Here is a 72,089-nt window from a genome sequence, read left to right as displayed (position 1 = left end):
AGCCGCCAGACAGCTTCCTGCATGTGCCAATCCACCCATGAGGCTCCCTCTGGGGAGCCTGTGCTGTCTCCCCCCCTCCTCTACCCACCCCCAAACAAGGATCCGAATGCCGGTGTTAATGAGGCAAAAGGGGTGAGTTTTGGGATTGCACGCATTATTCGCTTTTACATTGATTCCTATGGAAAACATTGTTTCATCTTACAAACTTTTCTTCTTATGAACCTGGTCATGGAATAAGATGAGGTACCACTATACTTGCAATTCCATATGTCATATCCTACTATGCTGAGCAATAATCCAAAAGCAGAAGGATCAAATATATCAGTTACATTCCAAATTACATTCTGGAATAGTTAATTCAAGTCTTAAATAGGGAAAGAAGTAGTAAAAATAGGATAGAAATTAAAATGATCTCCTATTGGCTCCTGATGAAACATTCTCATAATAGAGATGCAAAGGGAGATCTATCCTGTCAAAGGTCTTTTTCACACCCAAAGTAACTATGATAGCTAATTTCAATGCCTTTAAATGATATTTAAAACATATTTAAGATTTGATTTTTCATAAAAGGAAATCCAATTGTGCATTGTGGTATAGTCAAAATGTTCTGTAGATCTATTTTTTTAAATTTCATGTATTAATTTTATTTTCCAAGTATGTATTTGTAATATATATAGATATAACATTGTTTATATAGATGGGTACTGGTAAGAGAGAACAATTGGACAGGGATGGTAGGCACACTGGTGTGCTTATGCATGCCCCTTACTGACCTCTTAGGAAGGGTAAAATTTTGGGAGGGTTGTGATGAAACCACTGAGTCAGGTAGTGAGTTCCAGGCATTAACCACTCTGTTGCTGAAGTCATATTTTCTACAGTTGCATTTGGGGCGGATCACTTTGAGTTTGTATCAAAGTGATGCTCGTGTACTGTTGTACTTGAATCTGAAGTAGTCGTTGACAGGTAGGATGTTGTAGCAGATAATTATATGAGCTATGCTTAAGTCATGCCAAAGGCAATGTAATTCTAAGCTTTATAAACCCAGAATTTCATGTCTGGTTGCGTGGAGTATTCTGTTGTGAGTAAAGGAGTGGAAGGTTCTTCTAGTAAAGTATGTTTAGACACTTTCTAATGTATTTATGTCCGATATGTGGTATGGGTTCCAGACAGATGAACTGTATTTTAGGATTCATCTGGCAAATGTTTTGTATGCTCTGGTTAGTAGTATGATATTATTGAAGAAGAAGCTATGTAGGATTAGGTTAACAACTCTTGAAGCCTTTTTGGCAATGTTGTTGCAATGAGCTTTGGCACTTAGGTCATTTGATATGAGTATTCCAAGATCTTTGACAAAGCGAGGATCATCTGCAAGGTCTTGTTTATTCAGTTTATATTTGGTTTCTGATTCTTTTTGCCAGTGTGTAGGACAGATCATTTGTTGGTTGAGTTTTAGAGTTGCCAGGTGTTTGAACATTTTGACATAGAATAAAGGTCTTTTTGGAGGTAGCAGTGTTGTCGGTGGTGTTGAAGAGTTTACATCATCAGCGAAGAGAACGCAGTCGCTTGTAATCTGATCACAAAGGCATTTATATAGAGTATAAAGAGTGTTGGTCCTAATACACTGCCTTGGGGTACACCGCTGTTAACAGGCACAGGGTTAGATATGGATCTCCCTATTTTGACAACTTGTTGTCTGTTTATTAGGAACACAGGTATCCAGCCATGGAGGAATTCTGAGATGCAGTAGGATCTGCTGCTAACAGAAATGGGATTAGATAAGGCACTCTCTATTTTGACCACTTGTTATCTGTTTGACCAGGAACGCAATTATCCAGTCATATAGGAGTCCAAGATTTCAGTTTCAGAAGTAGTTTATTGGGAACCACTGAGTCAAAGGCTTTAAAAGAAGTTTGTATAAATTGTGTCTATTGTTTTGCCCCGGCCAATATGTGTTTGCAGTGTAGTAGTTGTAGATTGCAAGATAATTTTTTCCTGAAGCCAAATTGCTTGTCTGAAAGTAGGTTGTTAGGTTCTAGGTAGAGGGTAATGGATTGGTTTATGATTGATTCCATGACTTTGCATGTGATGCAGCACAAAGAGATTGGTCTGTAGCTTTCTGCTAGACTGGGATCACCCCTTTTTGAAGATGGGGATGTCCATGGCTAGTGACCATAGGTTTGGTAGGGAACTGATCCTGTAGGATTTTTCAAAGATTATGCTTAATGTTTCAGCTATGGCTGTGGAGAGCTTTTTGGGGAAGTATGCATATAATCCATTGGGTCCAATTGACAGGTAAGGTTTTAGGCTGCATAGTGCCTTTTCAATATTGTCTTAATTAGTGTTAAATTGTTGTGAATATTTGTGGCATGTCTAGGGAATCTTGGGCATGAGCCATTGCTGTTTACAAAGACTGAGCCAAAAATATGTTGAAGAGTTAGCTTTGATTGTTTTATCATATCATTCTTTGTTGTTGGGTTCTTTTAGTGGTGGGAGAAGTCTCAAGTCCTTAAATTTGTTATTCACGAAGTTGTAGAAGGTGCGGTTGGATTTTGTGCAAAGGTTTTCCTCTTATTTGCTTTGATAGATGGAGCATTCTGTCTTTATTTGGTGGCATATATTCTTGTAGTGGTTTTTGAAGTTAGTTACATAGTCTGCTTTGTTTTTTCATCAGAGGAACTTTTTTTGGGATTGTAGTTTCCTTATTGAGATGAGTAGGTTGTTTTTCTTGTTTATCAGTGGTACATGTAGTCTAACAATTCTTTTGACTTCTAATAAGAAGATGTTACAGAGGTCATCAACAGTGTTACAGCCAGAGACTAGAGTTTGCCGGTCAGGAGTTGGGAGATTGGTGTATATGAGTTCACAGTTGGCTTTTTTAAAGTTGTACTTGGTGTCCCATCATGGGTGATTCTTGCAATGGTGTAGATTGAGGCTAAGGTCTATCATGCTGTGGTTAGTCTTGGAAAAGGGTTCTTTTATTTGTAGTCCATAAATTGCACTTGTTGCTGTTGTAGAATATGAGGTCAAGGCAGTTGTTGAGTCTAGTATTGTTCATTACTAGTTGGTCAAGTCCTAGATTGGTAACAGCATTGTATAGGGTTGTATGGATGGGTTCAGTCATGCATTTGTTTAGGGTCCAGTTAATGAGAGGTAGATTGAGGTCTCCAAGAAAGATAAGGGAGCATGGGTAGGAGGCTACCCACATTATGTTCATGGATGATCTCTGGCGGGCTCGGGATAGGGGTTTATCCTCTATTCTGGTGATTCTTGACCTCTCAGAGGCTTTCAATACCATCGACCATGGTATCCTTCTGCGTTGGCTGGAGGGGTTGGGAGTGGGGGGCACTGTTCTATAGTGGTTCTCCTCCTACCTCTCCAGCCAGTTTCAGTCGGTGTAAGTGGGGGGTAAGGGGTCAACCTCTAGGTTTCTCTCTTGTGGGGTTCCTCAGGGGTCGGTTCTCTCCCCCCTGCTATTCAATATCTACATGAAACCATTGGGTGAGATCATCCAAGGGCATGGGGTGAAATATCATCAGTATGCTGATGATACTTAGTTGTACATCTCCACTCCATGTCCAGTCAGCGAAGCAGTGGAAGTGATGTGCCGGTGCCTGGAGGCTCTTAGGGTCCAGATGGGTGTCAACCCTGACAAGACAGAATGGCTATGGGTTTTGCCTCCCAAAGACAATTCCATCTGCCCGTCCATTACCCGGGGGGGATTATTGATCCCCTCGGAGAGGGTCCGCAACTTGGGCATCCTCCTCGATCCACAGCTAACTTTAGAACACCATCTTTTGGCTGTGGCAAGGAGGACGTTTGCCCAGATTCACCTGGTGCACCAGTTGTGGTCCTATTTGGACAGGGAGTCTCTGCTCACAGTCACTCATGCCCTCATCACCTCGAGGTTCGATTACTGCAATGCTTTCTACATGGGGCTACCTCTGAAGAGTGTTTGTAAACTTCAGATCATGCACAATGTTTCCGCGGGAGCAATCATGGGCCTTCTCAGATACACCCAAGTCTCATCATCACTCCACGACCTGCACTGGCTGCCGATTAGTTTCCAGACACAATTCAAAGTGTTGGTAATGACCTATAAAGCCCTACATAGCATCGGACCAGAATACCTATGGGACCGCCTTTTGCCGCATGAATCCCAGTGGCTGGTTAGGTCCCACAGAGTTGGCCTTCTCCGGGTCCCATCAAATAAACAATGTCATCTGGCGGGACCCAGGGGAAGAGCTTTCTCTGTGGTGGCCCCGGCCCTTTGGAATCAACTCCCTCCGGAGATTTGAACTGCCCCCACCCTACTCACCTACTGCAAGACTTTGAAGATCTACCTATGTCACCAGGCATGGGGTAATTGATGTATTCCCTGTTGACTAGTAAGATTTGTGTGGTATGATTGAGTAGTATTGACAGTTTTTAAATAATAGTGGGTTTTAGCGTCAGTTTTTTAATTATTGGATTTGTAGTAAATTGTTTATTGTTGTTGTGAGCCACCCCGAATCTTCGGCATACAAATCTAATAAATTATTATTATTATTATTATTATTATTATTATTATTATTATTATTATTAGCAGTGATGTTCATTATTCACATGTGTGATGTCTTAGTCTGGGGCTCTGTAACAAGGTAGGAAGTGAAATATGGTATTTAAGACAAAGAATAAGGGAAGTTTTAAAAAGATTCAAAGACAAGGGACTGAAGCTGAGAACAGATAAATGCTCGTGGGGTGTTCCCAGTGTGGAATTCTTAGGGTTCAAGATAGAGAGCAAAGGAATTCACCCCACTGAAGAAAAAATTAAAGCCATACAAAATGCCCCAGACCCCAGAAACAAAACAGAATTACCAGCATTTCTGGGACTATTAAATTTAACTCTGTTTTTTTTAAACCGAAAACCACAGCAGCGGAGCCACTTCATAGATTGCTACAAAAAGGAGCCAACTGGACCTGGGGACCAAAAGAACAGGATTGGCTAAGATGCAGCCGGCAAAATTCAAGTGGCTGTCAAGCCACGCCTACACAGGAAAAAACTTTTTAAAAGGACTGCAAGCCATGCATGGGCACTTCTTATTCTTGTAAAGGTATACTTGCTTATACAGTGAACCCTCGATCATCGCGAGGGTTCCGTTCCAGGACCCCAAGCGATGATCGATTTTTCGCGAAGTAGCGGTGCGGAAGTAAAAACACCATCTGCGCATGCGCAGATGGTGTTTTTACTTCCACCGCCGCCCGCCCTTCGCCCACCCACCCCGTTGCTCGCGCCTGGGGTTTCCTGGGGAGCGGAGCCGGGGTATCCCCAAGCGCGCGCACGTTGCTGGGGCCGCTTCCCAGCTGGGGAGCAGCCCCAGCAACGCGCGCGCGCTTGGAGAAACCCCGGCTCCGCTCCCCAGCTGGGGAGCGGCCCCAGCAACGCGCGCGCGCTTGGAGAAACCCCGGCTCCGCTCCCCAGCTGGGGAGCGGCCCCAGCAACGCACGCGCGCTTGGGGAAACCCCAGCTCCGCTCCCCAGCTGGGCAGTGGAGCTGGGGTGTCCCCGTGCGTGCCGCCCGCCCACGCCGTTGCTCGCGCTGCGGCTGGGGTCTTACGGGGCAAGAGGGGGAAGACCCAGGGAAGCCGCCCAGCTTCCCAGCTGGGGAACTCCACCATCTACGCATGCGTGGCCATAGAAAAAAAGGCACACATGCGCAGATGGTGGAGTTTACTTCCGGGTTGAAAACTCGCGAAATAGCCCTTTCGCGATGCTTGAGGACGCGAAACTCGAGGGTTCACTGTATACTATTTTGAGGTACGTTCCAGCTTAACCACAATAAGAAGAGTTAAAGGTACAACATGGGTCTCCATTATTTTCCAATCAAACACAAAAGAATCTCTCAAAATTCTCCTTTTATATTGAACTATTAAAACAAAACCTCGCTTATTTTGAGCTTGGCAACTTTGTAGATGTTTGGACTAAAAACATCTAAAGAAACCTTCCAGTAAATGAGATTAATAAAAGGTGTAACAAAAACCCTTTAAAACTGGCAGTGGTACATGCTAATTACAACAAAAAGCTTTTTAAATACGTATTTTCCTCAATCTTAAGTGCCTTTTCTTTTTTCAGAGCAAACCACAATTGACTATTAATATGCTATAGTCATTATATTCACCTCCCCCCCCCACACACACACATCATCTCCTAGAAGGCCGAACAAGATGAATGGGTATATCATACAGCTAAAAGGCTTTTGTGGTTTTAGCCATAAATGCTTCCAACTCTCAATTGTTAACATCCTGAAATCTATTGCTTACAATTGTTGCCTAAGTTGCACTTATCCTTTCTCATTCCAATACCTGGTCATCATCTATTTTAAATTGCCAATGCATGCTTGTTTTTCCTTCTTATGATTTTTTTAAATTCGTTTTTATTATGTAATGGAATTTGAGAGTTCAAAAATATGAAGATAGACCAGCATGACAAAAGCAAATGCATTTAAATACAAAAAAGCTGAAAATTAAAGCTTCTCCTCATGGAATTTACTTCATATGAAGCCATAAACTCAGTTTGCTACGACTGAATATAGTAACCTTTATACTTACTTGTGGAGACCTATTTAAAGGTTGTGTAAAGACTTAAAAGTTGCGTGTTATATAAATTCTACTTTGTATTTATTGTTACAATTATGCTAATACAGTATTAGAAATATATTCTTGTTGCTCTATTAAAGGCTTATGACAAAATTAACATAATTGGCTACCTGCCCAAGTCTTTTCCCATTAGGCAGACTCACTTTTTGATATATATTGCTAACTCAGAAATTAAGCTATTTGATTCTCTAGAAAGGTTTTAAACTACAATTCATAATCTCTTGACATTGCCCTGGGCTAACTGTCCCTTCTTACACACATGAGATGTGTGTAACACACAATAAAGAGAGGTGAGGCTTTGATCTCCTAGATATGTTAATCATTTCAAAGCCAATTATTGTTATAGATACCCTAGTTGGTTTTAAACCATTCAGCAGTTTGTTCTTGGTTCATCTGAATCCTTTCTTTTTTAATATGTGGAAACTGCAGGCAGTGATGCCAATGAGGTTTTCATTTGCCATAGGTAATTCTTAACAGGCTTTTACAAATGTCTCTAGAACAGATCCTGGAACCTATAATATATTTATAGAAACATCCTAGGGTTGTTGTATTTTTCAAACACCCTTTTAAACAAGCAGCCTAATAAGCCATGTGTGTGAATGCCTCTTGAATTTTTTTATCTTGTACTGTTTTGGAGAGGATACCCAAGAACAATGTAATTGTTTTTACGCTACAATTGTGTTTCAGTGCACTAATCAGCATCACTTGTCAGAGTTCAAATAATGCTGAGACACAATATTTTATACTTTTTAGCTTTAAAAATTATTCGAATTCTACTCTTATCTTGATCAATGACCATAATAAATATTTGATTGATTGATTGTGGAGAGAGAAGAAACCTTTTCTGCATGCTTTTTCAGAAAAAAGAAGAAGTTTCTATTTGGTACATGTGTCTAGTTTCTTATTTGGAGAATGTTAAAATCAACAGTTCTTCAATGTAAATCCAAGATTCATAGGTCTTTGTCACTTTATATCTTTGTAAGTCTTTCTGTCATATTTTATCATATTTACGTTCTTTATCCCTTTCAAATTGATTGCAGAAAAACAAATCTAAATGTGGCATGATTGTTAATCTGTTTTTCTTTTGCAAATATGTCCTCTAGATAACCTAAAGTTCCCAGTCTTTTGATGCTCTGATATCCTTACTAAAATGACAAAGGCATTAAGATTTTGAGTCATTCTGTACTGTAAGATATAATAAAAATGTAGCATAGATAATGTAAAAGCCTAGATCATTGTATTTTTGGTAAGAACAGCTGTAAACAAGCTGCTTTAATCTGTAACTTTTCCATATTTTCTAGTTAGCCAGGGGACATTTATATTCATTCGCTTAATGAGACTAATTATTTTATATTTTGCTTGCTTTGCTTCATATAATATGAAAAATGGACTTTGTTGTTCATTAAAATTATCTGAGAATTTTGGCCACAAGATTAATAGTTTACTTATGTTAACAATTCTAGAAATCTGCAGGTCAATAGCTATCTATTCAGACATAATCCTCATTGATTTTAATTGAGATGTATCTCAGTTTACTATGTGATCCACTAGATGGACCAGACAAGAAAAATAAACTACAGGAAGGCTAAAACTTGTATTGAGATTGGCTTTAATAACAGAATCCTGAAAGTATTGTTCTGTTCTTCTTCCTTCTTACACTTCAATGAATGAGGAATGTTACTCTCTGAGCTATTCTCAATTATTTCATTCTTCTGACTTTCTCTTTCTTTCTTTCTTTCTTTCGTTCTTTCTTTCCTTTTCTTTCTTTCTTTCCCGCCCCTCTCTGAGGACTCACAACATATAAAAAAAAGAAACAATACAAGTATCCTAAATCTAATTAATTTAAACTAACTAATCTAATCTAAAATCCCCAGTTACATTAAAAGTCAATCATTCTCACTCACTCAAACAACAAACATACATAATATTTGTTGGCAAGACGGCTAGAGTCTAATAGCCCCAAGCCTGGCAGCATAGATGAGTCTTCAGACTCTTGTGGAAGGCGAGGATGGTGAGGGAAGTATGAATCTCTGGGGGGAGCTGATTCCAGAGGGCCAGAGCCCCCACAGAGAAGGCCCTTCCCTTAGGACCCAAGTGACATTGTCTAGTTCAGTGATTTTCAACCTTTTTTGAGCTGCAGCACATTTTTACATTTACAAATCCTGGGCACACCACTAACCAAAATGACCCAAAATGACATTCTAACACAGTACATATTATACATATAGTTAATAATATAGTTTCTAAATGTATTTATACTCACTTAGTGTGAAACCTGGGTCTGTTTCGATGAACACAAAAGGGCAGGAATGGTAGAAAGACACACACGAAGCTCTTCCTCAACAGTTCTCAGTCTCTCTGTTTTTAGTTTTTATCGCAGTCAAGCTTGAGAAGCTCAGCTCACATAGATATGTGGTTGAAAATGGGAGCAATCTTTGTTGGCCGGAATGGGGAACTCCTTGGCGACAGATAACCAAAAACTGTTCAACGGAAGATCAGCAAACTTTAGCTTTAAACCACGATTCAAAATCGGAACTACGGGGAGGAGTAGCAGTTTCAACTACTTGCCATGGCCACACAATGACCAGTGCACGGCAGCCCGAGCAGGGACCTTCCTGGGTGTGGATGAGAGGCAGCCTGCTATTGGTTCATCGCTAGTGGTCGGGATGAATCCTAGAAGGTAATTGGTCAGTGAGTGTTCCCTGTGCCTCCACTCTTCCTGTCGCTGATAGCTGGAGGGATTGTGAGGGGAATGTTTATGTTCAGATGGAGGCAGCTGCTGGCGGACTGGATAAATGGCCTCTGCAGGTCATAGTTTGGGGACCCATGTTTAATTTCCCCACGGCACACCTGTCAATGTCTCACGGCACACTAGTATGCCGCAGGACACTGGTTGAATAACACTGGTCTAGTTGACAGGACCTGGAGAAGGCCGACTCTGTGGGACTTAACTGGTCGCTGGGACTCATGAGGCAGGAGGTGGTCCCACATGTTATCTGGCCCAATGCCATGTAGGCCATGGCATTGTATGATAGGCTTGAATTGTGTCTGGAAACCAATCAGCAACCAATGCAGTCCACTTTCAAAATTCCTTCAGCTCCTTTTGCTTACGCAGTTCCTGCATATCTCAGCCAAGGTAATCTTGTCTGCAAATTTAGATAAATTTTGAAAAATACAAAGTACTGAATTTTTGGAGTCTAAGGTCCTTTAGAGCAGTGTTTTTCAACCAGTGTGCCGCGGCACACTGGTGTGCCATGAGACATGGTCAGGTGTGCCGCGAAGCTCAGAGAAAGAAAGAAAGCAAGAGAGAGAGAGAAAGAAAGCAAGAGAGAGAAAGAGCGAGCGAGAGAGAAAGAGAAAGAAAGCAAGAGAGAGAGAAAGAGAACAAGGGAAAGAGAGAGAGCAAGAGAGAGAAAGCAAGCAAGAGAGAGAGAGAAAGAGAGGGAGGGAAGGAGAGAGAGAGAAAGACATAGAGGGAGGTAGGGAGGAAGAGAGAAAGAGAGCAAAAAAGAGAGGAAGGAAGGAAGAGAAAGAGGGATGGAGAGAGAGAAAGAAAGAGGAAGGAAGGGAGAAAAGGGGGGAGAGAGAAATAGAGTGAAAGGGAGGAAGAGAGAATTTTTTTGTCCAAATTTTTTTTAGCCCCCCGCCCCGCTCCTCTCAATGTGCCCCAGGGTTTCGTAAATGTAAAAAATGTGCCGCAGCTCAAAAAAGGTTGAAAATCACTGCTTTAGAATATAAGACACACTTTTTTGGGGGAGGAAAAAATCTGCCTCTGCTTCCCAGCAGCTATCTTGTATTCATCTTGCCAGTTTGCCATGGCCCATTCAGCACTGCTGATGCCCATTTACCATCATTGCCCATTTGCTGTGGCTGTGGCCTGTTCGCTGCCACCCATTCGCAACCACTATGGCCAGTTTGCCACGGCCCGTTTGCTGCAATCCATTTGTTGCAACCCATTTGCTGCGGGCCATTTGCCGCCACCACTGCCCATTTGCCTCCTGTTTGATGTATCCCACTTGTCACTGCTGCAGCCTGTTTAACACAGCCTGTTTGCTGCCACTGCGGCCCTTTTGGTATGGCCTATTCACCACTGCCCATTTGCTGTGGCCCATTTGCCACTGCCGTTTCCCACCACCTGGAAACAGCTGAAAATGTGACGCATGGAGACAAAAAATGGGATGTGTGAAGGCCGAAAATGTGACCTGCAGAAGTAAAAAATGGCCAAAGAGTGGGGGCCGGCAGCTGGGCACGTTTTTGGCAGCGTTCAGTATATAAGATACCTCACAATTTTCACTCACTTTTTTTGGAGGGGGGAGTACATTTTATACTCCAAAAAGTATAATATTTAGAAGATTTGGATAAAACAATAATACAGCCTACTTTCCAGATTTTTCCAGATTAATTATTGCTTAATCTAAACTGCACCAGTTGCCCTCAATTATCCTTTATCACTTGTGGATTTCAACTTCCAGAATTCCTGAGCCAGCATAGCCATAAAAGGGCCATAGTAGCTCACTCCTATTCTATATGGATGAGTTTTGATTGGACAAAGTGGTCCTGAAGATATTGAATGAGTAATCGTATACAGGTAGTCCTCATTCAGCAATGGTCTGAAGTTACAGTGATGATGACAAAGTAACTTTAGAACCAATTGTCACATTAATAGCTTTTGCAGGTCTATAAAGCAAATGAAAGCTGAAATAGAATCAAAAGTGCAGTTGGACTTTCACTTAGTGATCATTTCACATAACAATTGATTTGCCAGTCCCAGTTCCTATAGAAACATAGAAGATTGACGGCAGAAAAAAACCTCATGGTCCATCTAGTCTTCCCTTATACTATTTCTTGTATTTTATCTTAGGATGGATATATGTTTATCCCAGGCATGTTTAAACATATATCCATCCTGACTGATAAAGCACATTATCAAAATTGTATAGAGGCTTTTGAAAACAGAAATTTCTATAGTAATTGACTATCAGCACAATAATCTTCAGTATTATCTTCATTTTACTCAAGTTAGGAAATGAATCTTTTGATTCTATAACTAAAACCTTTAGCACAAAAGAAAAAAAGTTTAGCACCAAGGAAAATTAAATACCCAGAGGGCAGATAATGTGGGTTCCCCAAAGCTTCCTTCTCTCCTTTATTGTATATATATTTAATGCAATGCTGTGTCAAAACAGGGCTTGTAGTTTTTCCAAAGTAATCTTTCTATGCAAAAAATTCTATTTATAATTTTCGGGATATCTAAGAATTTCAAATTTTTCTTCAGACTGTTTCATGTTTGAGATAATACAGAGAGCTATTCCTACTTATTGTTTCCTTTTATACATCTTTCCATCACTGCTTTCTGCTGACATGCTTCTTGTCTAAAGAAATACATGGAAAGAGTTCCAAAAGGAATTGATTGAAATGTGAGATTCCAGGAAGCTGAAGGAATTATTGCTAAAAATAGGTACAGTGGTCCCTCGACTTGCGCGTTCTCGATTAGCGCGAAACGCTGCAACGCGGTTTTTCAAAAAATATTATTTAAAAAAATAAAATATTAAAAAATAAATTTTTTTTTATTCTGTTCCCTGAATGGAGACCGCCGGCCGCTCAATCGGGCCGGCAGGGAACAGAATGGAGCCTTCCGCGGCGGGGCTGGTAAGGGGGGGAGCCGAGGGGGGAGCCGAGCCCAGCCCTGTGGCATTCGCTTTCCTCCCGCCGGCAGCCGACTGATCGTGGGCTCCTTCGCAACCTCGGAGAGCTTCCTGGTTTTCGTGAGCTTTCATGCCCCGGAAGCTCTCCCGGTTGCGAAGGAGCCCACGATCAGTCTCGGCTGCGGGTGGGAGGAAGGCGAATCCCCCGTGGGCTCCGTTACATCTTCCGCTGCCAGCCAGGCCATGCTGGCGGCAGCGGAACAATCGCTGGCTGTCAACTTTTCTTTTTAAAACTGGGCAGGAGCTGACTTGCCTCCCCAGTGCTAAAAAGAAAAGTTGACAGCCAGCGCTACGACTGACGGAATGCTGAGCCTCCCGGTGGAAGGCTGCCGCTTGGCCGGGGAGGCTCGGCCAAAAGGGGCTGGAGCGGCAGAGCCGAGCACGCCTTCCGCCCGGGAAGTCCTGCCCCTTCATCCCCACCCCTCGCCCCTGTGGTCGGCGGGGATGAAAGGGCAGGACTCCCTGGGTGGAAGGCGTGCTCGGCTCTGCCACTCCAGCCCCTTTCGGCCGAGCCTCCCCGGCCAAGCAGCCAGGGAAGTCGAGCCAGGCGTGGCGGCGGCAGCGCTGCTTCTCCGGTCGGCCGGTCCTCTCCTGCCTCCTGCGCCGATGTTCCCCGCTGCGACGGAAGGCAGTCGCTTGGCTAGGGAGGCTCGGCCGAAAGGGGCTGGAGCGGCAGAGCCGAGCACGCCTTCCACCCAGGGAGTCCTGCCCTTTCATCCCCGCCGACCACAGGGGCGAGGGGTGGGGATGAAGGGGCAGGACTTCCCGGGCGGAAGGCGTGCTCGGCTCTGCCGCTCCAGCCCCTTTCGGCCGAGCCTCCCTAGCCAAGCGACTGCCTTCCGTCGCAGCGGGGAACATCGGCGCAGGAGGCAGGAGAGGACCGGGCGACCGGAGAAGCAGCGCTGCCGCCGCCACGCCTGGCTCGACTTCCCTGGCTGCTTGGCCGGGGAGGCTCGGCCGAAAGGGGCTGGAGCGGCAGAGCCGAGCATGCCTTCCGCCCGGGAAGTCCTGCCCCTTCATCCCCACCCCTCGCCCCTGTGGCCGGCTCATCCAGGGGGGCGTGTGTGGACTGGCAAGCGGCAAGCGGGAAGACCAAGGGAAGGTTCCTTCAGCCGCCCAACACCTGATCCGCTCCGCAGCGCGGCAGCAGCGAGGAGCCGAAGATGGGGTTTCCCCTTTGCCTTTACCCCATCTTCGGCTCCTCGCTGCTTCCGCGCTGCGGAGCAGATCAGCTGTTGGGCGGCTGAAGGAATCTTCCCTTGGTCTTCCCCGCCGCCCACACGCAAACTCCACCATCTGCGCATGTGCGGCCATGAAAAAAATGGCGCACATGCGCAGATGGTGGTTTTACTTCCGCATCCAATATAACGCGGAAATCGGTTAGCGCGGGAGGTCTTGGAACGTAACCCCCGCGCTAACCGAGAGATCACTGTATTCATATACAGCACATGACTACATTGTAACAGCATGAGAGCATCACACTTGAACTTGGGAAATTAACTGAAATTCTCTTGTCCTTTAAAAGAAATCAAGAAACCAAATTCTTTTTAAGCAAAACAAATGTAATTGATAGTGAAACATGTACATTTTTTAATAAAAGCCCTGTCACCAATTTTAAAAGCAGCATGCTTAGAATATCTTGAACCTTGATTCAGACTGCATAAAAATGCACTTAAAACAGTGGATGCAGACATAACACTTCAAAGATATTCAAGAACATCAAGCAATTAAGTGCTGTAACTAGTGAACTAAGCTTACAATTAAAAATTAAAGTTTTATAAGTACTCAACAAATAGAAATTGCAACCAAAATTTGGATTGCTAAGCAATACAATCATTAAACATAATGCAACCAGACCTGACTTTATGACCATTTTTACCATGATTGTTAAGCGAATCACCATGGTAGTTAAGGAAATTTGACCTCTCCAGTTGACAACAGCCCTCTCTAAGCAGTTTAGAGAGTAAGCATATTGTCCCCAACAATCTGGGTCTTTATTTTACCGACCTTGGAAGGCTGAGTCAGCCTTGAGCCTACTGAGATTTGATCTGTCAAACTGCTGCTGATAACTTCAAAAATAGTTCATAATTTTTTTCCTGAAGCAGTCATAACTTCGAATCATCAATAAACAAGCAGCCATAAGGACTACTTGTAATTTAATTATGGCAAAAGAAGTTCATGCTAATTGCAGAGAAGAGAATAAAAGAAACTAAAACCTTAAAATCACATTTCGTCGCTCCTTGGTCAACTACAAAAAAGTAGTAGATATTCCAGGGTCATATACAGTACTTACAATAGTTGCATGCAAAATTGACTAAGTGTAATTTAAAAATACCTTTTATTTTCAAATGTTTTAAAGGAACCTTTAGCATAAATTCATTCACTGATGAATCAGTCCTCCAAGAATATGGGTAGCCCACAAACAATTGGGCTTTCATATGGATGTTCCCTCAGATATTTGGACCAGAAGGTTAAACTAACCCTTTTGATAGTTTTTCCACCCTATCCCCCGAGCCCCCAAAGTTTTTGGTCTGAGTTGATTTTTAGATTCAGAATATATGTTATACTAGCATTGCCATTATTTCTGATTAGTTCTCAGAATGTTTATGTTGGATATGAAATTCCTGGGAGGGGTTTTCCTCTGTTTAAACTTCTGTATACCACATAGTCACAACTGTAGCATGGGCAGCTTTGTAAATAAATAGATCTAGACTATTTTTCTGTTCTGATAACAATCCCATACAGTTTATTCTGAAGAACAAACAAATACTCATCAATGTTTGAAACATTTTATTAAAATATTAATCTTTCATAACTGATTAAAAGATGTAATACAAGCTATTCATATTAAATGCATTGAAATAAAACGTTTATATAAATACAAAGAGGAAAAAACGTTGAAGGGCAAATTGCATGAACAAACAATGATATCCAAGTTTGTGTGTGTGTGCGCACGCGCACACATACAGACATACATACATACACACACACGTGAGGCAACAACTAAGATAAGAAAACGGCTACCTATTGTTCAGATATTAAGACTGAAATTTTCTAATATTAGGTGAAATGCAACAAACAATGAACTGAAAATAGCAGAAATACAAAGAGGAGTATGAGAAGGAACGTTCAAATATATAACACAAATGGATTTGTAATCACAAAATGCCACTTGATCATAACCCTCCTAAAATATCTCCTACAGAAGAGCAGTGTAGCACACACAGTTTGAGAAGATTAGCACCAGATAGTCTAGTGCAGATGAATAGCTCAGCATCCTGGGATAATCTTCATTACTAGACCATTTTCAGCCCATTGAAAGAAGTCACACTGTTTATCCTTCCCAAGAGGACATACAAAGAAATGCTTTCCATTATTAGGGCCAATCTTCAGCACTGTCCTCATAATGCAGCGATTCCCATGATTGCAGAAAGGAAAATGCAGGTCTGCCCACTGCAGAGAGAAATCATTTTCTGTTAACACCAGATGCTGAAGCCAAATTCCTGTTTTAGATGGGAAGCAACAAACTCCCCATTAATCCTGCAAGGTAGGTGGTGACTAAAGTAATCAAGCTAAGCAACTTTCTCTAAAATTCAGTTTGCTCCACTACCTGAACTCTACTTGTTTGACTTTGTGGGAGGATAGCTGTAATAAGCCTTATCTGACTTTTGGAGAAAAGACATATTTAATTTATCCAAGTAAAACTCTTGATAGCTTATGGTTTCAAAGCAATATATCTCACTTCCCCAAGCTCTAATGTCTCTCTCCCTTGGAAAATCTGAAGGTCAAAATGACACTGCATTGCATTAGTTACCATATGGTGGAACAAAATCTATTATCAAAGCTGAGCTGAAGAGAACAAATACAAGAAAAACATCAGCACTCATTTTATGTTGTCAAGGTCATTAGAGAAAATATGAACTCAGATGCAGTTGTGCTGTTTTATTACATTAATTTTGCCCTAGAATCTTTGCACACTTGATTAAGCATTCTTACACTAGAATTGTGTCTCCTTTGAAGGTTCTTGCTTTATGTTGCCTAACAGTGTTATTCCTTCTAGCTTATAAAAGATTAAAGGAAGTATGAACATATGAGTTTGATTCACTCACATTGAGTTTGAATCATTTTGATTATGGTAAATGTATTCATAGTGTTTGGCTAATGCTGCAATTTTCAATGTTCTTTTTCCTCCTTGTCTTTGCTTACTATACTATTGTTAAGTTACTACCTGACAACAGTAATCTAAAAAGCATCTAAAAAGAAGGAAGAAAACATAACAATATGATTTAGATGACATGTTCAGAATTTCAATAGAACTAGCTAGGGAAGAAAGTTAAGTTTGCTTAGAGGATAGTATGCATCAATAGAATAAAATCATAAAGTCACTTGTTTTTAGAACTTCAGTTATTTTTAAAAGAATATGAAAATGAAACACAATAACTATTTTCTAAATTCCACTTTTAATCACTCAAGTACAGCTGAAGAGGTTCATCAATAAGAAATAAATCCAAGATAGAAATGAAATAAGTAATAAAACAATATTGATATAAAGAACACTAAATAACTAATTCAAAGCCTAACAGTTGCACTGTTTGATACAGAAAATGATTTTGTAGAGACTAGAGAACCTATTTATTCTTCCCCAAATGCACTGAGAACTTGTTTAGACAAAGTTCTTATCACAGCAATTCATTTCCCACTATGTTAAAAGTAATGAATGAGTGAAATCCATAAGTAATCACAGTTGTTTCAGAAACCAATTTATCTTTTTCAAGGATGTATGATACTATACAAGCTCACATACTTCAAAATAGTTACACCGGGCTTCTCTTGGCAAAGGACAAGCATAAAATTGCCTGCCCTTGTTTTCTCCGTCCTTCCTCACGATGCGAAGAACACAGAAGCGACTGTGTTTACTGCAGCGAGGACTGCCAGCATTTAATGTGCAAGAGCCATCTGTCATATTATCTGGAGGTGCTCTGTAATGACAGGTAACAAGATAAAAACCTGCATAAAGTTAAGGAGATTAGTTACAGCAAAACCAGCATCTTCAGTCTCAATCCCATGGCTCCGAAGTCCATATAAACTCTTCTGCTTCAATGTGATCAAACAGAGCACTAAGCAATTTTATCTGCTTTGCTTTCTCTTTAAAATGAAATTGAAGGACTCCATGTCAAAAATCCATTCTATTGAAATGAAATGGAAGCAGCAAATTTTTAAAAAGTTCTCTTGCTTCTTTTTAAAATAAGTAAACTGTATCATTCTGGCATTGCTAGCATAAATTTTGTACTTTCATGTAGTTTAAAAGGCATCCTGAATTGGCAACAGCAAGATGTACTAGAAAACCAATTCCTTCCAATTATATTCTTCCCCTCTGGAAAGTTATTACACGTGTCTTAGACCACACCATGGGGATATCTATCTACTTGTCTGCTTCAAGACAATTTTCCATGCTCTTTGATCAAAGCTACTTTAATGATCCCCATCATATACCAGAGAGGAAGAAGTCTGACTGGCAGAGCAGAAAAGTGTATTTTATGAAGGTGATGGGAAAGCTTTGCTCTCCTCTGATGTTACCATCACCAGAATAGCTAGAGAGTGTCTGTTTACAATGCACAAGGGCATCTACCTTGATTGTTAATGTTTAAACAAGGTTAGATTGCTTCTTGTTTCTTAGGTTTAGCAGCAGCCAGGGTTTTTGGCAAATATGTTACTAGTCAAGCTCAAAAGGCATTAGGTAATTCCACTCTAGGGTACATTAATATGTAAGCAGCATTTCTCCCCAGTATTACTGCGACCCGATGGCTTTTTATGTAGTTTCCTCTCTGGACCAAGTTTGGCAGAAGCTTCTTGAACACAGCCTATATGCCATTAGAAGGTCTATAGCTGTGATGGCGAACCTATGGCATGCGTGCCACAGGTGGCACACGGAGCCATATCTATGTCAGCTCCAGAGCGCATGCACGCTCTGGCCAGCTGATTTTCAGCCTTGAGAAAGACCGTTTTGCCCTCCGGACGCTTCAGGGAAGCATCCCTGAAACCCTGGAGATAACCCCCCCCCCCAACTGACAAACCAGAAGTTCGGGAAAAGTATTTCTGTTTTGGCATTGTGCTGTTATTTTGCACTTGGAGGGATCAGGGAAGGTTCTCTGAAGCTCTGGGGGTAAAAAAATCGGCCAACAGGTGACAGCAACTATCTCTGTTTCCTGCCCCACTTAGCAGCCTAGGAAATGAGGATAGGTTTTGCCGTGCTGTCTCTTCCACTCTCAGCTGCCAGTGAAGCTCCAAACATGCAGCAAGGCTTTCAGACATCTTTGCCCGTTTTGGAGCTTCTCCCATTCATGAGAAGTGGGGGGGGGGGATATTGGGAAAGCTTCTGTCACACATTCTCTCCCCCTCCCCTCAGGAATCTAAGAAGCTCTGAGCGTTCATTAAGGATCCCAGGCATCTTTGCCATTTCAGAGCTTCTCTCATTCATGAGAAGGGGGGGGGATATTGCGAAAGCTTCTGTCACAAGTTCTCTCCCCCTCCCGCAGGAATCGAAGAAGCTCCGAATGTGCAGCAAGATCCTCTCAATTCCCTCTCGCATGCGTGTGCGGCAAGGGGGAGAATCAGGGCAGGCAGACTGCGAGTAGGAGTTGGTGAAAAGAAAAACAAGACTCCTGCTGCTTTCCTTCGGTGCAGGCAAAAGCAAAAGCAGCAGCAGTCTTCCCCCTCCTTTCTCTGAACTCCCGCTCTCGGCCTGCCTGTCCCGATTCTCCCCCTTGCTGCTTGGTTGCTCTGGACTGCTTGTGGGAGCATTTGAAAATGCACCCCTGCCTGCAAGATCGATGCTCGCTTCCTCTTCCTCGTAGGCAGGGGTGCATTTCAAATTACTGTAGGCAGGGCCCAGAGCAGAGGAGCCAGTCCCGTGGGGTGTGCGCTTCTCTCTTTCTCTCTCTCTCCCGCTGACAGAGCTACAAGTCCCAAGGATGCACAACAGCAAATCGAAAGTGAGTTTTTCCAAACTTCCTGTTTGCCCGTTGGTGCGATATTTTTTTTACTACCAACCTTTGGAAAAGCCTGTGCACATGCGCAGGGGAGGGGGTTGCACATGCCTAGGGGAAGGAAAGGGGTGTGGGCACATCACGCATGCTAGCACTCCCCTTATTTTTGGCACGCGAACCAAAAAAGGGTCGCCATCACTGGTCTATAGTATACACACTGTTAACAAATGCAATAAAATACAGCCCACAATCATTATATTATGTCATCTAGCAACTCTCTCTTATATATAATAGCCTATAATAATTATAGTAGTATATAAAGTACAATTATTATAAAACATTATTTCTTTTATCTTTCATTATTCTTAGGAAACTGCAGCAAATACTAAACAGTTGAATTTGGCATTCTCCCATCTCTCATCTGCAGTTATACCATTAAGGAGTGAATCATCTGTCCATTCCCCAACATGATTTATGCTACCTGACAACATCATCCTTCTGCCATTTACATATGACCAGACAGGTCAGTGAGGCTTCTCAAGGAATGGGCACAAATCACAGACTAAAAATGATCATATTCAGAAATCAAATACTCCAATCCTAACCTAATGTTCTGTATAAGAACTAAAGGTCACCATACCTAACCAAATAATATTTCAGAAACAACCTCTTTGTACTCCACTACTGAATCAGAACAGGAGCAAATTTTATACTGCAAAACCTGGAAGGGAATTTGAAACCTTTAGATACAGTATCTTGTGAAAGCTACAACAGTGCAAGCAGTGCTGGCCCTCTTCACCCAGATTCTCAACTTTTCATAATAAATGACAAGAATTCTACTGATGTTGCCTGTGTAAAATGTCCCTGCTTTCCCTGACATTCAGAAATCTGATGGGAAATTGCACAGCTGGAGCCCAGCTATGAACTGATCCACCAGCTGTCTAGAGTATTCCTGTATGGAGCTTCTAGTTTCTCTTTCTCCAAGAGGGACCAAATTTCCTTAAATAAGGCTGCTGGCCAACAGAATGCAGATACAAAAATGTATTATGCCATATGAGAATGCTTACTATTGTAAGTCTGAAAATTTCACTTTCTTTAAACAGGTTATAGAAATGTATTTTAAAAATACTATTTTATTCCAAACGTTCTTCTTGTGTGACATTTTCTGTCTGGTTTTTTAAAAAATTGCATTTACAGGGGTGGACAATAAAATGGAAACACCTTGAAAAATCATCAAAATATCTTTTAATATGTGGCAAATACAGCCTCAATTCTCTGAGGTATTGATTCATACAAATTATGAATTGTTTCCAAAGGTATTTTAGCCCATTCTTCAGTTAAAGCACCTTCTAGTTCTTTTAGAGACGATGGTGGTGGAAATCGACTTCTTACTTGAATCTCTAAAATCAACCATAAATGCTCAATAATGTTGAGGTCTGGTGATTGTGGTGGCCAGATGAGATGCTGAACTTCATTAGAATGTTCCTTGTGCCATTCTTTAACAATTCTTGCTCTATGGATTGGTGCATTATCATCTTGAAAGATGGTATCCCCCTCTGGAAACAGTTCTTGAACCATAGGATGAATTTGGTCGGCCAAAAGTTCTAAATAGTGATGGCTGTTAATTCTTCCATGAAGGGAAATCATTGGCCTGACGGATTTCCAAGAAATAGCAACCCAGATCATCACTGAACCCCCGCCATATTTGACGGTTGAGAGAAGGCAGTCTGGATAAAATGATTCTTTGGGCTGTCTCCAAACGTAAACACAGCTGGAGGTTGAAAAAAGGGTGAACGATTCATCAGAGAAAACATATTTCGTCACATTTTGCCACTGCTCGAGCAACCATTTCTGGTGGTTTCTGCACCACTCTAAATGCTTTGAAATATTTGTCTTTGAGAGCAGAGGTTTTCTAATTGCAGCTCTTCCATGAAATCCAGATTTGTGAAGCTCCCTTCGAACAGTTTTTGTGGAAACTGGGTTCTGTACGTGTCTATTGAGCTCTGCAGGGATTTTAGGAGCTGTGGTCTTGTGATCCACTCTAACAATTCGCTTTAGAGTCCGACGGTCTCTCTCAGAAAACTTTGACTTTCGACCAGACCTGTGCTTGGCTGAGGATGATTTCCCTTCTCTTTCAAAAGCAGTCATTACTTTTGAGACATTACCTCTTGAAATGCCAAACATTTGGGCACTTTCTGTTACACTAGCGCCTGCCATTCGAGCACCAACAATTTGGCTTCTTTGAAAGTCTGAGAGATCTACCATTTCTAGAAGGTTATAATCAATTTCCTTAAATTTCTGTAAAAAAAAAAGGTAGTTTAAAAAAACATATCAAATAACAGAATTTATTTTTAAAAAACATTAAAATATGTCAAGTTTTGATTGATTTGAACGTGTTCAAACATTATGATGCCAAAAAGTCAAGTGTTTCATTTTTTTTGTCCACCCCCTGTATATGCCGCTCACTATGAAATGGACTCTGAGCGGCTATCAACAATTATAAATACAATACAAGTAAAAAGAGCAATAAAAACATCAATAAAATCTACAATACCATAAAAACTACTATATCATTGTGTACTAATAGTCAATCCTAATTCCAGGTCTGCCAGAAAAACCAGGTCTTGATGGCTTTCTGGAAGACCGGTAGGGAGGAGATAATGCAAATCTCTGGGGGCAGTTGATTCCACAGGGTTGGAACCACCACAAAGAAGGCTCTTTCCCAAGGTCCTGGCAACCGACATTGTTTGGCGGACGGGACCTGGAGAAGGCCGACTCTATGGGCCCTTACTGGTTGCAGCGAGGTATGAGGGAGGAGGCAGTCCCATAAATAGCCTGGCCCTGAGCCATTTAGGGCATTAAAGGGCATTAACCCACACCCACATTTAGGGCATTAACCCACACCTTGAATTGCATTCGGAGACTGACTGGCAACCAATGCAGCTTGCATAAAGAAGGAATAATACAGGGGTACCTTGGTATATCCATAATTAATAATAATAATAATAATAATTATTATTATTATTATTATTATTATTATTATTATTATTTATTAGATTTGTATGCCACCCCTCTCTGTAGACTGTCACATCGCTGCATTTTGCACCAGCTGAAGACTCTAAATGCTCTTCAAGGGTAGCCCAACAGAGCGCATTGCAATAGTCAAGATGAGAGGTAATGAGGGTGTGAGGGTGTGCAGAGCACCTCCTGGTCCAGGTAAGTCCACAACTGGCAAAAGCTTTCCTAACCACAGCTGAGAGATTATTATTATTATTGATTAGATTTGTATGCCGCCCCTCTCCCCTCTAACCTCAGCTGTGGATCTAGGAGGACACCCAAGTTGCAAATTCTATCCGAGGAGGGAATTACTTCTCCCCCCCCCCCAGGACCAAAGACGGATAGATGGAATCGTCTTTAGGAGAAAGGACCCACAGCCACTCAGTCTTGTCAGGGTTGAGTTTTAACCTGTTAACCCCCATCCAGACCCTTACGGCTTCAAGACACCGGCACATCACTTCCATCGCTTCACTGAATTGACATGGGGTAGAGATATACAGCTGAGTATCATCAGTGTATTGTTGATAACTCATCCCATGTCATCAGATGATCTCACTCAGCAGTTTCATATATATATTGAATAGGAGAGGAGAGAGTACTGACCCCTGAAGCAGCCCCACAAAGGAGGGGGCTAGGGGGTTGACCTCCTATCATTAACACCGACTGCGATCAGCCAGAGAGGTAGGAGAACCACGGTAAAACAGTGCCTCCCACTCCCAGCCATCACAGAAGGATACCATGGTCGATGGTATCGAAAGCTGCTGAGAGGTCAAGAAGCACCATCGCTATCCGGGCCTGCCAGAGATCATCCAGCAGCATGACCAAAGCAGTTTCCATGCTGTAACCAGGTCTGAAGCCAGACTGAAATGGGTCTAGGTCAGTGATAGCGAACCTATGGCACAGGTGCCACAGGTGGCACACAGAGCCATTTCTGCTGGCACATGAGTCATTGCCCTAGCTCAGCTCACAGGTTCATGAGTGTGCCGGTCAGGTGATTTTTTGGCTCACAAAGAGGCTCTGGGAGGGCATTTTTGGCTTCCTGAAAGCTTCCGGGGGGATGTGGGAGGGCATTTTTATCTTCCCCTAACTTCAGGGAAGCATTTGGAGTCTAGGGAGGATAAAGCACAAGCCTACTGGGCCCACCAGAAGTTGGGAAACAGGCCGTTTCCGGCCTCCAGAGGGCCTCCAGGGGGTGGGGGGAGGTGTTTTCGCCATCCCCAGGAATTTAATTATGGGTGTGGGCACTCATGAATGCACGATAGCGTATGTGCATGTTCTTTCAGCACCTGAGGAAAAAAAGGTTTGCCATCACTGGTCTAGGTAATCTGCTTCTTCCAAGGTCTGCAGGAATTAGAGCACCACCACTTTCTCAACAACCTTCCCAACAAATGGAAGGTTGGAGACAGAATGATAGTTATTCAATGAGGATGGATCCAGGGAAGGCTTCTTGAGGAGGAGCCTTACAACTGCTTTCTTCAAAGACTGAGGGAAGAACCCCTCATGTAAAGAAGAGTTGACAATCACCTGGAGCCAGCCTTGTATCACCACCCTACTGGCCGAAACCAGCCAGGAGGGGCACGGGTCCAACAAACAAGTGGAGGCGCTCTTCGCTCCTATGGCCTTGTCCACTTTATAAGGGGTCAGAGTCAAACTCATCCCACACAATGGGACTAAGACTTGCCTCAGTCACCTCGCTTGACATTGTCCAATTGGAATTCAGGTCTACCCGAATCTGAGTGATTTTGTCCATCAGAATCTGAACAAATTCCTCAGCTCTGCCCTGCAAAAGATCCTCCACTCTCTCCACATCAAGAAGGGAGCGGGTCACCCTAAACAGGGTGGTCGGGTGAGAATCTGTGGATGCAATAAAAATGGAAAAACACACACATTTTGCCGCCCTTATTGCCACTAGAGCCTAATATAGGCTCTTAGTAGTGTTCAGTCAGACTTGGATTTATTGGCCTTCCAGTATCGCTCTAGACGTCTGTTCTGTTGCTTCATCTCCCAAAGTTCCTTGGTGAACCAAGATGCTCTTTGGGATCTACTGCTGTGCAGAAGTCAAACAAGAGCAATCCAATCCAGAGCCCCAGATGCCACCCTGTTCCAGGCAGACACTAGGGACTCCACCAGACTGCGGACAAGGGAATCAGGTATCTCCCCAAGCTCCCTCTGGAACCTGAGTGGGTCCATTAGGTGCCTGAGGCAGAACCACCTAATGGGCTCTGCCTCCCTGCAGTGAAGGATTGGCATCTTAGTCAAGCCTTACGAAGAAATGATCTGACCATGACAAGGGAAATATGTCTATACCCCTTAAATTCAGATCATGTGTCCACTGCCCCGAGAGAAAAAACAGGTTGAGTGTGTGTCCTCCTTCATGAGTCAGGCCCTCAACTACTTGGTTTGCCAGAATTATTCTACATTTTAAGAAGGAAGTACAACTCCTATTCATCCTTCCATTATGCCTACCAACCCTGCTCTCCTTGCTGCATCTTTATTGAGTGATTGTGATTGCAGACTTCAAATATTTTTCAAATGTTTTCATTCTACAAGTACATCCCAGATATATACTGTATATGCTTTAATCTTTCTGCACTTGGCAAACAACCATTTCTAACCATTTCTTTGGATCTAGTAAGTTGCCTCGGCCAGAAGCCTACAGCACTTTAGGACACAGCTGCAGACAAAAATTGTTTCATGGACTGGTATCTGCCAAAATATAACTAACATTGCATATTTCAAAACAAAAATATAATACAAACTGTTTTTCATATGAACAATTTTACCCATCAATATGCACTTGAAATTAACAAACCTGTTTACAAATTTCTCAGTAAGGCTTCCAACAGATGAAGTTGAACAATCAATTTTCTGTTTCTTTGATGCTGGCTTTAAAGAATTACATTGATGGGGGAAAGGTATTGATGAATTTACTTCATAGTGGTTGGTACTGTTAAAATCGTTTCTTGAAGGATCATGCAGAGAGCCTCCATCTGGAGTTCGACTTTCACTTCTATTATGTTCCAATAGAATGTCTTTACCAGCAAAATCTGTCAGTACTAGAGTTGTTGTCCCAAATGCCGTCTTCCTATTTATCTTAATTTCCATTTTTGATTTTCCGAAGTTGTTACATGGATATTTGACTAAGGCGCTATTATCTGTTGTTAAACCTCCATTTTTTCCTATTTTTTGAAATAGATTAAAAAAATCATCCTGGTTAGTATTAATTAAATCAACTGTTTCTATGTGTAACTCCAGTAATAACACCCTACATAGTGCTTCAATTTATGATCCTGATAGTCCAAGTAATCTACTGTAGCAATTCAGAAATAGTTGTAGTCATAAGTCTGCATAGAAATGCTTACTCCCATTTATATAAAGATATACACTAAAGTAGTACAATGAGTCTCAGAAGAGCACTCCACTATTATGGTCATGAACATATCCACAGACATGATAAATGATATTAATCTTGGTGGCAGGTTTTTTTTGTCTTTCCTTGTACAAAGGCAATTTTAACAACCTCTAACCAACTAAGAAGCAAAGGCAGAGCACGAGAAATATTTGTAAGAATAAAGATAAAATGGTGTTAATTATAAGCACTGAGCAGTTTTTGACACACAATACCCCCCAAAATACTGAATGCTATTTGTGGGGTGAAGAAAGGAATAAAGTTTCTTTATTGAAACACTGTAAAGAAGTCTTCAGATAACAACTGAAATGCAAGAATGTATAGAGCATTATTGTGATTTTGTATAAAAACACAAAGCTGTACTGCCATTGTTACGCAGCATTTGCTTCATCTTTTTGATCAGTGATTCCCAATCTGTAGGTCGTGACCCTTTTGGGGGCCGGACGATCTTAGGGGTAACCTAAGATCATCGGAAAACATCTATTTCCAATGGTCTTAGGAACTGAGACACCATTCTTCTATCCTTCTAGCGGGTCCACCCACATACAAATAGACTACTGCAAATAATAATAATAATAATAATAATAATAATAATAATAATAATAATAATAATAATCTGTACCATGGGAACTTCTGAGCATGAGCAGAAGCTGAATTTCCGACACCGAGCACGTGTTGTCATCTTGTTTTTGGCTTTTTTTTTTTTGCCTTTAAAAAAAAATTGGTACTGTGCATGCGTGCATGCACAAAGTGCCCACAAGGCACAGCCACACAGCGCAGGTGGAAGCGAACCAGCAGCGAGTGAAGCTAGAACCCACCCCCAAGTTTCCTTAAAATGTTATTATTTTATGGTTGGGGTCATATGCACACACACACCCGCAAGTCACCTGGGTTCTAGATCATCAGCTGGGCACATAAATTCCAGGGAATAATTTTATTGATGAATTTGGGTTTCTGAGGGGACTAAAGATTCCTTTAGATTCCTGTGGCTGGCTAAATAATAATAATAATAATAATAATAATAATAATAATAATAATAATAATAATAATAATAATAATTATTATTATTATTATTATTAATATTATTATTTATTAGATTTGTATGCCGCCCCCTCCAAAGACTCGTAATTCACTAAGAAAAGATAATCAGGAATGTACTTTGTACCTGATACAAATGCAAAGTGGATAAGCACGCTCTTAGGCCCAACACTGTATTGACTGTACAGAAATACTATATCAGCATTTTTTGCCATCCCAGGCATTGGATTTTATAAATTCAGTTGTGAATACCTTCTGTAAAATCTTTAAATATAACATATGTAAACCGAGAGCATCTTTACTACATTTTTGAACAACTGATTCTATGAAATAATTTCAATGTAATAATTTTACCACTAGTAACATTGTTGTTATTTATGCAATAGCTTAAATCTGAGATAATGGGAAGGTTGCTGGGGCACATTTAGAATATTGAGGGTATGTCATAGACATTTTTGGCAAATAATGAATCTATTCCTCATGATTGACTCCCAATGCTTCACATTATCTAGGGACATGATTTCAGAACAGAAAAAATACTTAGGTGTTTGACTTGCACTTACCACATCCGTAAACACCATTTAGAAAGAATTTGCATTTTTTTTCCCTGCCTCCATAGCAGCTTTATTTTCCAGACATGAAAAAAATTGAGTTAAAGGAGGCAGAAACAGGAAGAAGAAAAATCATTGTACCCTGTGTTTCCTTAATGTCTCCTTATCTCCAACACATATTTCCGTGGCACTATCTGGCTGATTTGCAAGCCAGGAAAAGACACACCTTCTTCAAAAGAAGTAAATCAAGTGTGCCCACAGCCCTTCCAAATATCCAAAGCTCTTTGGAACCAACTATCTCCCGAGGTCCGTACTGCCCCTACCCTACTGGCTTTCTGGAAAGTCTTGAAAACCTGGTTTTGCTGGGAGGTCTGGGGGCCATGAGAACTGACATCTTTTAACCCTGGCTGAAACAAGTTTTGATTGACATGTGTGAGATGGTATGTTTGCATGGACTAGATTTAAGGGTTTTATACTGTTATTAATGTTATAAATTGAGTTTATACTGTTTTATAGTTTTATTGTTGTGAGCCGCCCCCAGTCCTTCGGGATTGGGCGTCATACAAGTATGTATAAATAAATAAATAAATAAATAAATATTCCATTCCATGGATATACATTACCTATATCATCCAACCAGGCAGGGGTTCCTACTTACTGCCACTACTGGTACGCTGCATGCGCAGCTCTGGGTGACTGGCGGGCACGCACGGCATCCCAGTGAGATTTTGCTCTCGCTAGGACATATGCACACACACGCAAGTCACCTGGAGCTGCGCGTGCTGCTTCATTTTTACTACAGATACACAGTATGGCCCGTACTAGGTAGGAACTCACTACTACATCCAGCATGATGTTTTGATTAGCCACTATTATATTCAAAAAATGCCAATGCAGTAGGAGCTCAAGAGCTGTACTTTAAAATAAACTGATAGACTGCTTGTGCTTCACAGCTTGCCAACTTCCTATTTATAATTTTTAAATAATTTTAATTATACAGTGGTACCTTTACTTAAGAACTTAATTATTTCTGTGACCAGGTTCTTAAGTAGAGAAGTTTGTAAGTAGAAGCAATTTTCCCATAGGAATCAATGTAAAGCAAATAATGCATGCAAACCCATTAGGAAATAAATAAAAAATTGGAATTTGGGTGGGAGGAGGAGGATGAAGAGGAGGACAGTTGCTGCCGAAGGAAGAAGGTGAGGGAAATTTTAAAAATCCAAAACTTTAAGGCTTAAAATAAAGAGGGACTCTGAGGCGGCGAGGAGAGGCATGCACCTCCCATACACCCGGCAGGAGGCTACCTCCCATACACTGCACCAGAGAGAGAAACCCAGGTGGGCAAGAGGGAGGAACCTCCCAATCCTTTGACAAAAAGGCGGCGGCTGCTACCTGCTTTTTCTTCCTTCCCATGCTGAAGGGCTCCCCTCTCCTCTCGCTCGCTTTGTAGCAAGCGCCTTTCCTTCACTGTGTTGACTCCCACCAGAGTGAAGTGCCTTTTGCCTTTCCACACCCAGATGGTCCAGGAGGCAACCTTGCGCCGGGTGTATGTGAGGCAGTGCGAGGGAGTCACCACAGTGAAATGGTTTATTCTCTCTCCAAGCGCCCAGAGGAAGGAAAATGCTCCGCTCACTCTGGACTGCCAAAGCCTCCTTAAGCACCACCGAAAGGCTCCTCTGGCAACCCAGAAAAGCCCGAGATGGCCAGGATTAAAGGGGGAATGGCAGGAAACTGGCCGGGCCTTCGTGCCGCTCTCAAATTTCCTGGGAAATTTTTCCAGGCTCAGGTTCTTAAGTAGAAAATGGTTCTTGAGAAGAGGCAAAAAAATCTTGAACACCCGGTTCTTATCTAGAAAAGTTCTTAAGTAGAGGCGTTCTTAGATAGAGGTACCACTATATAATTAACGTAGGGATTTCTTTGTAGATATTTCTGAAGAGGTATTTGTGATGGACTGATGACCACAAACACAAAGTTGCTTATTCTTAATCAAATACTTTCCCCATAGCATTCATTATTACAGGCATTCTTCTAGAAACCCAGACTATTTCAGCACCATTAAGGCAGAAAGAAAGTCACCAACAGTAGTAAGTAAAAGCTGGAAAGAATTTAATTGATAATACACAAGTAAAAAGGGCAAACATTTAAAAAAAAGATCTTAAAGAAAATAACTTGGAATTTAAAACTTTGAAAAGAGAACAAACTTTAAAAAAAAAGCAAATGGAGAAAACTATTAGAAGAAAGTAGACGAAGCAAAATCATACTAAAAAAGGAGTGTGCTTTGAAGATTAGAAGCTTAAGACTACTGCTGAATACTGCCCCAGGTAGTGAAAGCAATATTGGACACAGCTATTGAGAAGAGAGTGGGATATACTACAAATGGCAAAGACAGTCTGAACTTATCTCCACTCAGAATCTCAATGCTTCAGAATCTCAGTGCTCCAGAATCTTAAAGCATTTTATGGATTGAAATTTAAAATCTCACATATTTTATTGCTAGGATTAAAGACTTCTCAGTACGCAAACTCCAGGATCCCAGAAATATCAATAAAGTGAAATACAGTTATAGCCCCTTCTAGCTATAAAAGGAAAGATTTTCTCCCTTCCTGCAAATGTATTCCTTTTCAAAAGTATGAAACATTTGGTTTGGCAATTCAGAAAGTGCTGAGACACACAAAAAGTACAGAGGGTTCAAGTGAATAATTCATTCAGTAGAGGATCATAGAACAGCTGTGAAAGTATAGATTTGAGTTACAAAAAGAACATTCCATTTTTACACAAACAATTGTTCTCTAAAGTGACTAGTGTCTGGATTTATAATTCAGACTTCAAGCATAGGTTTCTGCTGAAGATACCTTATTTTTCCCCATCATGGTTTGTTTTGAAGAGAATTTCTTCTAAATTTTCTTCCTTAAGAAACAACATTTTCCCTCATGCTGGCTCTTTTTCAAGATCCATAAGCAGATATTTGCTGTTTTATTGTTAATTAAATTTAACAATGAACTTTAGACTGAACTATCAGATAAAACATAACAATCACAATGTAGAACTGAATCCTAATGTGTTAATTCATATTACACACATTAAATGTTTACATTACAGAGACGCAAACAGGCAGTTATAAATACCTTGGGGTCGTGTTGTCAGGCATGCATCACATATTTTCGCAGAAGGCTTGTTTATTAGAGTACAGAGTAGGCAGGCCCACTCCTCTTCTGACTTCTGAGCAACTTCTCTAGAACAAGATTCCCTGTTGAATAGCCAGCCATTTAAACTATTTCTTCTTGGTTGTCTGCTGTGGGATGAAGGGTTAGGATGAAGAGAAATTTACTGCCAGATAAAGTTGGTAGAACAACCATATTCAATGAATAGTCTTTAATGGTTCAATGCTACATGGAAATAAATATGCAATGTATTTGAGGTTCTGTCCTGGGCCTGGTGATTGGCAACATTTTTATAATTATTTATATGAGTGACTAAAACAGATGTCTAACACCTCAGGGAAAGACTCAAGGTTCGGAAGGGTTTTGATAGCCTTGAACAATGGGCATTTCCCAACAAAAATCCCCAAATTTCTGTTGCTGAGCAATATAGTTAGGTTTTACTCCATTTTACAAACATTCATGCCACAGTTGTTCAGTGAATCACTGCAGTTGATAAATTAATAAATTAGTTAAGTAAATCTGACTTTGCTTGTCAGAAGGTTGCAAAAGGTGATGACCCAGGAACACTGGAACCATCATAAATGAGATAGTTGCCATGAGTTTGAATTTTGATCATGTGAATATGGGGATGCTGCAACAGTCATAAGTGTGAAGAATAGTCACTTTTCAGTGCCATTGTAACTTAAACAGTCACTAAGTGAACAACCTGTAAAGACTTACCAAAACTCCCCAGGCTGAAGTTTGTCATTTTGGCACTGGGAGCAGAAATAGGTCATTCTGTTATTTTCTCCTAATCGACATACTATGATCTTTCCACCGCATTGGTGGCAAGTGGAGCGTTTATACACTCTGTAGTGTTTACTTATTGCCAATCCCATCTTGCAACACTGGAACAGACAATTATTATTTATATGTCTTCAAAAGCCAAAGATGTAGTTCATCTCAAGTCATATTTCTCTTGTAATAACTGGAAATAACTTACAAATAAATTGAAAAAACTTTTTAATTTTTTTTAGGTGTCTTGGACAAAATAAAGAAATTTTTTATTCTTTTCTTTTCCTCTTTCAGGGGAAGAGGTTCCCTCAGCTGCATTAAAATCCTCTCAACATTGTCCAGGAGATTTCTCTTATCACCAAATTTAATAAGAGTAATCATGTGCAGCCTGATAAGGTTTTTAAAAATTACATCTCTGCTCTAATGAAAGTTCAAATATGAAACATCATATTTAATACTAGGTTAGAATCCTTCATCTGGATGTGCAAACTTTATTGAGAAAGATAATTTTTCATGATTTGGAATATTACTTCATAGGATTCTCTCTGATATCCAAAGACATAGTTCCAAAAAGGCTACTTTCAAGATTTTTAATGTATATAAGTTCACACATTTTTAAAACAGTATTGTATTTAACAATGTACAAGGGGCAAAAATCTTTTTATCATTTGGTGGAATAATACTAAAAATTTTAAGTAACAATTACTTTAAGGCTACATATTCAGTTTGTATTTTTTTTTCTTTTTGCCAAACTCTACCTTGTAAAAGAGAAGTGAGAAATCCCGAGTCATTTTCACCAAATGGCATATTTGCTCATCTGTTAATTGACAAACCTGTAATTTGGAACATTGGTTTTAAAAAGTACAGTGAAGCTTGTTTGTTTGTTCTTTATAACAGTGTTTATAACAAACCTAATATTATAGGAAACACTGATAACAACAAGCCTACTTGGATTTTAATACAGCAATCCTATACAGGAATCTAACTTTTGAACAGTCCTATGTATAGAACTGCTCTATTAATATGATTAAGGCTTCATTTATGGAAGACATATTTTGTAGCTATGCAGTAGGTACTTACTAGGCATCCACAATGGACTCATGATTATGGAAAATATAACTTATACCCACATTTCTTTGCATTTTAACATTTTGTTATGAAATTGGTAAAGAGTGGTCAAAGACCATTTGATTTTGATTCTGGATATAAATGATCTATTGGGATTATCTATGGAAGATAAGGTTTCAATTAATTCCTTGTGGAAACATTTTATCTACAATGTAACAAAACAGTCATTGTGCACTTTACAATCTTCTTTTCGGAGCTCAAGCCCTAAATCATCATACAATACAATAAAACACAACAGAAAGCAGCTAAAAATATTTTACATACTTTAACAATTGGGTGCAGACCACTGTCATAAAGTGCTTCATTCTTTATGATATTTCCCACTCCAGGTAGGATTGTCTGATCAAGCAATACATCACATAACATACGGCCCTTTTGCTTCTTAATCTCACTTTCTGCTCTCCGGAAGCTAAATTTTGAACTGCAGACATCTAAATCTCCCAGTATTCTAATTTTGTCTTCACATTCAACTGTGTTTCTGTAGGATTAAAAATAAAAATGATTGCCAGATCGTAACTACCCAGAAGGCAGAAACTCTGCCTAAAATAAAATATCCTATGGGGACAAACCACCACTTTCCCCCATAGCTTCACAAAACAGCCACATTTTCACTGACTTGTTTAATGTTATCTGATAATACCTGCATGTGTCTTTGGATGGATGCCATTCCAGAAGTCAGGATTACAACAACAAAGGCATATTTCCTGAATGCTAATAAATGATTCTGTTTTAAAGGATCTGAAGCATACTGCCTGATTTCACTGGCCAGGTATAAACAGCAGTTGCTCAATTGCAACACACCGGCATAACACACTATACCAGTGATGGCGAGACTTTTGTCCCTTGGGTGCCCACACCAATAATTCAATGCCTGGTGATGGCAATAACAGCTTCTCCCACCCATCTGGAGGCCCTTTTCCCAACTTCTGGTGAGCCCAGTAGGCTCGTGTTTCACCCTCTGCAGTCTCCAAAGGCTTCCCTGGAGCAAAGGGTAAAAACGCCCTTCCCCACCTCCCCAGAGACTCTCTGGAGATCAAAAAAGCTCTCCCAGAGCCTCTGTGCAAGCTAAAAATCAGCTGGCTGGTCATGTTGGAGCTGAGCTAGGGCAAGGGCTCACGTGCCAGCAGATATGGCTGCACGTGCCACCTGTGGCACCTGTGCCATAGGTTCATCATCACTGCTCTATACCCATTACTGGCTGCATTTTGGACTAAGAGATCTTCATAGGAAATCCATGCAAAGCACATTGCAAGAACCCATTGTGATCTGACTTGAGAATAAGTGTTTGTCTGAAGAATCTTAACAGGGGGACTATATAAATTTCTATGGTGTTTCAACCACAAGATCAACCTGGAGCTATGAATCTAAAATGACTCCATGGGGCTCATACTATGCCCAAGTGGACAAGTATAAATCAATTCAAGATTAAAGAAAGCCCCTGGAAACCGGACACAAATTGCTGCAGCCCCTCACCATTGGCAGAACCCAAACTAACAGACAACATCTCTTTGTTGTTTTATGAAAATGTTTAAAGAATTAAGAAGAAGTTGAATTGAGGAGAAAACAGCAAGAGCCTCAAATTAAAATGGGAGACGGGTGGAGGGGAATGATTATTTTTATTTGTTTTAGCTTTTACCTTCTAGATTGGAAAAGGACAAGATTTAGGTGCAAAGACTTAGGTGTTCCCAGAACAGCACATCTCTCAATAATAGAATACCTAAGTTCAAAGATAATTCAACAAACAATGGTTTATCAGTAATAATACTATTATCTGGATCTTGGATTCTCACAGCTTTCCTATTTTTCCTCCTTTGTTGGAACCACGGAGAAATCAGTTTTAGCTCTTATTTTCAATTAACCATAATGCCTAAAGCAGAAATCATGTCATATATAAATATATAAGCTGTGGTAAATTAAAAATAATTAACCCCATAAAACATAACAGGATATAATTGAATGGGACTTACTCCCAAGTATACTTGCAAAGAACTCAGTAGGAATGATTTCTTAACAAGCATGATCAAGAGCAAGCTGTTAATCAACATATAGGGGATTTAGAGAGACACAGAAGTAAGGCATGCATCTATAAAGAATGTTTGCCACCTGCTCATTTTTATAATACTCATGCTAAATATTAATACCTTAAAGAAAATCTCTGCTGGCTGATTTTTAGGTGCATTTTTAATCAAACATGTTTTAAAAATCAATTACTCCAACTTTTTTTATGAATACAACACTAGAGCTTAATGCATACAAACATTTATGAGTAAAAGGGGATTGTAACTTATGATAGAGATTGCCAAGTATGAATCAAGGGAGTGGCTTTTTGTCATTAAATATACAATTTAAACATGCACTGGGATTTTAAAAACCTCTTTTTTCCATCCATTCACTATCAATCTATATAAAGCAAGTGAAATGAACTACTAGAATTAAGCATATTTTAAGTAGATTTAAGGAAGCTCCCCACTGTTGACTTAGAATGGCAATATTTTCCTTCCTGCATGAAAGATATTCCAGTAAAACATATGTTGCTTTACCGAAGCGCTACAGTTGCATCGTAGAAACAAATCAAATCAGTAGTAAATTGTATTTCTAAGGCTGATAGTTCTACACTTCTATTTCGGCTTGCATCTGGATTTATACGCAAAGAACCATTCATGCCAAAGTGGATCCTAGAAGAGAAATGTATTTTAAAATATATTTTATATTTTATTCAGAACTACTACGAGCTTTAGGACTACTCAAATACAATGATATTCATAAATTATCCTGGTCATGATTAATTGCTATATGCTCTAATTTCAAGTGGCCTTTAGCCTAATACCACTACTACCACCACCACCATCTTTCTTTCTTTCTTTCTTTTTCTTTCTTTCTCTCTCTCTCTCTCTCTCTCTCTCTCTCCCTCCCTCCAAAATAAAATAAAAAAATGTCCCAGTAACTGCCTGTATTACCTTACTTGGTAAAATTTTGGAAGTGGTTTGCTCTTTTGTTCTTCCTATGGCTGAAAAATTGATCAGTCCTAGCCTTGCCTAAGGCAGAACTAGAACTCAGGGTCTCCTGGTTTCTAGCTTCAGGTGTTAACCATTCTGCCAAAATTTCTGGCGACGTTTCGACGAGGTCTCACTCGTCATCTTCAGACTGGTGTTTCTGTCCTTGTACTAAGGCGAACACTGCAAGACCTGAGCTGCCTTCCTTCTATAAATACTGGTGGCTGGGTGTGGTTTGATGGCTCAGCAATTGCCTGCTGTGTAGAAACTTCCTGGTGAGTCAGTGGGGTAACATCTGGGGTCGTTGACGTAGCTGAGGTATGCTGATTAGTTAATGGTTGTAGATTAGGCGTGATATCCTGAGTAGTTGGAACTTGCAGGCTACTTGATTGTTTTACAATGTGTGTTCTGAGTCTGGTTTCTATGGCTGGGATACGTTTGAGGGCTGGTTTCCAGATGTCTGGTAAGCGGGAGGTATCATCCCACTTGTTCATATTTTGGGGATGTTTTTCTATCTCGATGGCTTTCTATCTATCTACCCGAACTCAGAACAATCTACATACATATACCCGTGAAAATCTACGAATATATATATATATATACTTCCCTGGTACAGAGCTGAAGGGATTGGATACTGTAGCCTAGAGGATAATTCTCTGCCTTACAAGGCAAAGGTTGCAGGTTCAAGTCCCAGTGGGTATGGCTAGCTGATGAGGCCAAAATAAGGCCGAAATAGATCTATCCTAGTCTCCCTTAATTTTCAAATTCAGCTTAAACATGTGACACATACAGATAGAATTGTCGGCTATCAATAAAATTAACTGCCTTGGAAATGGCCCGGGGTTGGGCCGAGAGGCAAAAAAGGAGCTGTGATTTTCCTTCAATATACCAGGGTGATTCGACACAAAATGTAACCCTTCCCTGGTACAGAGCTGAAGGGATTGGATACTGTAGCCTAGAGGATAATTCTCTGCCTTACAAGGCAAAGGTTGCAGGTTCAAGTCCCAGTGGGTATGGCCAGCTGATGAGGCCAAAATAAGGCCGAAATAGATCTATCCTAGTCTCCCTTAATTTTCAAATTCAGCTTAAACATGTGACACATACAGATAGAATTGTCGGCTATCAATAAAATTAACTGCCTTGGAAATGGCCCTGGGTTGGGCCGAGAGGCAAAAAAGGAGCTGTGATGTTCCTTCAATATACCAGGGTGATTCGACACAAAATGTAACCCTTCCCTGGTACAGAGCTGAAGGGATTGGATACTGTAGCCTAGAGGATAATTCTCTGCCTTACAAGGCAAAGGTTGCAGGTTCAAGTCCCAGTGGGTATGGCTAGCTGATGAGGCCAAAATAAGGCCGAAATAGATCTATCCTAGTCTCCCTTAATTTTCAAATTCAGCTTAAACATGTGACACATACAGATAGAATTGTCGGCTATCAATAAAATTAACTGCCTTGGAAATGGCCCTGGGTTGGGCCGAGAGGCAAAAAAGGAGCTGTGATGTTCCTTCAATATACCAGGGTGATTCGACACAAAATGTAACCCTTCCCTGGTACAGAGCTGAAGGGATTGGATACTGTAGCCTAGAGGATAATTCTCTGCCTTACAAGGCAAAGGTTGCAGGTTCAAGTCCCAGTGGGTATGGCCAGCTGATGAGGCCAAAATAAGGCCGAAATAGATCTATCCTAGTCTCCCTTAATTTTCAAATTCAGCTTAAACATGTGACACATACAGATAGAATTGTCGGCTATCAATAAAATTAACTGCCTTGGAAATGGCCCTGGGTTGGGCCGAGAGGCAAAAAAGGAGCTGTGATGTTCCTTCAATATACCAGGGTGATTCGACACAAAATGTAACCCTTCCCTGGTACAGAGCTGAAGGGATTGGATACTGTAGCCTAGAGGATAATTCTCTGCCTTACAAGGCAAAGGTTGCAGGTTCAAGTCCCAGTGGGTATGGCTAGTTGATGAGGCCAAAATAAGGCCGAAATAGATCTATCCTAGTCTCCCTTAATTTTCAAATTCAGCTTAAACATGTGACACATACAGATAGAATTGTCGGCTATCAATAAAATTAACTGCCTTGGAAATGGCCCTGGGTTGGGCCGAGAGGCAAAAAAGGAGCTGTGATGTTCCTTCAATATACCAGGGTGATTCGACACAAAATGTAACCCTTCCCTGGTACAGAGCTGAAGGGATTGGATACTGTAGCCTAGAGGATAATTCTCTGCCTTACAAGGCAAAGGTTGCAGGTTCAAGTCCCAGTGGGTATGGCCAGTTGATGAGGCCAAAATAAGGCCGAAATAGATCTATCCTAGTCTCCCTTAATTTTCAAATTCAGCTTAAACATGTGACACATACAGATAGAATTGTCGGCTATCAATAAAATTAACTGCCTTGGAAATGGCCCTGGGTTGGGCCGAGAGGCAAAAAAGGAGCTGTGATGTTCCTTCAATATACCAGGGTGATTCGACACAAAATGTAACCCTTCCCTGGTACAGAGCTGAAGGGATTGGATACTGTAGCCTAGAGGATAATTCTCTGCCTTACAAGGCAAAGGTTGCAGGTTCAAGTCCCAGTGGGTATGGCCAGTTGATGAGGCCAAAATAAGGCCGAAATAGATCTATCCTAGTCTCCCTTAATTTTCAAATTCAGCTTAAACATGTGACACATACAGATAGAATTGTCGGCTATCAATAAAATTAACTGCCTTGGAAATGGCCCTGGGTTGGGCCGAGAGGCAAAAAAGGAGCTGTGATGTTCCTTCAATATACCAGGGTGATTCGACACAAAATGTAACCCTTCCCTGGTACAGAGCTGAAGGGATTGGATACTGTAGCCTAGAGGATAATTCTCTGCCTTACAAGGCAAAGGTTGCAGGTTCAAGTCCCAGTGGGTATGGCTAGCTGATGAGGCCAAAATAAGGCCGAAATAGATCTATCCTAGTCTCCCTTAATTTTCAAATTCAGCTTAAACATGTGACACATACAGATAGAATTGTCGGCTATCAATAAAATTAACTGCCTTGGAAATGGCCCTGGGTTGGGCCGAGAGGCAAAAAAGGAGCTGTGATGTTCCTTCAATATACCAGGGTGATTCGACACAAAATGTAACCCTTCCCTGGTACAGAGCTGAAGGGATTGGATACTGTAGCCTAGAGGATAATTCTCTGCCTTACAAGGCAAAGGTTGCAGGTTCAAGTCCCAGTGGGTATGGCTAGCTGATGAGGCCAAAATAAGGCCGAAATAGATCTATCCTAGTCTCCCTTAATTTTCAAATTCAGCTTAAACATGTGATACATACAGATAGAATTGTCGGCTATCAATAAAATTAACTGCCTTGGAAATGGCCCTGGGTTGGGCCGAGAGGCAAAAAAGGAGCTGTGATGTTCCTTCAATATACCAGGGTGATTCGACACAAAATGTAACCCTTCCCTGGTACAGAGCTGAAGGGATTGGATACTGTAGCCTAGAGGATAATTCTCTGCCTTACAAGGCAAAGGTTGCAGGTTCAAGTCCCAGTGGGTATGGCCAGCTGATGAGGCCAAAATAAGGCCGAAATAGATCTATCCTAGTCTCCCTTAATTTTCAAATTCAGCTTAAACATGTGACACATACAGATAGAATTGTCGGCTATCAATAAAATTAACTGCCTTGGAAATGGCCCTGGGTTGGGCCGAGAGGCAAAAAAGGAGCTGTGATGTTCCTTCAATATACCAGGGTGATTCGACACAAAATGTAACCCTTCCCTGGTACAGAGCTGAAGGGATTGGATACTGTAGCCTAGAGGATAATTCTCTGCCTTACAAGGCAAAGGTTGCAGGTTCAAGTCCCAGTGGGTATGGCTAGCTGATGAGGCCAAAATAAGGCCGAAATAGATCTATCCTAGTCTCCCTTAATTTTCAAATTCAGCTTAAACATGTGACACATACAGATAGAATTGTCGGCTATCAATAAAATTAACTGCCTTGGAAATGGCCCTGGGTTGGGCCGAGAGGCAAAAAAGGAGCTGTGATGTTCCTTCAATATACCAGGGTGATTCGACACAAAATGTAACCCTTCCCTGGTACAGAGCTGAAGGGATTGGATACTGTAGCCTAGAGGATAATTCTCTGCCTTACAAGGCAAAGGTTGCAGGTTCAAGTCCCAGTGGGTATGGCTAGCTGATGAGGCCAAAATAAGGCCGAAATAGATCTATCCTAGTCTCCCTTAATTTTCAAATTCAGCTTAAACATGTGACATATATCTATATATATCTATATATATATATATCTATATATCTATCTATATATCTATATATTTGTTTTCGTATCTATATCTATATCTATATCTATATCTATATCTATATCTATATCTATATCTATATCTATATCTATATCTATATCTATATCTATATCTATATATATATATATGAACAAATTGTGTCGATTAGGTCCCAAACACTAAAGTACCCTCAATATTGGAATGTGATTCAACAAACCATGTCTGCAAGAATCTGTCTGAAAGGTCACTTTGTGCACGTGTGACCCTATAAACTTGAGAAATAAATAAAAAAAGAATATAATTGTTCTTAATGTCAACCTTATCTTAGCTCTAGAAATTGCTTGGTTTAAGCTAATTCGTATAAAATGTGGGGCAGCTAAACTAAACATTTATTTACTAGAAGATTTAAACATACACATATGATTTTAGTGGGGTCTAAAATGCTATGGGTTTGTTTAGCTGATGACCCACAAAATGGTGAAGGAAGCATCTATTTCCTTACTGTAGAACTACAATATTATGCTAAGTCATATTCATACTTAATTAAGTTCATTTTATTTAGTATAGCCCTATCATCAAATGTTTACTTTGTATCTGGGCAAGAAAACAATAATTTTCTGAGACAGATAAATAAGACAATAATTCCTTTGAATTATACAAGAATATATCTTTCTCACCTTAAGGCTTTGTCTCCAAAGTATATGAAAAGTTCCTTTCCCAAAGTTTCCACACCACAGTACACACTTCCATTAACCACCTGTAAGAAACTTTGGCACAAATTCTTATTTCCTGTAATCTAAACAGTTTGAAAACATTAATAAAATAAATGTTAGGAAAGAAGTTTAAACTTTGGTTTCACATTTATTCATTTATGAGATGCACCCTATTTTTCGGTATATAAGACACACCTGTGTATAAGACGCTCCTAGGTTTTAGAGGAGGAAAACAAGGAAAAAAGTATTCAGAACTAAATGGTGTAGCATTATATTGTTTAATAAAATACCAGTGTAGCAGAATACTTTTTACAACCATGTATACTTTTTAAAACCATGTACACTTTTTACAAACTTCAAACTTGATAGCTTCAAGACTTGTGGTCTTCAACTCCCAGAATTCCTCCACCAGTCATGCTAGCTCAGAAATGGGAGTTAAAGTCCACAAGCCTTAATCTTGCCAGGTTTGAAGACCCTTGCCCTTTCCTTCCTGTTGCCCCATCCACCACAGACTCTTGGTAAAATTGGAAAATTGGAGCAGGGACCATATTTGCCTACACACTTCCTAGAAAGCCCAATGCATGTATCAAAAAAAGTCTTATTTCAGATTCTTCTGCTAAGTTCCTAAATATAAACAAAATACGAAAGATTAGAGGTCCCAACTAATTTTACAAATAAAATGAGAGATATCTTTCCTCCTCTCCCTTTCCAGCTAAATGTTATAAGTAATTGTAAATAAATTCTGAATTTTAGAGATGCTTTGGACTAGAGTTTCCATTATTCAGCTTTGGAGAGGGCTGATGGGGATTGCTTCTCTTGCAACAGACTGGCTAATGGGAACTATAGTCCAAAGCATACTTTACCTATAACCATAATTTTATTTTTGTAATTATTTAATTTTCAGATTTTCTTTTTAAAAAACAGCATTTTAACAACATGGAGGAAGCTCTTTGTTGCAGGGAGGGACAATCCCTATCAACACCCCCACCCTGGAGGTTGCTGATGGGACTTGTAATCCAAAGCAACCCCAGTATAAGCCCAAGTCACATTCTGATCTCTCAGTGTTAAATAATGTAAAAATAATGGGGATAGACTTTGAAAAGTGGGCCTTTGCAACTTGGGAAATGTTTGGAAGCATTTGGAAACAGTTTGGAAAATCATCTAAGTAATTGCCAAAATGATTGGTTTGCTTTGGTTTTGCCGCCATGACTTTTTCAATACATCACAACTATCATGGAAAACACCATCCAGTGCTTTACAGCAGGAATCTAAAAGATCTCACTGAAACTCTGCTTAAGCTCTGCTTGGCTGGCATGTATCCCTTCTTCCATATCCCATTTGGGTATCACCCAAGTTAAAATAATTAACATTATAATAATTAAGAACTACAAAACATATGGAAAGACTTCAGGACAGAATGGGACCAATGGAAGTAAAAACAGACCTCATTATGACTGTATAATTATTTCTATCTGGGAAAGCAGGAATAACTGAAGCTGGCTAACTTTTGAGGAACAGGATTTCATGTTTGGCAAGAGAGGCAGTGATTGAATATAGAGGCTTGGCAAACAAGTACAAATTTGTCTCCTCTTTTTTCTTCAAATTAAAGAGTTGGAGATCTGCTGACCTGTCATCTAACTAGTTCAATGTTTCCCAATCTTTTTTGAGCCATGGCACATTATTCAGTTACAAAATCCTGGGGAACATTGAGCGGGGAGGGGGGGGGAAAGTTTAGACAAAAAAAAATCTCTCTTCCTTCCTTTCACTCTATTTCTCTCTCCCTCCCTCTTCCTTCCTCTTTCTTTCTCTCTTCCTTCCTCTCATTTTTGCTCTCTTTCCCTCTCCCTCCTTCCCTCCCTCTATGTCTTTCCCTCTCCGTCTCCCTCCTTCCCCCCTCTCTTTCTCTCTCTCTCTTTCTTTCTCTCTCTTTCTTTCTCTCTCTCTCTTTTTTCTTTCTCTCTCTCTCTCTCGTACACCACGCCAGCAACAGCGGCATTAGGCAGTAGCCAGGGGTGGCAGCAGAGCGGTCAACTGCGAGCAGGAGCCCTGACGGTAGCAGCTGGACGTGTTGCTGGATGCAGTACATGCTGGCGCTGCGCTGGGCATGGGTCTGGCACCTCCTGCCCGGCCCAGCCAGCGAGCCAGTGCCAGCACCATAGCACCAGCATGTAAGACGTCCAGCCGCCACCATCAGTGACTATGCCCTGGAGTTCTCGCTTGCAGCTGCTGTCCCCCAGTTACTGCCTGGTGCTACTGCTGCCAGCGCCCTCCCACTCCCACTGCCGGTGCCCTCCTGCTGGGCCCCAAAGGCTACTTGCCACCGCCCCCATCAGGGAAGCTCCAACTGGGTGGGGCGCTGCCAGTGCCTCCACCCTGGAGCTCCCACTCGCAACCGCCGCCCCGGCTACTGCCTGGCGCAGCTGCTGCCGGCGCCCTCCCGCTGCCAGCACCCTCCCATCGAGCCCCAAAGGCTACTTGCTGCCACCCCCACCAGGGAAACTCCAGCTGGGTGGGGCGCTGCCGGTGCCTCCACCCTGGAGCTCCCACTCGCAACCGCCGCCCCAGCTACTGCCTGGCGCAGCTTCTGCCGGCGCCCTCCCGCTGCCAGCACCCTCCCATCGAGCCCCAAAGGCTACTTGCTACCACCCCCACCAGGGAAACTCCAGCTGGGTGGGGCGCTGCCGGCACCTCCACCCTGGAGCTCCCACTCGCAACCGCCGCCCCGGCTACTGCCCGGCGCAGCTACTGCCGGTGCCCTCCCGCTGGGCCCCAAAGGTCACTTAGCGCTAGCCCTGCCAGGGAAGCTACAGCTGGGCGGGGCACTGCTGGTGCCTCCGTCCTGGAGCTCCCGCTCGCAGCTGCCACCCCCGGCTACTGCCCAGTGCCGCTGCTCCCAGCACCCTCCCGCTAGGCCCCAAAGCTCACCTGCCACGAAGAAGGAAGGCGTGAAAAAGGAGGCACGAAGAATGAAGCTCAACTTCCGGTCTCGGAAGCTGAGCTTCACGGCACACCTGACCATGTGTTGCAGCACACTAGTGTGCCGCGGCACACTGGTTGAAAAACACTGACCTAGTTGGAAACCTAGAAACATGCTGATGTCAATTTTATGTCTGCTTTTAAAAAATCTCAGTGATGGCTGCACATGATAATGATATATCATAGGAATTGCTGAGGTTAAAGCATGATTGTGTCATAAGTAAGTGCAAGTAATGAAAGAGCCAAAATATTCATAATATCATTCAATATAGATCATATGAAATCAATTACAGTAATACCTCATGATACGAACTTAATTGGTGCAAGGAGGAGGTTCGTAAGACGAAAGGTTCGTAAGACGAAACATTGTTTCCCATAGGAAACAATGTAAAGTCAATTAATCCGTGCAACCAAAAAAACCCCGCAAAAAAATGGCTTTCGGCGACTGCTGGGAAGCCGCGCGGCTGTTTTAAAAGGTGTCACTTTAATCCAAACAATAGACAATACACTTTTTTCTCTTTTCCTCACAAGTCATGGTCCCGCATTGATATGGCCTGGGCTGATTTAGAATTTATCAATGAAGTAACAGACATACAAATACTTCCAAACTCCTGGGCAGATCATAACCCCATATTGTTGAAATGGAGAGATTCAACTAATAACCATTCAAGACGATGGACTATGAACCAAACAATATTTAAAGAAGAAAACTTTAAAAAAATGTTAAAACAACAATTGGGTGAGTTTCTCCAAATTAACAATGATGGTAACACTTCCACACAAAACCTATGGGACACAATGAAAGCCTATGTGCGAGGAACCTATATTGCATACCAAAATAAAAAGAAAAAACAGAAACAAAACAGCCTATCCACACTAAAAATAAAACTTCAGAACCTCGAAAAAACCCTACAAATGAAACCAGACAACGCCGAAATTTTAGGAGAATTGAATATTACAAAACATTACATAAACCTGCAAACCCAAGAAGAACTCTCACATAAATTAAGGATTGCCAAACAAAAGTACTTTGAATTTGCAAACAAACCTGGGCGATGGTTAGCCTCAAAACTCGCTCACCAAAAAGCAGATAAAATTATAGAGGCATTATATGATCATACAGATGCTTTAAAAACAACACTCAGCGATAAAAAACAAATAATTAAATCTTTCTTTGAGGAATTATATAAAAAAGATGGCGTAAATGAACAACTAATAAATAACTTATTCAAGAACTTAGAAAATACAGAAAAAATAAATAAGGAAGATCAGGATATGCTAAATGATAAAATAACATCAATGGAACTAACTAATGCAATTACAAAACAAAAAAATAATAAAACCCCGGGCACAGACGGTATACCTGCCGAATTTTACAAACAATTTCAAGAAATTCTGGAGCCTATAATGTTACCCATTGTTAATGAAATTCTCGAGGGTTCAAAACTTCCTTCCTCCTGGAACGAGGCCTACATAACTTTAATACCTAAAGATACACAAAATAGAGCTTACATTCAAAATTATCGCCCAATATCCCTGCTTAACTCAGATTATAAAATCTTTGCATCCATCATAGCCGAAAGATTTAAACGAATATTAACTGTTAGAATACATACAGACCAAAATGGCTTCCTTCCGGCAAGAAACATAACAACAAACACAAGGATTATTTTGGACTCTTTAGAATACTACGATAAAAACATAGATAAACCAGTAGCATTCCTATTCGTAGATCAACAGAAAGCTTTTGATAGTTTATACTGGCAATTCTTTACAACACAAATAGCGTCAATGCAATTTGGTAATAAATTTACAGAACTCATTAAAACTGTATACTCAATACAAACAGCCAAAATACTGATAAACAATGATATGACAGAAACAATAAATATAAAAAAAGGAGTGAGGCAGGGCTGTCCCTTAGCCCCCCTGATCTTTATCTTTGCACTAGAAGTTCTACTAAATAAAATAAGACACAACAAGGAAATCCAAGGATTAAAAATTAAAAATGAACACTATAAACTTCAAGCTTTTGCTGATGACATGGTGTTCATTGTACAAGACCCCCTAAAATCTGCACCTATCCTAATTAATGAAATAAATAAATTTGGAGAGATTGCTGGATTAAAAATTAATAGAGAAAAAACAAAAATGATAACAAAAAATATGACAAAACAGCAGATATCGAAATTAGAAGAATCCACTAAAATAAAAACCGCCAAAAAAGTTAAATACTTAGGATTATGGATTACCGCAAATTGCAGCACTATCAAGAAAGACAATTATGATAAACTAATCAATGAAATGGGCAAAGATTTTTGCAGATGGTCGAAACTCCCACTCTCTATAATGGGGAAAATTGCTGTAATTAAAAGCAATATACTTCCTAGATTTCTATACCTTTTCCAAACTGCACCCATTAAACTAAACAGGACCTTTTTCAAAAACTTACACAAAAAAATTCGTAAATTCATATGGACAAAAAAAAAGGCCAGGATAAAACTTAAGGACCTACAAGACCATAGGTCAAGGGGTGGATTTGGGTTACCAAACATGGAACTATACTACCATGCCTCAATTGTAAACCTACTGAAAGAATGGATAATACTTAAAAATTCTAGAATATTAACACTTGAAGGCTATGACCTTCAATCCGGGTGGCACAAGTTTCTGATGACAGACATAGATAAAATACCAACATATTTCAGATCACACTACATCCGAAAAACCTTAATTAACACCTGGCACTTCATTAAAAAAACCCACTACCTCTGCATCCCAAAATGGATTTCACCAACAGAAGCCATTATATACCCGAATGCATTAACCCCTGATAAAATTATAACGTACGACCAATTACTAAATGAAAATAATGAACTAATCCCTAAGCAAAAACTCATGGAAAAAGGTATTAAAGTAGATTGGTTACACTACCTACAAATAAAATCAAAATATAATGAAGATAAGAACAAATCAGACTTCCAAAAAAATAACCCCCTCGATAAAATAATTTTTGGTCCACAAAAAAAGCAAATATCAAATATATACAATATCCTCCTTCAACACGATACTGTTGAAGAAATAGTTAAAGGAACTATGATAGCGTGGTCACAAAACTTTGGGTACACAATTTATTTAAACGAATGGGAAAAAATTTGGACTGCTAACTATAAACTAACGATGGCAACCTCATATAAGGAAAACCATTATAAAATGTTCTACAGATGGCACTTGCCACCTGCTAGACTTGCAAAAATGTATCCAAATCTATCACCATTATGTTGGAAATGCAGGGAAAAACCAGGTACATATTACCACATCTGGTGGACATGTGAAACCACCCAAAAATATTGGGAAAAAATTAAAACTATACTAGAACAAATTACTTCTCAGACTATCCATGCGAAACCCGAACTATTTCTACTAGGAATCACAAGACAAAATTTTAGTAAAGAAAACAGATATATTATAATCCATATTATTACAGCCGCACGGATTTTATATGCACAATTTTGGAAGCAAGAAAAAAACCCAACTACCCTATCACTCTTGATTAAAATAATGGAATGCGCAGAAATGTCCAAACTAACAATGGAACTGCAAAACAAGGATGAGACAGATTTCTACAAAGCTTGGGATAAATGGTACCTCTGGTTAAAAAAAAGGAATTATCTAAAAATTATTCATCAAGAAAAATATCCAACAAAAACAACTTGAAAAAATAACAATTTACATCACAAATCATAACATCAAATTGAAACAACAAACTGTAAACATCGATCGACACGAACTCCAACTTTAAAAAGAAAATAAACCCCTAAATCAATTATACATATTGGCACTAAAAACTACATACAAAACATATCGATAAAGCCTTAGGGTAAAACACACCAACTACGAGCTCAAACTACAGGCAAATCATGAAAGACCCAGCTCTAACGCTGGTTTTCGCTTCTCTATCCCCCCTCCTTCTTTTCCCTATCCCCCTTCCTTCTATATCTACTTCCCTCCCTTCACAACCCCATTCTCCCACTCCCCAATTACTACATAAGTAGAGTGTAAATGTTAAAATGTACAATATGTATATCTCTTTTGTCTTTCTGTATTTGGTTTTTATTGTATATATTTAATAAATTTATTTTCTAAAAGGTGACAGCCGGCCTGCAGGGCTTCCCAGCACCCCCCTGAACCCGGGTTCGGGGTTCGGGGGGTGCTGGCAAGCCCCCCAGGCCACCTGTGACCTTTTAAAACAGCCGCACTGCTTCCCAGCTGTCTCCTGAAGCCGAACGCTAAAGCCGAACTTCCGCGTTCGGCTTTGGGAGACAGCTGGGAAGCGGCGCGGCTGTTTTAAAAGGTCGCAGCTGGCCTGGGGGGCTTCCCAGCACCCCCCCGAACCCCAAACCCAGGTTCGGGGGGTGCTGGCAAGCCCCCCAGGCCGGCTGCGACCTTTTAAAACAGGCGCGCCGCTTCCCAGCTGTCTCCTGAAGCCGAACGCTAAAGCCGAACTTCCGCGTTCGGCTTCGGGAGACAGCTGGGAAGCGGCGCGGCTGTTTTAAAAGGTGACAGCCGGGCTGGGGGGATTCCCAGCAACCTTCCGAACCGAACCCGGGGTTCAGAAAAATTTTGCCTCTTCTTACGAACTTTGTTCGAGTTACGAACCGGCGTTCGGGAGGCTTCTGGGAAGCCCCGCCGTCCGGCTGTCACCTTTTAAAACAGCCGCGCGGCTTCCCAGCAGTCTCCAAACGCCAGTTCGTAACTCGAAAAAAGTTCGTAAGAAGAGGCAAAATTTTTCTGAACCCCGGGTTCATATCACGAGTTGTTCGTAAGACGAGGGGTTCGTATCTTGAGGTACCACTGTAGTCTGTTTTATTTAAGTTTAAGGTTGATTTTAATGGACTACTGTACTGTATATGTAAACTTTGTTTTCTAATATCAAAATTGCAATTGTGAGATAAAAGTGTTAGGCAAAGATTCAATATATACAGTGGTCCCCCGATTATCGCGAGGGTTCCGTTCCAGGACCCCTCGCGATGATCGGTTTTTCGCGAAGTAGCGGTGCGGAAGTAAAAACACCATCTGCGCATGCGCAGATGGTGTTTTTACTTCCGCCACAGCAGCGAGGAGCCGAAGATTGGGGTTTCCCCGCCGCCCACGCAAACTCCTCGCTGCTGCCGCGCCCGCCACTTGTCCGCCCGCCGCTTGTCCGCCGCCTGCCTGCCCACGCGCCCGCCCTTCGCCCGCCCACGCCGTTCGCTCGCGCCGCTTCCCAGCTGAGTCCTGAAGCGAACTTCCGCGTTTGGCTTCAGGACTCAGCTGGGAAGCGGCGCTGGGGTTTCCCCGCCGCCCACGCAAACTCCTCGCTGCTGCCGCGCCCGCCGCTTGTCCGCCGCCTGCCTGCCCGCGCGCCCGCCCTTTGCCCGCCCACGCCGTTTGCTCACGCCGCTTCCCAGCTGAGTCCTGAAGCGAACTTCCGCATTTGGCTTCAGGACTCAGCTGGGAAGCGGCGCTGGGGTTTCCCCGCCGCCCACGCAAACTCCTCGCTGATGCCCGCCGCTCGCCCTCCCGCCAGCAAGAGGGGGAAGACCCAGGAAAGCCGCCCAGCAGCTGATCTGCCCGGCGCCATCTACGCATGCGTGGCCATAGAAAAAAGGGCGCGCATGCGCAGATGGTGTTTTTACTTCCGGGTTGAAAAATCGCGATATAGCGTTTCGCAATGATCGAGATCGCGAAACTCGGGGGACCACTGTATATAGAAAAAGCTATGCTATTAGGAGTTTGGAGAAAACACTACTCAAAACAAACAATGCTTCTTACAACACACATAAACACCGCAACGAGAATTGCAATAGCACAACTCTGGAAAAATGACCAGACCCCAGCGGAAGAATTAATTATAGATAAGATATATACATGCTGGAGATGGATGAACTCACTAACGCAATCAAGGGAAATAAAATCACGGAATCAAAAAGAACATGGCAAAAATGGCATGAATGGGTTCAAAAGAGAATATAGAAACAATATAATAAGAAGCAACAGTACAATGGAAACAATCTACAGCTACCTTGTAAAAAGTTTTATTTACCAGTTATTGAATATAACAAATTTTAGAATATAAAAGTATGAAATATAATGTATATAATGGAATGTAACAGGTAAAAATCTATTATAAGAATTTTAATAGAGATGGTTTATAATCTGTAAAACAGAATAATGTGTGATTTGAACTATATGTGAAAACTCAATAAAGAAATTTTAAAAAAAGAAAAGAAAATGCAGATAATATTTTTTCTTAATCCTTCAGAAATTATTTAGAGGAAAAAAAACATTTGAAAATGTATTTTAAAAGCTGAACCCAAATTTCATGACATTTAGCAACTCATTTAGCAATATTTTAGCAGTATTTGCCATTCTACTATAATATGCTGACATTCTTTATGAAGTATCTTCCCAGCTACATACACAATAGTAAATAATTAAAAGACTCAAGATTTCTGTTTTTGCAGTTGCTAATTTCCTTTTGAATTTTTAAATGCCTTTGTGAAATAAACATGTTGTAAACTGAAGGTCATGGTGTAAGTTGATTATTTCAATTTACATTGGCATTGGCTTCATGAAAACAGAAAGTGAATAGGGATAATTTTAAGCTTTCTTGAATATAAATTTTCAGTCCAAGAATCAGCTGTGAATAGCTAGATGTAAATCAATGAAATATCATAGGAATAGTTTCCTCTTAAGTGGTATGATAGATCATTGCTTGCTTTCTTTTGCATCCACTTCTTCGCTTCTTTGATCCCTATAAGAGCTTCCCTTCTCAGCAAGTGGTGATCAGGTGGGAACACATCTCACAATTGACTTAACCATGAATATTCAGGCACTCAATAAAGAAGACTAGAAAAATATGACAGGGATTTTTGCTGTGAATGTTACCTATAAGTGGAGCTCACTTTCAAACCAATAGTAGATTGATGATATAACAATGTTCCTGAATTATATATTTCAAGAGTGAAAATGGTAGAATTTAATGCTTTCTCCCTGCTACAATAAGGAGAAACCACCCAATCCACAAAAAATGAAAGTTCACAATCCACCCTTTGTTGAATTATACTCTTAACCATGACCAGAATACTGTAGGTCAGTTTTGGCACTGAGTGCCGAAACTTGAGCAACCATGCGCATGGGAGTGCCAGAAATCAGGAGAAAAGTTCCAGTTTATATGCACCCTGGAATTTGAGCTTGTTTTCCGGCATGCGCCCCATTCACCTGCTCTTCAGGTTTCTGGTGTCCCTGCACACGCAAAGACCAGCTGGCCAGCAGGCATGTGTGTACCAGAATCTGAAAAAGCAACAGGCGATGGCTGGCATGTCTGGAGAGGTGGTTCTGCATAGTTGGCTTATGACATATGTACTCATACTGAATATTAACGAAGAATTTTATTGGACAAGCTGCTATATGTTCAGACTAATCTCTTATTAAACCCAATCATCTAGATAAATATCCAGTATTCTAGGAGTTTGATGTCTAGCATTGAACCCAGTCATAAGACTATATGTGAGGCAAGATAGCAATACCAGGACACATCTAATGTAAACGTACTTGTAAATTATCTACAAAATAGTAGCACTGAGATATTTAAAATGGATGCCAAACATGACAATCAACAAACCAAAATATAGAATCTACCAAATATTTTCCCCTAGTTAAAAATCCATGAACACTTTGTAGATCATGCTCCCACTAATGACACTTCTTTGCCTGCATTCAAACAAAGACAGAGGCAGCAATTCTCTTGGTATATTCATCCTACCAACCAGAATTCAGGCTTAGCTCTTCACAGCTCATTAATCCAAGCTGCTCATTTATATTCCAACATCTTTTCCCCTATAAAGTTCCACAAGCCCCAACAGGGTAATTTTATGCTGGCAACACTAGTGATCAAAACTTGCAGAGAAGTGGCGTGCTGTGTACATGGGAAGCAAAGGGAAAAAATCCTCTTGTCCTAAGCCGTTATAACAATAGTATTCCTCATTAGCCCATTTTAAAACAAATAAACAAGTCCATCCACCCACTTTATATATATAATATAGATAGATACATGACAATTTCTGAATGTCATCTTTCTGTATGTTAACGACAGTTAACTATAGTGGATGTTGTTTAACTGACTTCTTTATAATAAACAAATATGAAATTGCCATCTTTCTAATTAGACTGAGTGACTGGAGGACACTTTCCTCATTATTTCTTACATGTGTTCAATGTTTGCCAGAGTTCTTCCAACTCTTCATATTAATCAGACTTGTTATGGTTGATTTATTATGTTAATGGCAGGAATATATTGCAGATGTTGGTTATTTCTTTTTAAGTGTTTTGTGGAAGGAGAGAGAAAAGCCACACACACAAAAAAACCCTGTCACAAAAACTCTAATAATCAAAATGTATGATTATGGAGAATGAGATGACTGTGTCGCTTATGTTAACCTCCTATCAATCAGTTACATCTTTTGCAATTCTAATTTGCAAAGAACTCTTCTGATAAAGGATTATTTAGTAACTGGGCAGCTTGCATATGCTTAATCTTTAGGAACAAGACTCTGGTATAGAGGCTGTCAAACTCCATAGAAGCCTACACAGTCCTGCAAATTCAGATGTAGACGAAATTCAGATGAGGCTTGCCATGCAATTATTAATAAAAGAAACAACCAGAATGCCTAAAATTAGAGTTACTTGAACCATGCATGTACTCTTTTCCACTTTATGTTGCAAAGTAGCTTGCATTCAATAATCAGTAGGTTTAATCCAACCATAAAACAAATACTAAGGATTAGAATAGCTATTTAAGTGGGTTACCTCCTGCCTATTGAATGGCACTGGTTTCATGATTCAGGCAGGAATCCTAGTAATTAACAGTCTATTTCTGTTACTCTAGTTTTTTGTCAACAGGAACTTGTATCCGAATAGGAACCAACCTACTACTTATGGATACTTTCTACTCTCCAGACTTCATCCCAAAGCCTGAACCCAAACTCTGGAAGGTTCAGTACCAGAGCATGATTGCCACAACCAGTTTTGCTCATGTAAACAATGAGCAACAACATGGATTCTTGGTCCTACCTAATGCTATTAATTTCAGGTTTACAATTCCGCACAAAAAAATGAACACGCTTTGAAAGATTCCATTATTCAACGGGCACTCGGTGTGGTTTGTTGCCCTTGTTTCAGGGAAGAGCGCAGAAAGGGAAGTTGCCCCATCCAGCTCGGGCCAAATTGCAACCCAACAGCTCGTGGAGTGGAATGTCAAGCTCTCGCACAACCTTCCGTAATCTCGGGCGCCACTAACCGTATCGGAGACGCTGTCAGCAACTGTTCTCTTTAAAGTTCCAACGTATGGCGCAGAAGGGACCACTGCAGTTCCCCGCACGCCCCTCACAGTTTGACCCGGAGTAATTCGCCTACTGATTTTCTCCCCGTTCAGCTTGCAACCAGGACCTTCCACCATATTGGAAGAAAAAGGAAAAAACGTCTGGCGAAGCTTTGTTCAAATTTCGCGCCGACGCTTCTGCCTGGTTGTTCCGCCCAAGGCAACGCCGCCCCTCTTTCATAATTGCTTTTGGTGAACTCACAAACACAAGCAGAGCATGGGAGTTCGGTCTGAAAGTAGGGTTTGAACTGCAAGCTCCGGATGTCTTAGTTTCTTTTCAGAAGCATAATATGTGCTCCTTCTCATTCGAAGTTCATGGGCAACGTAAACAGTCGAACTCCTTTTCTGCCAGTAAGAAAACAAAAATAACTTCTCCCTGCATCCAAGTTTTGGATTGCTTCAGGTTAAAACTTAAATTAAATACCTTGTTGCAGGCTGTTTCCACTGTTTCTTTTGTATTGTAAAATAGGTTGAGATTATTTCTTTTCCAGTAAAGGTCATCTCAGTCTATTCTTCCTTAACAAGAAAAAGGAATGTGGCTTACAGTCCGAAGAAAGGTGAAAATTGAAAAAAGGAAAAAAGGAGAGTTTTAAAAGAGGAGCAATGGAAGCTGGCTATTTTAATTGGGATTAGATTGTAGGAAAAACAAGTCTAAGATTTACATTTTGTAAAACGTCCGATTTGATTGCCCCTTTGCATTTGTTAGATCAGTCTCCCCAACCTACTTCTTTTAAATTACTCTGAATCAGGTTTTTGGGTCATACTGACTGATGTATGCTCCTATCTCAAGGCCCTGGGAGGGGATAAAAATGGGAGAAAGTTTCCAGATAAACTGTCAACACAGCATATTCCATATTTTATTTTTTAGATTACAGGTAGTCCTCAATTTACAACCATTCATTTAGTTACCACTCAAAGTTACAATGACACTGAAAAAAAAGCTGTTTATGATTGTTTTTCACACTTACAATTGTTGCAGCATCTCCATGATTACATGATCAAATTCAGGCACTAAAGTCATATTTCTGATTATTTCAGTCATGTGATCACCTTTTGCTATTTTTTTGACAAGCAAAGTCAATGGAGAAGCCAGATTCAATTAATGAATAAAATAGAATTCTTTATTGGCCAAGTGTGATTGGACACACAAGGAATTTGTCTTTGGTGCATATGCTCTCAATGTACATAAAAGAAAATATACTGTACATTCATCAAGAATCATGAGGTACAACACTTAATGATTGTCATAGGGGTCAAATAAGCAATGAAGAAACAATATTAATAAAAATCTTAATGATACAAGCAACAAGTTACAGTCAGGTGGGAAGAAACCGGTGATAGGAATGATGAGAAAAAACTAGTAGTACAGTAATAGTAGTGCAGACTTAGTAAATAGTTTGACGGTGTTGAGGGAATTATTTGTTTAACAGAGTGATGGCATTCTGGAAAAACTGTTCTTATGTCTAGTTGTCTTGGTGTGCAGTGCTCTGTAGCAACGTTTTGAGGATAGGAGTTGAAACAGTTTATGTCCAGAATGCGAGGGGTCAGTAAATATTTTCACAGCCCTCTTTTTGACTGGTGCAGTATACAGGTCCTCAATGGAAGGAAGGTTGGCAGCAACTGTTTTTTCTGCAGTTCTGATTATCCTCTGAAGTGTGGGTCAGTCTTGTTGTGTTGCAGAAACAAACTAGACAGTTATAGAAGTGTAGATGACAGACTTGTTATTCCTCTGTAGAACTGTATCAGCAGCTCCTTGGGTAGTTTGAGCTTCCTGAGTTGGCGCAGGATATTGTTACTATTGTTAAGTGGTTCATTTAACTTGGCAAGTCAGTTCATAAAATGGGGCATTAAACTGTCTTGCTGGGCAATGGAAATTGTGGGTTCAATTGTGGTCATAAATGGAGGACTACCTGTATTTTGGAAGTTTTAATTTGTGTCATATAATGCAATTATTTTATATATGAGTATAGCTATGTTGTATTGTTTTGATCATGTTTCTTATTGTTTTTGAAGTAAGATCATAAAATTACTTTCCTAGATACTGTACATATATGGTGGAAAATCAGAGTACAGTGGTACCTCTTCTTATGAACTTAATTCATTTTTTGACCATGTTCATAAGTAGAAAGGTCTGTAAGAAGAAACAATTTTTCCCATAGGAATCAATGTAAAAGTGAATAATGCGTGCAATCCCAAAACTCACCTCTTTTGCCTTATTGCCACCGGCATTCGGATCCTTGTTCCGGGGCGGGTGGAGGAGGGGGGGAAGACAGCAGAGGCTGCCCGGAGGGAGCCTCGTGGGTGGATTGACATGCACGGGAAACTGCCTGGCGCCTCACAAACTCCCTCCCCTGCAGGTGAGTGAAGATGTGCATCTTCTGTTTTGTCTGCCGTGCCCCCCCCCCTGGTCCTCCTCGCCCCACTGTCCCATCCCTCCACCCTCCTCGGTCCTAGGGAAACTTTCACCTGGGATAGGGACGAAGCATCGTCCAGTGCCAACATTTAAATTTTTTCCATTCCGTTCTCAGGCAAGCCTCTAGATGGATGGATGGATGGATGGATGGATGGATGGATGGATGGATGGATGGATAGATTGATAGATAGATTGATAGAGGGATAGAGGGATGGATAGATAGATGATAGATAGATAGATGATTGATTGATTGATACATAGAGGATTGATAGATAGATAGATGATAGATAGATCTAGATAGAGGATTGCCTGAGAACGGAACGAAAAAGTTTAAATTTTGTCACCAGACAATGCTTCGTCCCTATCCCAGGCGAAAGTTTCTACAGGACAGGGGGGGTGGAGGGATGGGACAGTGGGTCAAGGAGCACCGGGGAGGCACGGCAGAAAGAACGGGAGGCGCACATCTCCACTCACCTGCAGGCAGGGGGGGAGTTTGTGAGCCGTTTGTGAGGTGAAGTTATGGGAGAGCTGGCGGGCTCCACTCAAGGCGGCCAGGAACAGAGCTACGGTGGCAGCGGCCTGGCTTCAGGGTTTCTGAGGGGAGGCTCAGAGAAGAAAGGAGCTGCCAACTCGGCTCGGGGGCGCCGAGGAGGGATGACTCCAGACCCCGAGCCGGACATGCCCCCAAACACTTGGTCACCCGCTAGACAGTGGGAGGGAGGCAGGTGCGGCTGGGCTGGCTTCAGAGGGTCCTGGCATGCAGCAGTTGCAATTCAACCGTCCGATCGGCAGGAGGGGCAAGGAGGACTCAGAGCAGTTTCTCCCAGATGGAGAAGCCGCGTAGGCTCACCGGGGCTGCCGAAGATCAGGTGGAGGGAGGCAAAGCGGTGGCTGAATTAGGACCCTGGGCCGCAACTTCAACTGGCCACTGCTTCTTTGGCCGGAGAAACAAAGGGGAGTGCGTGGCTGTCCCTGCAGGCTCCGGAGGAGGAGGAGGAGGAAGGGGGGCATCTTGCCCAGCCAGTGGAAAGCAAAGGGAAAATCCCAGGTGCTTTGGTCGGCAACAGTCGATGCTGGCAGTCCGGAGGCGTGGAATCCCTGTGGCGGCAGCAAGCAAATGGGAAACCACGGTGGTGGCAGTCACAAGGCAAGGGAATTCCTGCAGCAGTAAGAGAGCGCACATACAGTAAGAGAGCGCATGCACCTGGGCTCGTGTTCGTAAGGTGAAAATGGTTGTTAAGAAGAGGCAAACTAATCTTAAACACTGGGTTCATATCTCGAAAAGTTCGTATGTAGAGTTGTTCGTAAGTAGAGGTACCACTGTATTTTGTTTCTAACAGAAGATTTATTATATTGGGGTACTTCAAGCAAAGAGATATCAAGTTACCCCAAAGATTATTAGAAACATGGCTGTTACTAGCAATATTCCAATATGCCTTGGGTCATAAGTGTGAGAAATAGCATTTGAAAAAATAGTACTGTAATCTCATCCTATCAAATATGACTCTACCTTGGTCAAATATGCACTAAATCTAGTCTTAGAATAATTAAAGAGCTGTCCTTTTCTGCATGCCTGTCATGATGCTCTTCAAGAAAATTTAGCCTGTATGCTTGGTACCTCCCCACGTATTTCTCACAACAAATAGTTGCTAGATGGACAAAGAAAAAGTGCTTTTCCAAAATCTACAAAAAAACTTATGGATGTTTCCAAATTGATAGCTAGTAGTGCTGTCAGTTAAAATGTGCTTTACAGCTCACATGCGCGTGAAATGAAAAATGCAGGATAACGTGGAAAGCTTACAGACAAAAGATAATGTTGTCTGCATCCCTTTCAGATTTTATGAATGATGTGAGGCATTTTGCACAATAAAATGAAACAATATTTAGGATGTCAGTCATCCATTGTTTTGCTGTAGGAGATGAACAAAACTGTCCTCCAAAAATTGGAACAATAAATATTTTTGTATTAATAAATATCACAGAAGGACAAAGGTCACTTTATAGCAGTGTTACTATGTTTTATTGATAGCATTGTTTTATATATATCACTTTGGTGCCTGTTCTTACTTCAGTTTACAAATACAGTGGTACCTCATGATACGAACCCCTCGTCATACGAACTTTTCGAGATACGAACCCGGGGCTTAAGATTTCTTTGCCTCGTCTTAAAAACACTTTCCATCTTACGAACCTGAGCCCGGGTTTGTGGGCTGTCTTACTGCGCATGCGCTCTTACTGACAGAGGGATTCCCCTAGTGGGAGGTGAAGCGCTGGAGGGGGGTGTCAGGCCGGCCCTCCTGCCTCCCCCGAGCCAAAAACCCAAAGCCTCACTGCCGCCGCCCCCCACCCCTCACGTGTGGCTGGCAAAACTGCCTCCCGAGTGCTCTTGCCTGGCGGGAGGTGAAGCGCTGGGGTGGGGGGTGTCCGACACCCCCACCCCAGTGCTTCCCCTCCCACTGGCCAAGAGCACTCGGGCAGCAGCTTCTGCCGGACACAGGCAAGGGGCTAGGAGGATTGAGAGGATTAAGTCTCCTAAAGCGGCTGCTGCGGCGGAGACCTTTGCGTTTTTGGCTGGGGGAGTTGAAGCGCTGGGGTGGGGGTGTCAGTCCGACCCTCTTGTCTCCCCCCTAAAGCCAAAAGCCCAAAGGTCCCCACCACAGCACCCGCTGCAGGAGACTTAAGCCTCCCGATCCTCCTCACCTGTGGCTGGCAGAACTGCCTCCCGAGTGCTCTTGCCCGGCGGGAGGTGAACAGTTGGAGTGGGGGGTGTCCCACACCCCCACCCCAGTGCTTCCCTTCCCGCTGGCCAAGAGCACTCGGGCAGCAGCTTCTGCCGGACACAGGCAAGGGGTTAGGAGGATCGGGAGGATTAAGTCTCCTACAGCGGCTGCTGCGGCGGAGACCTTTGCGTTTTTGGCTGGGGGAGTTTAAGCGCTGGGGTGGGGGTGTCAGGACAGCCCTCCTGCCTCTCCCAGCCGAAAACCCAAATGTCTCTGCCACAGCAGCCGCTGCAGGAGGCTTCCCCGCCCCTCACCCATGGCCAGGAGGACTGCTTCCTAAGTGCTCTTGCCCGGCGGGAGGCGAAGCACTGGGGTGGGGGGTGTCAGGACACCTCCCACCCCAGCGCTTCGCATCCCGCCGGCCAAGAGCACTCGAACAGCAGCTTCTGCCGGACACGGGCAATGAGTGGGACAGAGGGGCAGGGAGAATCAGAAGGTTTAAGCCTCCTTTGGCAGCTGGGGTCTTCCTGGCTTTGTGTTTTTGGCTGGGGGGGGGAGGCAGGAGGGCCGGCCTGGCACCCCCCACCCCAGCACTTTGCCTCCAACCAGGCAAGAGAGCTCGGGGGGCAGCTTCTGCCAGCTTTTCTCCCTTAGGTGGATCGCCACTCGGGAAAGAAAAGGAAGGAAGGAAAGGGAAAGAAAGAAAGAAAGAAAGAAGTTAGGAAGGAAGGAAGGAAGGAAGGAAGGCAGAAAGGTGGTAGGTAGGAAGGAAGGCAGACAGAGAAAGGAAGTGGGCAGAGAAGAAGGAAGAAAGAATTAAGGAAGGAAAGAGACAGAAAGAAAATGCCAGACCGTAAATTGCCTGCGATTTCGAGGAGGGAAAGGAGAAGGCGAAAGTGGAGAGAGAATCAGGTCACCCGGGCGACTGACTTTGCATTGCAGACCTTTGCATGGAGATAGAGAAAGGGGGTGGGGGAACACACAGCCACTTTTTCAGTTGCAAAGACTGATTTGATGTCCTTGATTGTCATTCGAGGGAACTCCCTTCCCAGCCCCCCCCTCTCCGTCTTCCCAGAGCAGTCCGGAGTAGAAAGCAGGAGGAGGAGGTGTGTGGATTCCGCCTGGCTCGGCGATCATGGGAGCCTTCGAATCAAAAGCAGCCACCAGGAGGGCTGGGTGCTGGCCAAGCCAAGCTTCCCAGCCGGCTGCTGTGGAGGTGAGGGGGGTGCGGCGTCTGGAGCTTCTCCCCGAGCTTCTCCCCACCGATCGGGAGGGCAAGGACACTGTGGGGAGAAACTCCTGACACCCCCCTTGCCACCACAGCAGCTTCTGCTGGCTGGGAAGCTTGGCTTTGTACGAAGCTTGGGGGAGCAGGAGGGACATCCGGACCTGGAGAATTGATACCTCCCCCAGCACTTCACAGCAGAAAACTTTCAAGGAGGGTGGGAGCGCCGCCGGTTGACAAGTCACAAGGCAGCTTCCCTCACATGTCAATGCACCCATGAGGCTCCCTCCAGGCAGCCTGTGCTGTCTCCCCCCCTCCACCCGCCCCCCACCCCAACAAGGATCCGAATGCCGGCAGCAATGAGGCAAAAGGGGTGAATTTTGTGCTTGCACTCATTAATCACTTTTCCATTGATTCCTATGGGAAACATTGTTTCATCTTACGAACTTTTCACCTTACGAACCTCCTCCTGGAACCAATTACGTTCATAAGATGGGGTATCACTGTATGTAGAAACAATCATTGTATAATAACTTGAGCTGATTTTCCTCAACTGAATTTTACTTTTGCTAATAACAAAACAATTGCAATCTCATATTCCTGATTTACAACGTTCATATTTCTGATTTACAGTGGTTCCTATGGTATTTATATATAACTGGAATTGTGAATCTGTCTACTGTGTGATCTTTTGGTCACTAAATGGTCAATGAAGCATGCCCTATTTCATACTTAATGCAACCATGATAATTTCACAGCAAAAAAAATGTATCCCCAGTCCTCATCCAGAAGTGCATGCCACTCAAAATCAGCCCTTTCTTGGCACATGTGAGGTGGTGGATCCCAAAGGTATCTACAACAATTACATTCAAATACTGTTGACACTTTACCACTCTTGTAAAATCCCAAATACAGTGATCCCTCGGTTAGCGCGGGGGTTACATTCCAAGACCTCCTGCGCTAACCGATTTCCGCGTTATACTGGATGCGGAAGTAAAAACACCTTCTGCGCATGCGCGCCCTGGCCGCACATGCGCAGAAGGTGGAGCGACGCAAATTCGGAGGCTGGCAATGCAATGGTGATTTTTCCGGGCTCCTTGCCGCTACCCCCCGCCCACCCGATTCGCCCCGCTCACCGTCATTCTTAAAAGCTCTGAAGGACGAAAGGAATGGAGAATTGCCAGAGCGCCATGAGAACAACAAACTGGAGGATGTGGATGGTGGCAGTACAGCAGAACCAAAGGAAAATTGGGAGGAGAACTGCCATCAGAATGGCCTTTCTTTGCCTTTGGAAGAGGGAGAGAATTGCCTTCCCCTCACAGAGGATGAGCTCAAAGAGTTCCAAATAAAGTCACGACTCCCGAGTTCGCCAACTGGGACCAGCGCCGAAGCTGAACCGCGGGCCGCCTCGCCTACGCTCTCCGGACCGGCGGCGGCTGAAAGAGAGTCCAACCCGAGGGGCGCCGGGCCGAGAAGCGGCGACGCGGGCTGGCCGGCCCGAGGCGCCTCGACCCCGCGTCCTCCCCTCTGCTTTCCGCGACGTTTGGTCTCGCCCGCGCCTCCGCTCCCTGCCATGTTGGATTGCACGGCCGGCGCCGGGGAGAAGTTGGAAGTTTAGTGCCTGTCGGGAGAGCGGGTGGAAGGCGCGAGGATTTCCCGGCTGGCTCGCGCGGGAGCCCCCTTCAGGAGTTGCTGCCGCCGCTCCGCAACCCGCTCGCGGCGCCCCCTCAGGTCGCCGCCCCGATGCGGCCGCAGTAAAGCGCAGGGGAGGCAGGCTGCTGCGCCGCCACCCTCCAGGAGACGCGGGGCCCGACCCCCCAACCGCCCCCAGGCGAGCTTAAGAGAGGCAGCGGCGGAAAGGTTGGCAATCCCGGCCGGGCGCCGTCATTGGGCGGGAAAAACCGCGGTGTAGGGAAAAAAACGCGGACTTATTTTTTAATTAATATTTTTTGAAAAACCGCGTTGCAGCGTTTCGCGCTAATCGAGAACGCGTAAATCGAGGGACCACTGTAATGACTTTTCCTAGACTTTGACTGGCTTTCTTTGTTCTAAACTTAGAACTCTGGTTCTGATATAAGTTAGTTAAACTAAATACTGAAAGACACATGGTACTCTCTAGAGATATTCTACTATATTACAACTTTTAAAAAGACATTGATTATAAAAATGTGTCTGCAATTGAAATTAGAGTAAACATGTTAACTTCAGATGATTGCTCAGAGAAATTAGAAATTCTCCATCCACTGTCTATAGATGTTTTTAGGATATACCTTATACACCACCATATGTAATTGCGGCGCAGGCAGAGTAACACTCGGACACAGAAGGTTTGAGTATAATGGGGTCACTTTATTAAATCAAATATCAATTAATTAATTAACCAATTAAATCACATGACCTGCAGGGTGCATGAATGAAATGGGGGCAGAGTCAACTGTCACCAACCTCATCTGAGCAACTCTCGGGCGAAAGCTCCTTGCCTGGGCGTAGGGGAGTGGTAAACTTACACCTGCCCCCTACCCCATGTCACGCCCCCATGGCATGTGGGATGGCTCGCCCCTGGTCTCTGGTAAGCCCCAGCCAGCGAACCCCAGGAGCGACCCCCTCCCCCCATCCAAGCCGGTCGAGCCCTGTAATACGAGAAGGAGATCGCCCCTCACCTCACTAGAGGTGCCCCTAAAGGAGATCACACAGTTGCTGTTTACGCCCCTTTCCGCCCCCTTTCGGCCACAGCAGGGGGTGAAATTATAATTTATTCCCCCTGATGCCCCCCTGCACATAATTGTGCAGGCACCTCTGCAGGTCTGCTATAAATTTGTCATTCCCCTCATCTGTCAAGTGTACCCCGTCCTCTCTAAACAATGTTAACTGGGATGCTCTGATATCGGGGTGATTTATCACTCCGCCCCCCCGCCTGAAGCACCCATTTCTTCACTGCTCTGTTGACTCTCTTCCTGGCTCTATCCACTGCCTTTGGGTCTTTGCTTGCCTCCAGCACCTCCGCAGTAATATATTGGACCACAGCACCCTTGTGGCCGGCCACCTTTCCCAAATCACCTGCAAGCCGGCCCAAATTTGCCACAGCAATTCCACACCCGTCATTTTTCCCAGGTCGTTCCTTCCCACATGTAAGACCAACCATCCTGGCACTCCTTGTACTCTTCCGCTGTTAAATAATAGGGGGAGCAACTCAAACCACCGTAGGCCCCTAAGGCCCAACCACTGGACCTTCACCCGCCGGTCCAAATTCAGCCGAGTGCCGGGCGACATCACCTGGGCCCTCCTTTCAGCCCAGAACACCATGCTGTGACCGCAGATCAGTATCTTGCACTGTGTACCACGCTTGCCATCTAAAGGAAGGGAGGAAACAAAGCAGCATCAGAAGAAACGGCGCAGGCTGCACCCCTTCCCGCCCTACTCACCTAAGGGCAGATGTATGTCCGGAAGGCCACTGATCTCCATCGGCCCACAGCTCGTATGTCCTGTGGGCTGAAGCCTTCCTCGGCTGCAAGGGAAGCTGCGCCAATCCTGAAGGAGTGAGTCCTATACAGCCTGGGGTCCAAGCCCAGCTGGGACAAGGCCCTAGTCGCCACTGCCCAAAACTGGTATCTGGTGAGAGGCCACCCAGAGCAGTGACAAAACAGCGGGCCCTGCTCCCTGCCCCTAAGGGCCCAGTATGCTGAAAGTGCACCCACGGGGCACACCTTCCTATTGCTAGTCTGCGACAGCCTAACCATAACTCCCCAACCTCTCTGGTCAGTCTTGGAGTGTCTAAGCTGCAGATATACTGCACCCTGCCCGAATCTGATATCCTTAGCCATCAGGGCCCGGCCGGAGCTGTCTGACTTAGACGCCACCAGAACCTTGCTAATGCGGAAAGCCCCAAAGAACAAAGTCACCGCCGCCGCATGATAAAGTGCTGCCTCATAATCTGACTGGCACAGCCTGTCCCACATGCCCCACAGACCTATCAGGTGAGCTAGTTTGAGGGGGCACCTGCTGTCACCCTGGACCTGACCCTTCTCCCTGAGCCAACCCTCCAGAGCTTTTCTAACCCTGAAATCTCCCGTGGAATCGGGGAAACCCCTTGACTTGGCTATAAACGCTAATCCCGCCAGCTTGCCTCGGATTGTCCGGGCTGCCAGCCCGCGCTGCTTGTTAAGCATGCAAAACTCCAGCAGATGTTCCACCGGCACCGGTCAGTGCTGTTCATATCCCCTGTGATGACGGAAAGCCCAAAATTCCCTACCTGCCTGCTGGTATGACCTCCTGGTGCTTGCAGCTATGGACATATCCAGTGCCTTGCTTATGTCGGCCCTCCAATCTGCCACAGGTGTTGAGGGACTGCCTCCGGGTGTTCCTCGGCCTGTGGGTCAAGCAGCCGGAACCTAGCCAACTGCCCCCGTGATAGTGCGTCAGCCACCCCATTTCTAACCCCCGGGACATGATGTGCCCGGAAGAGCATGTTACACGCCAGGCACTTCATCACCATATGCCGCACCAGCCCCATCACCCACTCATTCCTTGAGGAAAGTGTGTTCACAATGTGTACCACTGCCATGTTATCACACCAAAAATGCACCGTCTTTCCAGTAAATATAGGGGCCCACAGTTCGATGGCCACTATGATCGGGAACAATTCTAAGAATGTCAGGTCCCTGCACACCGATGTCGCTCGCCACTCTTGCAGCCAGTCAGCTCGACACCACCTATTCTGCCATATGACACCGAAACCTGCCGCCCCAGCAGCATCAGACTTCACCTGCATATCTCCCTTCAAGAGCATATCCTGTCTCCAGAATGACACCCCGTTGTATGTATCCAGAAATCTCTGCCACACCCCAAGGTCCTTTCTAACGCTAGCTGTTAAGCGAATCCGGTGGTGCGGCTTGGTCAGCCCAACCGTAACCCTGAAAAGCCTGTGCATAAACGCCCGTCCTGGTGCTATCACGCGGCATGCAAAGTTCAACAGGCCTGCTAGCTCCTGAATTTGCTTGAGGGTCACCCTCCTGGCAGTCCTAACTCCCGCCACCGCCTCCTTGAGCCTTGCCAACTTGTCCTCGGGTAGCCTACACGTCTGTGCAACTGAATCAACCTCAATGCTCAAAAAGGTAAGCCTGGTGGCGGGCCCCTCGGTCTTCTCATGGGCCAGTGGCATGCCAAGATCTGTACATAATTCCTGGAATCCAGTCATGCCCTGCTGACATTCACCAGTGCCCGCTGGCCGCGCAAACAGGAAATCATCGAGGTAGTGCACCACCGACCTAATACCTGTACCTTTCACATGGGCCCATTCAAGAAATGAGCTAAATTTCTCGAACAACGAGCACGATACTGAACAACCCATTGGTAAAGCCCTGTCTATGAAAAAACCACCCTCGAACTGGAAACCTAAGAGGTCAAAATCCTCGGGGTGAACCGGCAAGAGGCGGAAAGCCGACTTGATATCACATTTTCCCATCAGTGCCCCCACTCCGCACTCCCGAACCATTGACACCGCTGCCTCGAAAGGTGTGTAGTGCACTGAGCACAACTCTTCCGGGATGTGGTCATTTACTGACTCCCCCGGGGGGAAGGACAAGTGATGTATGAGCCTGAACTCCCCGGCCATTCTCTTAGGTACTACCCCCAAAGGGGACACTCACAAGGAGGTCAGAGGGGGCTCGGCAAAGGGGCCCACCACCTGGCCTTCCCGCACCTCCTTCATAATCTTTTTGTGTACCACGGGCCCCATGCCCAACACCGACTTCAAATTGTCCGCCAAGCTGGCTTTCCTAGGTCCAACATATGGAATCCTAAAGCCCTCAGAAAAACCTTTATAGAAAAACTCTGCACCTTTCCTGGGTCGATAACTGGTAAGTCTATCCTTTAACCTATCCAGCCTAATGGGGGTTGGGCCCCTTATGCTGAGCTACTCCTGGCTGGGGCTTAGGGGGCCACCCACCTCCTTGTGGGCACCTCCCCCCTGGCCCTGTAACATGATGAGGTGGGGTGCCTGCCATTGCACAGCGCGCAGGTGTGATGAAATCGACAAACCGCCCGAGTGCAGGCCCCCCTTGCCCTGTATTCATAACAGTACATTGAGTTCCGAAATGCCAGCCCTGTCCCACTGCGCTGGGAATGGCCCTGTGTCACCAAATCCACAACGGGGCGAGGGAGGGTAGCCTCCTTGCCCTGTGTAAGCAGCAAGTGGCCAGTAGGCATCTGCCAACTCACCAGGGTCACCGCTTGCTGTGTGGCCTGAAGCCATAGGTCGTTGTGTTTCATGTCCCATGGCCAAGACCTATTGTGTGCAGCGAACCTACGAAATGTCTCATCATACTGCTTCCATGCCTCACCCCCAAACTCCTGGTATGCCTTCAAAATCATGTTCATGTAAAGGATGAGCTCGTGCGTCTCATGTACGTCATCCTCCACCACCACAGAATGATAAGCCAAAAAGGCGTATGTCCACGCCAATATCCCCTTGTCCATCTTGGTGTCCTTTGGTTCATCAGACCCCTTCTTGTCATCCTTATCTTTGTCCTTTTTTGTCTTTTCAGGTAGTAATATACTGAAAATATCAACATATGCCCCACGCCAGATCTTCCTCTTGAGGGCCTGTGACATATGCATACTCAGTGGAGTGTCTGGGAGGCCGGGCGCGAAGGGGTTATCACTGTCACCCTTGTACGGGTCAGTGGACTCCGTCCCGGAAGCCTCATAACTGTCCCTTGACATGTCCCTCCTCCTCCTGCTCCGATTTGCCAACACCCGTTTGCGCCCTCTCCCCCACACCTGTGATGCTGTACGTGTGCGCCATGTCCTGTGTACCCTGCGTGTTTTAAGATTACTGGCCCTTTGCCTGCTGCGCTGTCCCCTTGGACAGGACAACCGATGTTTAGGCACAGGGCACTCACCCCAATGAGAAGAGTCGTCATCAGCTTCATCCCAGCATGAAGTTGCCCTGCTCACACGCTGTCTCTTGCGCCTCCTCTTCGCGCGATGCTCAATGCGCTCCCTCTGAGACCAGTCAGCTGATTCAGAAGAGCTCCGCACATCCTCCACGCTCATGGGCCCCGTGGCCCCTTTGAGTGGGGGCCCGCTCCTCTTCCCCGGCCTCTTGTCCAGCTTCTCAAGTAAAGCAGATAACAAGTGGGTAGGCACCAAAACCGAGTTGTCCCTCTCACCCTCCCTTCTGGGGGCCCTCCCAGTCGGGGGCCCATCTTCCACAGCACTGAGCTCCGAGCCGCTAGGCCCTCCCCCCTTGGGTTCCAATGCCCCGGCAACCTTTCCATGTGGCCCCCGTGGGGGGGCCCAACCCAGGTCCCTGCCTCTCGTTTTCCCAGCTGGCCCCCTACCGCTTGTAGCCCGGCCCCTGTGACTCCCTCCAGCCCTGGGACCAACTTCTCCCCCTGGCCTCCTCGACCTCTTTGCCCCCGAGGCTCTGGAGGCCTCCAGCCATGCCCTTGTGGGGGCCCTCTTCCTCCCCGTACAGCGGGGCTCGCTGGGGGGTGATCCCTGTATAGCTCCAATCCCCCCCTACAACCACTTGGGCTTCCGCCCTCCCTTTCTCCCCTTGTGGCATGGCAGCAGCCGACTAAAAGATGCCCAGCCCCCACCGCCTGAAGACCGCTGCGCCCCCCGCCGAACAAGCCTGGTTCCGCCGCTGCTCTGTCACCAAGCCGCCCTTCGAAAAGCGCCGTCAGCTGTCCTCTTCGGCCACGGTGGCTCCTCGTAGGCTTGTTGCTGCCTGCTGCTGCCTGCTGCTGCCTGCTGTCTCCGCTTCTCAAGAGACAAAGAGGAGCGGCACCACGAGGCAGCCCCTTATATAGGGGTGCCTCTCTCGCCGCCCCTCAACCAATCGGTGCATCGCACACCCTTATGACTTCACTGCAGCCCCCAGTGCTGATGTGGGGCCGCAGGCTCCGCCCACAATGGCGGCCTCCTTCCTCCACCCATGCCACAAACACAGCCAGCTTGGTGACAGAGCAGCGGCGGAACCTTGCAGTCAATATTAGCAAGTGTGTAAAGCAAAGAAAAATTGAAATATGATCAGAAGCACAGTTGTGGTTTCACTTAGGAACCACATTACTTAATGACCAATGGTCCCCATTTTGTCAAATATATATTCGACAAAAATATATACTCAACAAAAAAAATGACACACACACACACATACATACATACAAACATATATATATTTACAGCAACACGAAGCTTAAAACTTCAGCCTGATGATGGTGAATGTGATTTCACCGAAACGTCGCATAGACATGCAAAATATTACACAGGGCAAAACCCGAACTCAGAACAATCTACACACACACACACACACACACACATATATATACACACACACACACACACACATACACTTGTATGTCTATATAATCAACGGCAAACCGTTACCAGAAAATCAATGATTTAGCATAGTTAAGAATTCCCATTCTGAAAGTACTGACAGAAACCTTCCATTCATGACTGGCTTACTGCCTGTTCTCTGTACATTGTTGCTCAGCAATATATTCTCTTTTTATTTTCTGATACCATCCAAATGCCTAGATTCCAGGTGCCTGGTGCAACACTTTATCAGCTGCTTGCATATGTGCAACACTTCATTTTAATTAGCCTCAAGATCTAAGTCTCAGATGGAATAGCAGGGGTCTCTAATTATCATCACAAATTAGTGATCAGCCCAGAAAATGAGGAATGCATAAAGCATTAAGCTGTCAGAGGCCAGTATTACAATTAAGAAGAATAGCTGAGAAAGTGAGAGATAAGGAAATCGGGGTTTTTTTAAAAAAAAAAAGCTTCCCCCAGATCTCAAATTAGTTTTAGTGGTTTTTGCTCATAAAACATTTTGACTGATTTTACACACTGTAAGTCTATTGTCTTTCAAAGATATATCTGATATCACACATGTAACATATCTATTAGAATTATAAGGATATTTGTGACAGAAGTTTATTAATAGTATTTTTTTCAGACATCAGTATTTTTTAAGTGTTGCCTGATTGTGCAATGGGCTCAAAAGATGGAGATATCCCCCATCTTTACAAGCTGGACTGCAATGGGCAGGAGAATAGCCTACAAACCACCTGCCTCAGTAGTCTAACAACAGCAGACAATCTGTCATGATGTTTGTAGTACTCAATACATTATAGGTTATTGTCATTCATTGTTAACGGAATGCCTATCTTGACATCATATTGATTAAAGAAACACTCTTATCTCTGTTCTATTTAGAATAAAGGTCCTCAGGTCTTTCTATTGTTGAATTTAGGGCAAAGATTACTTACTCAGCTCTTTCTATTGTTCTAGTTAAGAGTAAAGATTAAATACAATCATGAGCTCACCCAATGCTTGACATGATCTGTCTGTATGCTGTAAGTTAACCATTTATCCATTATTACTAGTTAGCTATCTTTGGGGTAAATCAATCATTGTAATTATGCACACAAAAAGTTTTTTATAAAACTTTTTTTTATAGTCAGTCCGGCTGACTGAGGGGAGAGAACTCAGAAAAGCTTTGCTCAGAAATCATGTCTGTGTGTCCATGATTAATACATCCTTTATGACCATGTAACCAATGACATACCAGCAACCTCCCCAACATCATTGCAGTGTGGAGACATCTTCACTGTCGACAGTTGGCATAGCTCTTCTAATATGTGGTTTGTTACTCTATGATAGAGGAATGTATCATTGAAAGAACTTAAGTATGGAATGTGCAAATTTTGGCATCAGATGCTATAAATAAGCTTTCTTGAGTCATTACTTTTCTCTTGTGAACTTTTATCTGTGGATGAAAATTGGAGAGGCAATGTTTTTCCATCTTGCTAATATGGCAGAATGTCTATATAAATATTTTATTTTTTACACATGTGTTTTAGAACCAGCGTCTTCGAAGTATATAAAACAGGAGTCCTCAAACTTTTAAACAGGGTCTGTGCACCCCGTTTTTACCTCCCCTTCTGTCAGCAGCATTCTGCAGTCCAAAACCGCACAGTTTTTGGCAAAAATGGGCCATTTTTTGCCGCTTGGGGAATCTGTGCGCACTGTTTTCCACTTCCCCATCTCCAGAACATCTCTGCAGGCCAAAATTGTTGGTCTTACCTTTCATTTTCAGCCTGCAGGGGGTTGCAGACTATGTCAGCCATAGTTGTAGGCAGGACGATTTGGGCAAGGCAGCCTCTTGGACCTGTGCGGGCAGGATTAATAGCTTCAGTGAGCCGCCTGTGGCCCATGGACCATAGTTTGAGGACCCATGATATAGAACTTTGTATAAACTGTTTAGCTTGCTCCTTATACATTGCTAATATTTTCTAATATAGAGGAGTATAGAAGCCAATAGTACTTTTGTGAGACTCGCAAACTAAAATGAGATATGTGATCATCATGGAAAATATGAAAGAAAGAAACTCAACAAAAAAATTTCTTCTTCTTTTAGATTATTTTATGGTGATAGCTGAGTACTCAACATTCTTATCTGGAAGTAAATCTCATTGGGATCACTAGGATTTATTACGGGTAGATATACCTGAAAGTCTATATTGTATCTTAAGCTACACATGCCAACCATATGACAAACATAGTATCTATTTTTCACAGAAGTTAAAAGTACTGTACTTAAAATGACATAAATGAAAGAGCAATCCATTTTTCTACTTTTACTGGCAGGGTAAGGAAATGAACTCATCCATTCTTTTAGCAAGTGTGGCAGTGAAAGAACTGTGGCTAAATTAAACAGTAAAAAATTAATTATTTTTCAAAGCTTTGAGAAATTGAGTATTAAAGCCATTGCCCATGTGATGGTGGTTCATTATAAGTAGATTGCATTTTCAAATAAAGGACATGACATAATTTTAATTATAGATGCAAAGACTGGACTTGACACAGGGTCTTGAAAGTTCTTGGAAACAAATAAGAATTGAAGTGATATAATTGATAATGAATCTCTAAACCATTAGCCATTGCTAGTACTTTGAAGAAAAATCCCCTGTAGGTCTTAAAACTTGCAAGTGTGAATAGTAATGAAGATGTGAACTCTAATCTTTTCTTATTCCTATACTTTGTTTGTGGAAAAGATCTGATTTTAATCCCATGTAACGTATTTCAGGGATATCTGATTATGCAAAGCAGTGTATCCATATTTGGTCAAATGTGGTTGTCTGTCACTAATCCATTTCTATTATGATGGAAAAGTCAAATGTAATCATGACTTAATTCTCATTGCACTTAAATATTTTTTTAAACTATCTAGGGCCAGCTTTTCATAAGAAAAATGTCAGAGATCTGGAAATATTTTATTATTTCTGACACTATATGTAGTTGTAGTGGTAATTTTAATTTATCTTCATTTTTATTAGCAATCTAAAATGTAAAGCAGCATGGATTACCTTGGTGTTATCTAGTAGCCATATTGCCAACAGGTGCACATAGCAAAAATATTTACTGGGCCATAAATACATAAAATTGAATGGTATAAATATACATTGTGCAAATGAAGGAAACACAGTTTGCTAATGCTTTAATTAATCTGTACAGGTGGCATCATATACAGTCTTCTATTTAATTGATCACAGCCCATACTGTATATCCTTATTATGCAGAAAAACATCAAGATGAGCTCAGCTTTTGAATATTTGACTTTGGAATTGTGTTTACATCTAAATCCTCATTGCACTGAGATGGATGGAATGTGAGTGCCTATCCAATAAGACTTTCATACAAACTGCCTGATTAATAACACTATAGTATAGTCCATAGCCATAGGGTTGCTAGATTAGTAACTCAAGAGTATCTGGAGAGTTCTAGGATTCTTGGCCATGCATTATTGACTGATTGTAGACAGATGACAAAACCAATATTCTTTCCTTTCACCTCTGCTTCCTTCCATTCTATTTTCATTAGTGCACTTTTCTCAGAATTTTGCCTCTTCAACTTTCCTTTTTTAGTTGTTTTTATCCTACTTTGCAAAACTTTATTTAACTGGTGCTTCTATCTTTTTTTCCAGAACAGTCTCAGCCTTTTCTTATATTTGATTTGCTTTGATACTTAAATATCATTACATTCATTTGTCCTGCCTTACTATGCTAAATGAATACTTTCTCTACTATATAAATCTATGAGTAATAGCTAATGCTCAGCTCTGTACATAAGGATCATACATTGACTGCCAAAAACATGCCAATATCTGTAATAGATTGCCTGTTAAAAAGCATGTGTTGAATATCAATATTTAATAGGAATAGGTTTTCAAGAATCCCTCCATTAAGATATGTATCCCTCTAACAATAAAAATAATGAGTAGCCTGGTTTGTATTCAAGTCATGCAATCCAGCTGAAGCTTATCTGAAGCTAATTCAAGCCTTTTGTCCATGTGCTGCCATAAAAAACAATGGTATCAAATGCACAGAATTAATTAAGATCTCTTTCTTTCTTTCTTTCTTTCTTTCTTTCTTTCTTCCTTCCTTTTCTCATTTTTGAATTGTTTATCATTGTATGAGATTCCTGTCTACAGTATACAGTTAGTACTTAAGTTTCAACCACAATTGAGACAAAAATATATGTTGCTAAGTGAAACATAAAGCCCCACTTTTCTTGCCACAGTTGTTAAGTGAACCAGTGCAAATGTTAAGTTAGTAACATGATTGTTAAGTGAATCTGGCTTCCCCATTGACTTTGCTTGTCATGTCCAAACTTTGATCACATGATTCTGAGACATTGCAATCATTATAAGCATAAATCAGTTGCCAATCAATGAATTTTGATAACATGATTGTAGAGATGCTGCAATGGTCATAAATGTGAAAAACAGTCATGTCACTTTTTCAGTGCTGTTGTAACTTTGAACAATCACTAAATGAATTGTTGTAAGTCGAGGACTATCTTTATTTTAAAATCATCACTACTTTCTAAGGTTGACAGAAGTGTTCTAAATA

At 42.7% G+C, this 72,089-nt stretch overlaps 1 protein-coding gene across 8 annotated transcripts; it reads right to left on the bottom strand.

Moving 5' to 3' along the window:
- Window positions 1-15,112: 15,112 nt before the first annotated feature.
- NEIL3 (nei like DNA glycosylase 3) lies at window positions 15,113-52,986 on the bottom strand. Of its 8 annotated transcripts, none has more exons than XM_070757466.1 (11): window positions 52,725-52,970; window positions 40,373-40,491; window positions 34,982-35,116; window positions 34,078-34,158; window positions 32,706-32,919; window positions 32,072-32,146; window positions 31,260-31,426; window positions 30,504-30,670; window positions 25,193-25,559; window positions 17,142-17,316; window positions 15,113-15,840 (listed from the first exon to the last, which is right to left on the bottom strand). In XM_070757466.1, the coding sequence occupies exons 1-11, from the start codon at window positions 52,881-52,883 to the stop codon at window positions 15,814-15,816; spliced, it is 1,686 nt and encodes a 561-aa protein (XP_070613567.1). In that variant the 5' UTR covers window positions 52,884-52,970; the 3' UTR covers window positions 15,113-15,813. The 8 variants fall into 8 exon arrangements, with proteins under 8 accessions (XP_070613567.1, XP_070613561.1, XP_070613562.1 ...); XM_070757460.1 differs by having other exon boundaries at window positions 15,113-15,790; XM_070757461.1 differs by having other exon boundaries at window positions 15,113-15,790; window positions 40,373-40,452.
- Window positions 52,987-72,089: the final 19,103 nt, after the last annotated feature.

Source organism: Erythrolamprus reginae, chromosome 7 (assembly GCF_031021105.1).
Source record: "Erythrolamprus reginae isolate rEryReg1 chromosome 7, rEryReg1.hap1, whole genome shotgun sequence".
Classification (NCBI taxonomy): Eukaryota; Metazoa; Chordata; class Lepidosauria; order Squamata; family Dipsadidae; genus Erythrolamprus; species Erythrolamprus reginae.
This window is presented reverse-complemented; position numbering and strand designations above follow the sequence as displayed.

What these genes read in the sequence shown, in the direction of transcription:
- NEIL3 (XM_070757460.1), bottom strand. Translation starts at nt 52,883, where the DNA reads ATGGTGGAAGGTCCTGGTTGCAAGCTGAACGGGGAGAAAATCAGTAGG. An exon ending in GTCTGCACCCAATTGTTAAA is followed by an intron (nt 32,147 to 32,705) that starts GTATGTAAAATA and finishes TCCAAATTACAG; the next exon opens with GTTTGTCAATTAACAGATGA. An exon ending in CCTGACAACACGACCCCAAG is followed by an intron (nt 25,560 to 30,503) that starts GTATTTATAACT and finishes TTCAAAAAATAG; the next exon opens with GAAAAAATGGAGGTTTAACA.